This window comes from Homo sapiens, chromosome Y, assembly GCF_000001405.40.
Source record: "Homo sapiens chromosome Y, GRCh38.p14 Primary Assembly".
NCBI lineage: Eukaryota > Metazoa > Chordata > Mammalia > Primates > Hominidae > Homo > Homo sapiens.
Genome location: NC_000024.10, coordinates 7,901,770 through 7,973,858, shown reverse-complemented (window position 1 = coordinate 7,973,858; position 72,089 = coordinate 7,901,770). Strand labels below are relative to the sequence as shown.

Below are 72,089 nucleotides of genomic sequence, written 5' to 3'. Positions count from 1 at the left end.
AGTATCATACAATGGCAAGGACACTCAGGAGTTTGTGACTGTCATATATATAACTAGATAACAGCTAAAATGCTGCCACATTTAAAGATGAGATTATGTCATATCCCTTGGCCAAGTATACTGGTATTGAGACTTTTTGGTTTAAATTCCTTTCCATGAGGGCAGTGTTACCTATCACTGGATCAGAACGATGATAATGTGACTCTTCTGTCTTGGCCCTGCAAACAACAGTTATTTTCACATATCTCTGGGCCTATTGGCTAGGTGACATTTCTCTCCTGCCAGTGCCCTGCTCACAGGGGACTCTGTGACATATTGCTAGATATGGTATCTAGGTAATATGACTCTCCTCTCCTGCGTGGATCCTGTTCATTGAAGAAATTGTGACATACCACTGAGCACAAATTCTAGGTGATATGGCTCTAATCTTTGTCATGGACTCTGTATAAAGAGGGAATTATTACATATTATTGAGCCCAGAATTCTTGTGGTGTGATTTTCTTTTTTTGAACATGTCTACATTGGGCATGGTGACATATTACTTGAGGCTGTACCCAGGTGATGTGGCTCTTCTCCCTGGTTTCTGCCTGCATGTCAGATTGTGACATTTAACTAGAGAAACACATAGGTGATATGACTCTTCTTTCTACCTGATCCCTGCATGGAGAGAACAGTGGGATATATCTCTGAGACCATGACCTAAGTGAAATGAATCTCTTCTCCTGCCTGGTCTTTACAATGAGAGGATTGTGACATATTGCTGAACACAACACTCATGTTAATAGAAAAACAAAAATTTTGACTATTGCAGGGGCCAGCACACAGATAATGTTACTCTTTTGCCTGGGTCCTACATATATGGGGAGTTGTGGCATATTGCTGGGCCCAGCACCCTAATAATGTGACTTTCATGCCTGTCCCAAAGCCACAGAACATATTTTGACATATCCTGGGCCCATTCTGTTGGCATTTTTGTTCTCACTTCTAGGTTGGTTTGTTTCCACATATGGGATTTTGTCATATTGCAGGATCCAACACCCAGTTAATGTGACTCTAATTCATATACCATTCTTACAGAGGACATTATGACATGATGCTTGTCACAGCATGTAAGTGATGTTACCTTCCTGCCTAGTTTTTTTTTGCCCACAAATGTAAATATATCATATACCTTACTTCAGTTCACAGGCATGATGGACAAACCTATCCTGTGATTCGGCCAATAGGATATATTTTACATTTCATTACTAGGCTTAGGGCAATAGATGAGGTCCTGGGTTTTATATTTCTATCAAATTCAAAAACTTTACAGAAATTAACTCATGATGACTACATTTATTGTGTTGTACAGAGAGTTTTATAAAAGAGATGAGCAAAAATTTAGATTTGGACTCTCCATTAGATACCCAGGTGAAAGCAATGTTGTCACCATCCCACATGTACAAAGCCCACTATTAAGTTTCTGAGTCTAAAAGTGAATAGAGTACAAAGTTGGAATTGTGATCTTCATATGTTGATCTGGCCACAAATGGGATGGTGACTTATTTCTGGATCCAGCTCTCAAGAAAATCATGGATATTATTTCTGAACCCAGCCTACAGAGGATATGTTAACTATTATATCTTTCTTTTGGGTAATGTGTAAGATCATGAATCTGTACAACCATGTAGGCCTCACAGTGGTTTGCAATTCTCATGAAGGCTGTACAAAGCCTTTCAAAGCTGTAGAGTGTCATCAAATGATCCTGGAAACACATGAGATTGTGTTTCTCATATTCACACCCAGCTCACAGCAAATCATGTCACCCTGAAAGACAAGGAGTTCTGGCATATTATGAGGCCTAGTACTCAGATGTTGAGATTTTTGCCTTAAATTCCTTCCCATGGATTCATTGTGACATATCCCTGGGTTAGAATTATAATAATGTGACTCTTCTACCTTGACCCTGAAAACAGGGAATATTATCACATATCTCTGGGCCCATAAGCTAGGTGATTTTTCTCTCCTATTTGTGCCCTGCCCCCAGAAGACATTGTGAAATATCAGTTTACTTAATAATTAGAAAATCTGACTATCCTCTCCTGCCTGAGCCCTGCTCACCATAGAAGTTGTGACATACTGCTGATTGCAATACCTAGGTGATGTAGATCTCCTTCATATTCTAGACTCTTTCAAGAGAAGAGATTATTACATATTGCAGAGCTCAGTACCTAGGTTGTGGGACATTCCTCATTTTCTTCTTTCCTGTCCACAATGGGCTTGGTGACATACTATTTTAGGCTGTACCCAGGTGATGTGACTCTTCTGACTAGGCCAAGCCAAAAAATGAGTATACACTCTTTCACTGGCTCAGCACCCAGGTGAAGTGATGTGACTCTTCTGATTGGTCCCAGCCTACAAATAAGATTATACTATATAACTGGCTCAGCACCAAGGTAATGTGACTCTCCTGACTTTTTTTCTGCTCACAGGTCCAGTTGTGACATATATGTGGTTTAAGCACACATGCACAATAATAATTCTCATACCTGGCCCAATCCAGTAGAGACTCTCACAGCCAGTCTTATGGCAATGGGTAAAGTCCTGTATTTTTCACTAGTATAAATTTCATGAAGGATTATAACACTCAGGTATATCATATAAAACCTTAATGATGCAAAGAGTGTAATAACAGAAACCAGCAACGCGGTGACAATGTGACCCTTGCATGCACACTTAGCTGACACAATTGACATTCTTACACATGAACAGGGCCTAGGAATGAGGTACTAAATCTCACACATAAAAAGCAGTGAAAGATTGAAATAATTACTCTCATATGTGGATCTCATTCACAGGTGACTTAGTAACATATGAACCATGATTCAACATGCCTGTAGTGCTGTGACTCCCTTACTGGAAAACCATCTTCAAGTGTGATTGGGGCTCTTGTACATGCATCTTGCTCATTGTTGAGATTGCGACTCCTCTACTTCAACCCAAGTCACAGAAAAAATTGAATCACATACACAGAAGAAATACTTTTGTGGGATGTGAAACTTATTTCCAAATCTTTCTGAGAACATAAAAAGGAGAGGCAACTTTGCCTAGCATATGAATAATCTGACTCTTTTCTACTCCTAGGCCACAGATTAAATTGTACCATATATATTCCTTACGTGCCGTATATAACAGCTTCCAGAGCTCCCATTGCAAAGGGCACTTTTATATGTCACTGGGACAATCACCCAAGTGATGTAAGTTATCTGCCTGAAAACTGCCTACAAGGAGAATTGTGTCTTAAATCTAGGCATATCACATAAGTTATGTGAGTCCCTTCTACTGCCTTGGCCCTGCACTTACACTGCTATATGACACATAACTGGGTACTGCACCCAGGTGATGAGATTCTTGTTTTTGAGCTCTGCAAACAGGAAGAATTGGAACATATCATTTGGCTCAGCACCTAGGTGATGCTTCTTCAATTTTTCCTGGGTCCTGACCACAGGGAAATAGTGATGTACTGCTGCACACAGCATGTAGTTAAGGTCACTCTCCAGACTTGGTACTGCATATAAGGGCCATTGTGACGTATACTTGGGTCAGTTGCCTAGGCTAAGTGAGTCTCCTTTCTTTCCAAAGTCCTGCCCTCATAGTGGATTTTGATATATCACTGAAAGCAGCATCCAGATGATATGGCTCTTCTGCCAGGGTCCTACCACAAAGTGTATTGTGACATTTTACTGGACCCACACATACATAGTTGATGTGACTTTCTTGCCTTCTCTCTGGCTACAGGTGATATTGTGCCATATACCTGAGAACATAACCAAACCTAATATTCAGTGTGGTGACTCTTATTCTTACACCTTCCCACAAGTCTAATTGTGACTTACAACTTTGCCCAGCTCCTGAGTGATTTAATAATTCTGCCTAGGTATAGCCCACAGATGAGATTTTAACAAATACTTGAGCCAAGTACCTTGATGATTTCACTGTGCTATCTTAAAAATGTCCTTGGGGGTATTGTAACATATTTCTGGATCTAGAATTTAGGTTACATGACTCTCCTCTTCTGTCTGTACCCTGCTTTCTTTGGTAATTGTAGCTTTTCTAAACACTGCATCCAAATAATATTAATACCTTGCCTGTTGGCTTTGACAACAGGAGGCATTGTGACATATTATGGAGCCCATCATTTATGTGATATGACTCTCCTCTTCTCCCTGGACACTGCCTACAAGGGACATTGTGCCACAGAGCTAGACCTAACACACAAGGTATGTGACATTTCTGACAGGATACTTAGTACAAAGACAATATTGGAATATTTCTGGCCCAGCATTTATGTGATGTGGTCATTCTTCCTGCTTCATAACCACAGAGGGAATTGTAACATATACTTAGGCACAGGTCACAGCAATGATAATGACTCTTATATGTGGACTCAGCTAATAGGGGATACTCCCATAAGTATCCCCTATTATCTAAACATACTCTCAAAAGTATCTAAACATACTCTCATAAGTATGTTTAGAGACAGGCATGACATCCTGCATCAGCTTCTTGTGCAAACATCAGAAATGTTTATAACACTCACACATATTTTACTAAGTCTTTGGCTTATACAGACTGAGTCAAAGCAGGGCTCAGCACATAGGTGAAATTGTGAGTCTTCTTTGCACACCCAGCTGATAGTAAGGATTGTCATCATCTCACATGGATGATGCCATTGTCACACGTGAAAACAGGTCATGTGTAGTATTCTAAATCTCATCTTTGGAATTTTCTGACAGTGCGAATGTTTTATAGATTTTTTTCAACAACCTGTGTAATTCGACTCTCCAGAATGCTTCCAGTCCATATATGGGGTTGTGATATCTACCTAGTCCTACCTCAAAGTGATATTACTCTCCTGTCTGGACCCTCTTAACAGTAAGAATGGTGATATATCACTGGATCTAGCACCCATGTTATATTACATTCTTGCCTGCAGCACACCCAACAAAATTATTGTGAAATATTTCTGTGTCCACCTCATAAGCAATGTAACTCTTCTCTCTGGAATGGGCCTTGAACAAAGAAAAGGTAGTGACATGATTCAAGGCCAAGAAAACAGGTGAGGCTACCCTTTTGCCAAAGCCATGCCCAAAAGAGAGGATTTTGAAATATCTCTGGTTATGTGGCTCTCCTGCTTGGGCACTGCCAACTTGGAGCATGACATATTTCAAGGCCAGGCACAGAGGTGATGGTACTCTTTTGCCAGGGCTATGCTTCATAGAGGACATTGTGACATATCTTTGGCCCTATCACCTTGGTAAAGTGACTTCCTCCTTTGATACCACCCACATGGAGCAATGTGGCATAAGCCGAGAAACTGCATGTAGGTGATGTAACTCCACTGTCTGGTTGATGTCCTAAGAGAGACTTGTGAAATATCTCAGGATGCAGTACCCAAGTGATGTGGCTCTCCTGTCTATTTTCTGCCCACTTGTTACACTGTGACATATTCCGTGGGAAACATGCATGTGATATGAATCTCCTTGACCACCTGAGCCCTGCCTACTAGGGACATTGGGATACATCTCTGAGCCCATGACCTAAGTAATATGACTCTCTTCTGCCAGGGCCTTTAAAATGGCAGGATTGTGACATATTGCTGAGCCCAACATTAACATCGTGTGACTCTATTCTTTTTTCTGAACCATGACCAGAAAGAAATTATGACCTATTGGACTCAGATGATGTTACTTTTTTGCCAAAGTGAATAAAGAGAAAATTATTGCAGATGGTGGGCCAATCACCCTGATGATGCTACTGTCATGCCTGTGACAGAGCCACAGGAAGTATTTTGATATATCTTTGGTTTATTCTGTAGGTGTTTTGGCTCTTACCCCTTTGCTAAGATTTTTCATATGTGGAATTCTGTAATATTACATGACAGAGCCACAGGAAGTATTCTGACATATCTTTTGTTTATTCCGTAGGTGTTTTGGCTCTTACCCCTTTGCTAAGTTTTTTCATATGCAGAATTCTGTAATATTACCTGTTCCAGCACCCAGTTAATGTAAGCCTTCTTCCTAGGTTCTGCCTAGAGAGGACATTGTGACATGTTAATTGCCATATCAGCTATGTGATGTTACTCTTTTCCCTATTTTTTTGGCCCACAAATGGGATTATGACATATACCTTGCTTCAGCTTAAAGGTATGATGGTCACTTATATTAGGATTCAGGCAAGAGAAGATATTTTGCCTCTTGTTGCTAGTCTTGGGGCAATAGGTAAAATTCTGGGTTGGAAATTTGTACAAAGCTCATTGAAGTTTACAGCACTAGTTTATCTTGTATAAACTATTTGGGTGATACAGAGTTTCAAAACAAGTCCCAGCAGAGTTAAGATTGTGACTCTCAATTAAACAACCAGGTGAAAGTAAAAGATATCACTATTTCACATTTACCAAGCCCACTGTTGGTGTACTGAGTTTAACAACTGAAGATAATGTAAAGATAAAATTGTGGCTCTCATATATGGATCTGGCCACAGGTATGATTGTGACTCACTTTTGACCAAGCCCACAGGTATAAAATAAGTCTGATTCCTGATATCAGCCTAAATGAGAGATGTTTGCTATCGTACCTGTGTGTAATGCAATATATGAGATTGTGATTTAATATACGCATGTGGGCCTCAGAGTAGTTTGCAACTCTCATGCAAGCCATATAAAGCCCTCAGACATTCTAGAGAGTGTCATAGGATGAGCCAGCACACATGTGACATTGTGACTCATATACACACCAAGCTAACAGTTAAAGGTGTCACTCTCAAAGATGAGGAGATTGTGTCTTATCTCTGGTCCTATTACCCAGGTGTTAAAACTTGCATAAATTTTTTCCCATGTTTGCATTGTGATATATCATTGGTTTAGAATCATAACAATATGACTCCTCTGCCTGGGCTTTGCCCCAAAATGTATATTATCACAGATCTCTGAGCCTATCAACTAGGTGATTTCTTTATTTTGCCTGTGCTCTACCCCCAAGGAAAATTATGACATCTCTTGAAGTAGTATCTGGAAATGTGATGCTTGTCTCCTGCCTAGACCCTGACCACTGAATGAATTGCGACATACAGCTGAGTACAAAACCTAGGTAATGCAACTCTCCTCCTTATACTGGAGTCAGCCAAATGAGGTAATTACTATATATTGCTGAGCCCATCACCTAGGTGGTGTGACTCTCCTCTTTTTCTTCAAACCTGTCTACAGTGGACATGATGCCATATTACTTGCTGCAGTACCCAGGTGATGTGACACTTCTGACTTGGCCCTGCCTGCAAAGGAGATTACAATGTATCCTGAGTTCAGAATCCAGGTGATGAGACTCTCCCCCCTTGCTTCTGCTCACAGGTTAAGTTATGACATATAACTGGGTTCAGCCCACATGCACAAATATAAGGGTCATACGTAGAATCAGAGAGATATTTTGATTCTTATAGCCAGTCTTATAGCCACAAGTAAAGTACTATGTCTCCCAATGGCCTAAATTTCACAGAGGATTATGACACTCTGACATAGTATATAAAGTCTGAATGGTAAAAACAGTGTTATAACAGGGAACAGGAAAGAGGTACGATTGTGACTCTTGAATGTGCAGCCAGCTGATCCAGTATTCATTCTCTCACAAGAACAGGGCCTAGAAATAAGGTGTTAAACCTCATAAACAGAGCAGTCAAAGGTTAAAATTGCTCCTCTCCTATATGGTTAGTTTGGTGATGCATGATTCAGCACACCTGTGGGGTTGTGACTCCTCTATTGGAACACAATCTTCAAGTAAAATTGGGCATCTTATGCATGAATCTTGACCATTGATAAGACTGTGACTCCTCTGCTTTGACCCAACTCACAGGAAGTGTTGATTCACATACACAAATCCAGGACTTGTGTGGTACTGGGAAACTTATTTCTAAATATTTCCTAGCATGTAATTAGGACATAAAAGTTAGCTGAGTGCTTGAATAATTTGACCATCGTACACCTAAGCGTAGGTGCCTGGGTGTGCATATAAAGGGAAATTTTACATATTACTGGGACCAGCACTCATGTAATGTGAATTATTTGCCTTATACCTGCCTATAAAAGGCATTATGGCTTATATCTACATTCATCATGTAAGTGATGTGACTCCCTTCTACTGCCATGCCCCTGGACTTACACTGCATTGTGACACATAACTGGACACTGCACCCAGGTGATGTGACTCTCCATTTTGGGTTCTGCCAACAGAAAGCTTTGTAACGTATCACTTAACTCAGCACCTAGGTGATGTTTCTCCTGTCTTACATCACCCTGACCAAAGGGGAGATTGTGATATTGCTAAACCCAACACCAAGGTGAGGTCACTTTTGTACCTTGGTTTTGCAGATAGCAACCAGTGTGACATATGTCTAAGATAGTTGGCTAGGTGAAGATGGTCTCCTCACCTACCTAAGTCCTACCCACATAGGGGATTTTGATATATCACTAAAACCAGCTTGCAGGTAATGTGACTCCCTTTCCAAGGTCCTGCTTACAAGAAAGATTGCTGCATATCACGGGACCAGTACCCACCAAGGTGATGTGATCTTCCTGCTTGCTCTCTGCTTACAGGTGATATTGCGCCATATACCTGATACCAGACAAAAGGACTAATCATGACTCTTAAACATGGACCCAGGTCATCGGCAAGATGGTGACTCCCATTCCTGGAAATTTCAACCAGTATTATTGTTATATATACCTTTGCCTAGCTTTAATAATCCTGCCTAGGTGTAGCCCACAAATGAGTTTTGGAAACATACCTCTGGTGAGCACCTTTGTGATTTACTCTCCTGTCTTAATAACATCCTAAGGAAAGACTATAACATGTCTCTGGACCCACCATCTAGTTACCTGACTCTCCTCTCCTGCCTGGACCCTGCTTCCACTGGGGATTATAGCTTTTCTAAGCACTGCATCTAAACAATATGACTCTCTTGCCTGGTCCTTTCAATGGGACACATCGTGACACATCTCTGGCCTATTATTTAAGTGATATGAGACTCCTCTTCTTTCTAGACACTGCCCACAAGGGGCATTATGCCATACATCTGGGAGTAACCCTCAAGTTACACAAGTTTTCTGCCAGGAACATGTCTACAAGAAAAGTACTGGAAAATTTCTGGTTCAGCATTTAGGTGACTTAGATGTCATGTCTGTTTCATTACCACAGAGTAAGTTGTGACATATACCTAGGCACAACTTACTGGTATAATGACTCCTGTATATGGACCCCAGAAATAAAGGTAACTTTGACACTTCTAACTTACTTTAGAAACATAAGTGAATTGGCTGGTCATGGTGGCTCAGGCCTGTAATCCCACCACTTTGGGAAGGTGAGTCAGGTGGAGCACGAGGTCAAAAGACTGAGACCATACTGACCAACATAGTGAAACTCCACTCTGCTAAAAATACAAAAAGGTGTCTGGGCACGGTGGTGCGCTACTGGAGTCCAAATTAGTCAGGAGGCTGAGGCAGGCAAATTACTTGAACCCGGGAGTCAGAGGTTGCAGGGAGTGGAGATTGCACCACTGTACTCCAGCCTGGGTGACAGACTCCATCTTAAAAATAAATAAATAAATAATAAAAAAAGAAAAGAGAAAGAAGGAAGAAAGAAAGAAAGAAAGAAAAAGAAAGAAAGAAAGAAAGAAAGAAAGAAAGAAAGAAAGAAAGAAAGAGAAAGAAAAAAGACAGAAAGAAAGAGAAAGAAAGAAAGAAAGAAAGAAAGAAAGAAAGAAAGAAAGAAAGAAAGAAAGAAAGAAAGAAAGAAAGAAAGACAAGCGTGAATAAATCTATTTCTGGTAAAAAAAAGTTTAAAGATTATAACAGCCTCAGATAACTTATAAAGCCCTTGGCTTGCACAGAGAGTGTAATAACATAATCCATCAGAATGATGAAATTGTGAGTCTCGAATGCACACCCAGCTGACAGGAAAGACTGTCACTGTCTGAAATATATGAAGCCAACTGTCATTCATGAAAACAGGACATGTGTGGCAGTGTAACTCTCCTTTCAGGAATTTTCTCCCAGTGTCATTTTGATAAAAATATTTGCTGAGCATCTGTGTGATTTGACTCTTCTTACTGGTTCCAGCCTGTGGATGATACTGTTATTTCTACCTGGGCCAACCTCTTGGTGATATGACTCTCCTGCCTGGGCCCTGCTCTAAGTAACAGTCATGACATATCACTAGGTCCAGCACACGAGTCATGTTACACTTTTGCCTGAGCCATTCCCACAGAAATCATTGTGACATATTGCTGTGTCAACTACTTAGGTGATGCAGCTCTACTCATGGTAATGGACCCTTCGTACAGTGGGGAATAGTATCATACGGCTCAGTCAGCCACATAGATGACAGTAATCTTTTACTAGGGCCATGTCCTAAAGATGGCATTGTGACAAATTTCTGACACTAACAGTTAGATGATGTTGCTTCACTGCTTGAGCCCTGCTTACCTGGATAGTGACTTATTACTACGCTTGACAAACAGGGGATGGTACTCTTTTGTCAGGGCCATGCCTTAGAAAGATATTTTGATGTATTTCTGGCCTGTTATCTAGATGATGTGACTACTTTCTGAGCCCTGCCCACATGGAGCATTGTGACATAATGGTACAAACTGCAACTGTTGTAATGTTTTGTGTGGGTACTGTCTTAAGGGAACTTTGTGTGATATATCTCAAGAGCCAGCATCAAGGTGATGAGGCTCCTTTGCCAGCTTTCACCTCACATGTTAGACTGTGTTATATACCTAGGGCATCATCTACATGATATGACTCTTCCCTTCTGCCTGAACACTGCCTCCTTGAAACATTGGGTCATATATCTGAGTCTGTTCTTAAGTGATGTGAATCTTTTCTTCTGCCTGAGTCTTTACAATAGGGTGATTTGACATATTGCTAAGCTGAATACTTAGGTACTATGACGCTTCTTTTTTTCCCCAACCATGCCCAAGGAAAAGATTTTTGATGTATTGCAGGGCCCAGCACCCAGATAATCTTCTGCTTCTGCCTGGGTCCTGCATAAAGAGACAATTATGTCATATTGCTGGGCCCCTAAGCCTGATGATGTAGCACTCCTTCCTGTGCCAGAGCAATATAAAGTATTTTTACATATTATAGACCCATTCAGTAGGTGTTTTTGGTTTCATCATTTGTCTGGGGTTATTTTTTGTTCCACATTTTGGATTGTGTCACATAGCTGGGTACAGCATCAATGTAATGTAACCCTCACTTCTAGAGTGTGCCTAGAGAGGACATTGTGACATATTGCTTGGCACAGCACCTAAATTGTGCTACCCTCCTGCCAAGTTTTTTTCTACAGATGGGATTTTGAAATTTACCTTGCTTCATTTCAAAGGCACAATAAACAAACTTATATTGGAATTCCACCAATAGTAGATATTTTGCCTGTCATCGCTACACTTAGGGCAATAGGTAAGGTTATGAGTGGCATATTTGCATGAAGCTTACAGAAATTTGCAGCAGTAATTCATATTGTTAACTTTTTGGCCGGTACATGGAGTTTTATAACAGGGTGCAGCAAAAGAAGATTGTGACTCTTGATTACACATGCGGGTGAGAGATAAAGTTTTCAGCATCCCATATTTACAAAGACCACTATTAAAGCCTTCAGTCTAACAAGTAAATAAAGTACAAAGATGGAATTATGACTTTCATATGTGTGTCTTGCTACAATTCAGATGGTGACTCATTTCTGGACCAAGATCACAGGCATTATAATGGGTCTCCTGTCTGAGCCCAGCCTACAAGAGAGATGTTGACTATCGTAACTGGGTTTAAAGCAACATGTAAGATTGTGAGTCAACAGGGGCATGTAGGCCTCAGAATGGATTGCAAATTTCATGCATGTTGCATAAAGCCTTTGGATGTTGTAGAGTGTGTCATGCAATGACCGAGAAAACATGTTATCTAGGGAGCCTCCCTGAAACTATTGCTATGGCATAAAAGATGAAATGCTCCTGATAATTGTAAATCCAAAATTACATGCAGGATTGTGTAAAGACAATGCCAGGTTGGGCTACCAGAATGAGCCAACAGGTCGTAATGTGCTTCCCCCTGCAGAGAGCCTATAAACAGATGTGCAGTCAGGGAGGTTTCACATCACCAAGATTCCTACCCCAGAAAAGCAGATGTTCATAGCTCTGGGAATGGAATGAGACCTTTGTTGAGAGTCTATAAGTGGATGATGAGGGGCGCCTGCTCATATGGATAAGATAGAGTTATAAATGCCCTTATCTTGCCATGGCTCTTCTAATCCTCTTTAGGGTTAAGGCATACTCCCTTCTGAGAATTTGTGGTCTAACTAGTTGTCTAGCTTCACGTCCTGATTCCATTGATTCTTTGCAACCAGCTTTTGCTGCCACTGTTATTGCTGATTAATATCTTGCTGATCACAGGTTATGGAAAGACTGTGTTTCTGTTTTAAGTCTCTGTTAGAAATTGCTGATGCATACACTATATTGTAAATTTTTTATCTTCGTATACTGTACTTCTGCATACATACCAATGCTATGTTAAAGAATTACTTCATCCCCATGTGACCATCTCACCTCATAATCAAATGATGCTAAATCCCTCACTAACCTACCCCCACCCTCACTAAACTTAATAATAAATGCTGGTATATCCAGTGCATTGGCAGCATCACAGGACCAGAAGACGGTGACCCCCCTGAACCCAGCTTTCACTATCTTGTGTGTGTCTTTTATTTCTCGACCTGCCGATCCACCTGGAAACAAAGAAAGAGCCCCTGTTGCATTTCGGGCTGCTGGCCAGATCCCACAATATCTCGCACCTAACATGGCCTTCTTTGTTCCTTGGCTCAGTGCACTCTGAGTGGGGTTTCCTGATGACTAGTCTTCAGTCTCGACTGTAAGGTCTCCAGGTATGCCTTTTCCGACCCTCCCCTCCTTTTGGGTTTGTTGACTGGTATTGTTCCAGGGTTATCACGGGGCAATCACAGTCTAAACACCAGGCTTATCTGTCTTTTATTAACTTCTTAAACAGGGTGGAATCAAGGCTGATTCCAATAACCATATGCTCTTATTTCAGACTATTGAAAAACATTGTTCTTGGTTCCCTGACAAAGGTTTTATGGACCTGTTAAACTGTGATAGAGTTGATGCCACACTCCAACAACTCATGAGAGATGGTGTACTTCATATTTCTGTCTGGACTGACAGGTCTCTTATTCATGTTTCTTTACTTCCTTTTCTGTCTGGTGATCCTCTTCAACTGCCAAAAGTTAACTCCGATGATCAGCCACTCCTTTTACTTGGGTACCTGATTCCCCTACTAGTCTTCCTTCTGATCATGAGGAGGAATTAAATGTCTCCTTGTTTTCTCCCTAAGAGTAAGTACCTGGTGATGATCCCCTCCCTCTGCCTATCTTGGAACCTGTATATGTTAACTTTTCTTCTAGTAATCTGTTGCCCCCTCTGCCAGAGGAGGATGTTTGGTATTCATCTGAACGGCCTGTTTCTTGTTCCTCTCATCCATTTGGACCTCTCCCCTCTTCTAAGCCTACTGTTTCTTTCAACGCTCTGGGATCCTTTCTTTCAGAGGCTTGGAATCCTGCTTCCCCCCGTCTACCTCCCGGCGCCTTTGCTCTCCTTCTCTCCTTTCCTCTGCCCTGATAGACCTGTCTACACTTGTATTCAGAAGGTGATGGGTAGAGCTAGGGCTTCTTGTGGTTTGGATGCCTGGCAGTTCCCCATAGCCATAGTCCTTAAATCTGAGGGTACAGGAGAGTGGGGCAATGGCACTGTTAAAGGCCAGCGATATTATGAACCTTTCTCTTTGCAACTCCTTAAAGATTTTAAATCTGCTTGTGATCAATATAGACCAAATTCTCCTTATGTCAAAACTGTTCTACATTCCCTTACTACTGAAAAACAGCTTGTTCCTATTGATTGGAATTTGTTAGTTCATGCTTCTCTTACCCCTTCTCTATTCCTACCGTTTAAGACATGATGGTCAGAAGAGGCCATGATTCAAACTTCTATAAATTCTGAAAATGGGACTGAAGGGTTTTATGCTATGCTTATGGGTACTAGTGATTTGTGAAATACTCTTGCTTGACAACTGGAATATTATCAACATATTGTAACTCAGGTTACTCAAGTGTGTTTACGAGCATCGGAACGTATTCAAGATGCAGGCAAGACCCCTTTATCTTTTAATGCTGTTAATCCAGGTCCTTCTGAACCCTATCATGATTTCCCGTCTCAACTCAAAGATCCTGCTGAAAAGGCTATTTCTGATACTAGAGCAAGAGATGTGGTTATCCGACGTATTGTGTTTGAAAATGCTAATATTGAGTGTCTGGCTGCCATATCACCATTACATCATAAGACTCAAAACATACCTGATTATGCCATAATTCCTTCCTACATTAGAGCCTGTGATGGCACTGGTTCTGAAATTCATAAAGCTGTGCTCAGGGCTCAAGCCATGACTTCGTCCTTAAAAGTGGCTGCTGTTATTCCTAGTGTTCCTGCAACATGTGTGCCCAATACTTTCCCTAGTACTTGTTATAAATGTATGGGAGTAGAACACTTAAAAAAATCTTGCCCTTTTCTTAATGCTAACCCCCAACAACCTGCTCCACAAACTCCAGATTTACAGAGAGTACCTGCTACTGTTTGCCCACAATGTAAAAAACGTAAACATTCGATGAATTCTTGTCGATCTAAATTCGATATAAGCGGTAATCCCTTTCCTCCTTTAATGTGGCCAACACTGTTTCTACTCCTGTTCCACTACAGGGAAACCGGGGGAGGAGCCAGCCTGGGATCTGGGCTCCGGGGTTTCATTTACTCCTCCCTGAGGCTACCCCTATAACTGCACCAGTGAAGCCACAGATTCAAGTACAAACAGTGCCACAGACATTACCTCAAATTCAATACCCACAACCCAGTGCCAATTACCCCCTCCTCCTGTCCCAGTACAATGCCTGTCCACCTCCACCACAGGATAGGGCTCAATAGATTTGTGTAGTACTCTCCCTTTGCCCTTACTCCCTGGAGAACAACCCGTCCTTGCTTGACTGGAGCTAAAGGGCCTTTACCTAAAGGTTATATTGGCTTAATTCTTGGCGGGGCTTCATTAGCCTCAAAAGGTGTAATTGTTCATAGTGGCCTGGCCTTATACTTGCCAACACTACAGATGAAATTTGGTTATTTCTACCAAATCTCCCATTTTCATTGAACCAGGAGAAAGCATTGCTCAATTACTACTTCTCCCTGCACTGTGCCCCTCCGCAGAATCTGCCACTGCAACTGTAGTATTAAAATTTCCGGAAAAATGTTTGAAAGTTTAGTCAACACGGGGGCTGATCTTTCTATAAACATTGCTAATCAGTGGCCTTTCTCTTGGCCCAAACAGCCCTCTTCAACTAATTTAGTAGGAGTTGGAAAGTCATTTGACATATATGGAAGTTCTCTTATGCTTCCTTCTACAGGACCTGATGACCAAATTTGCACTATTCAACCTTTTATCACTCCAATTACCGTAAACTTACAGGGACATGACTTACTACAACAATGGGGGACTGAAGTATCTATCCACTTATCAAATTATAGTGAAGCTAGCAAAAACGTGATATATAAAATGAATTTTGTTCCTGGAAAAAGATTGGGAATTAAAGGAGAGGGAATTGAAGAGCCCTTGGAACCCTCCCAAAACTTAATAAATCAGGAATTTGATACACTTTTTAGGTGCTGTCACTGCTATGCCTCCCCCACCAATCCCTTTACAATGAATGTGTGAGTCACCTGTTTGGGTAGAGCAGTGGCCTCTTTCCAAACACAAGTTGGAGGCCTTAATTGAAGTTGTTAATGATTTACTACAAGCGAACGCTATTGAGACCTTCCTGTTTCCATTGAACTCCCATGTATTTGTTGTACCAAAAAAAGTCAGGAAATTGGAGGACGGTAACAGACTTCAGAGCTGTTAATGCAGTTATTAAACCTCTGGGGGTGTTACAACCCGATATGTCCCCCCACTTCATGATTCCTAAGGAATGGCCGTTAATTATCATTGACCTTAAGGACTGCTTTTTCCATATTCCTTTAGACAAGTCAGACTGAAAAATTTGCTCTCACTATACCTTCCATTAACAATTCACATCCTGCAGCTAGATATCAATGGAAAGTTTTACCTCAAGGAATGATTAACAGTCCTACTATTTGTTAGTTGTTTGTTGGTACTGTGTTACGACCTATCCTACAGACTTTAAAATAATTACATTCTTCACTATATGGAAGATATACTGATTGCTGTTCCCACTAAAGGTGAAGTAATTCAATGTTTTACCTCTTGAATTACCTCTTGAAATTAGCTGTTGCCAAAGCAGGACTCTACATCACTCCTGATAAAATTCAACAAGTCACTCCTTTTCTGTCCTTAGGAATGCATCTAGAAGCTTTCTTCATTAAGCCCCAAAAAGTCAAACTTCGTACTGACAATTTAAACACCTTAAATGATTTTCAAAAATTACTAGGTGACATCAATTATCTCAGACCAACCCTAGCCATCCCTACTTATGCATTATCTCATCTATTTGCCACTTTATCAGGAGATGCAAATTTAAACAGTCCTCACTCTATCTGAACCAGCAAAACAAGAGTTGCCTTTTGTAGGACAATTAGTGAGAGAGGCACAAGTCTCTAATATTGACCCAAAGTTGTATTTATAATTTTTAGTTTTTTCCTTCCATCCACTCTCCTGTGGGACTTATAGTATTATAAGTATTATATGATTCTCTAGTTGAATGGGTATTTCTTCCTCATTCAGCCCCTGAAACTCTTTCAATATATCTTGATCAAATGGTCACTTTAATTGGGGTAGGACCTCAACATATCACTACAATTTCTGGCTTTTATCCAAATATTACTGTAGTCCTTTTGTCAAAAGATGAAGTCAAAAATGCCTTTTCTACATCTTTGTGCTCGCAGACTAATCTGGTTGACTTCATTGGCACTATTGATAATCATTTGCCTAAGTCCAAATTCTTTCAATTTCTATGAAATACTTCCTGGATTCTACCAAAACTTACTCGTTCATCACCACTAGAGGAAGCCGTTACCATTTTTACTGATGGATCCAGTAATGGAAAGGCAGGGTGTGTAGGACCAAAAATAAAGTCATTTCTACTCCATATACTTCTGCTCAAAAAGCCAAGTTGTTTGCTGTCATCTCTGAATTACAGGATTTTGATCAGCCTCTTAATGTCTCTGACTCAGCTTCTGTAGTCCATGCCACTAAGGCAATAGAAATAGCTACCATCAAAAATATTGCTGACACTAATCTGTTTTCCTTGTTCTCTTTCTTACAAAAAAACTGTCAGAAACTGAAACCACCCTTTTTTCATCATTCACAATTGTTCTCATACTAATTTGCCCGGACCTTTATCCAGTGGTTATCATAAAGTTGATACTCTAGTTTCTCTAGCCATTACAGATGCAGAACAATTTCATCAACTCACTCATACTAATCTCTCAGGTCTTAAACATAAATATTCTTTCAGTTGGAAACAAGCTAAACAAATTGTACAACACAGTTCTCAATGTCAAGTTCTTGTCTTACCCACACAACCTCCCTGACTTAATCCTCGAGGCCTTTCTCCTAATGCTATTTGGCAAATGGATGTTACTTATGTTCCTTCTTTTGGAAAATTAGCTTATATGCATGTCACAGTTGACACCATTTCCAATTTCATCTGGGCTATCCGTCAAATAGGAGAAGCCTCTTCTTACACTAAAAAACATGTTTTCATGTTTTCCAGTTATGGGAATTCCTAGAGCTCAAAACAGACAATGGTCCAGCCTATTGCAGTAAAGCCTTTAAAATTTTTTTTTGATCAGTGGCATATTAAACATATTACTGGTATTCCTTATAACCCACAAGGTCAAGCTATTGTAGAAAGAAGTAACAGAACTTTAAAATTACAATTACTGAAACAAAAAGAAGGGGATAAGGAGTTGTCTACCACTCACGTACAACTAAACTTGGCATTGTTCACATTAAATTTTCTTAATATTCCTAAATCCAGTTTGGTTACCACTGCTGAAAAACATTTCTCTGGTAACCATCCCACAGTAAACCAAGGATGGAAAGTATGGTGGAAAGATGTTTAATCTAATATATGTTCAAAAGTCTCTATTTTAACGTGGGGAAGACACTATGCTTGTGTTTCCCCAGGTGAACATCAATCTCCTGTTTGGATTCCTACTAGACACCTGAAGTTTTGTACTGAAGATGCATGCAACAACAAGGTAGAGGCATTTGCTGAGAAAACACCAAAGCAGGAAACAACTAACACATCCAATGTCAAAAAGAAAAAAATAATCATGCTAACTCCTTTATAACAGACATTCCAGTCAGACATCCTGAACAACTCTTCTTCAGTGATCCAGGTTCATCTCAACCTCTGCCTCCTCCTGATGACACTGATGCTTCTACACTCTGTCACTCCACAGACTGTCGAAAGTATACATATTGGGCCTATATTCCTTTTCCTTCTCGTATTTGAGCTGTGACATGGATGGATGCTCCTCTCACGGTCTGCATTAATGATAGTATTTGGATGCCTGGTCCTATAGATGATCATTGTCCTGCCCAAACTTCAGAAGAAGGAATCCCTTTTAATATCACTTTAGGTTTTAGGTATCCACCTTTGTGCCTAGGACCCACTAATGGATATCTCTCATTAGATATTCAAACTTGGGTGGTCACACTACCATCTGGTCACTCTGTCCATCCTTTAGGACGGTTGGTATGAGGTCTCTCAATAAAACTTCTAAGGCAGATCAAAATAGTATTTGCTGATTATATTCCCAATATAAGAATTAGGACCTGTGTGTCCTCTCAACTTGTCTCCAAATGCTGACAAATTAATATGGAAGGATTGTGTTAGTCCAGAAGGAAGTGTGCTATTCAATTTTTCTCACTACACCATTGCTGATTGGGCCTCAAAAGATCATATTACTAGTGACTGTTCTCAAGGTCACAGAGATTGTCAACATTTTCTCTATGATATTACTCAACAAAAATTAGTGACAAGCCTCCCCTATTATATCATAAATTTAACTACTTTATTCCTTTTAAATGGAAAGGGGCAGGGGTTGCCCCTCTAAAGCCAAGGCTTATTGATCCCCACTTAGGAGCTGAACATTCAGAATTATGAAGATTAACCATAGCTATGACTAGTATCAGAGTTTGGGCTGGGGAAAGTGTTATAAGTAAATCTACCTTGTCACCTAAAAAACTAATACAACAAATTGATTCACACTATTATCCCCACACAGCCAAAAATATCACTATGGCAATCATCAGAAGGTCAATTCAAAGATGGGACAGTGAAGATTATGAGGACTTATACCCCCCATTGCTAATGTCCCCCCACCACCTCCCATACAACGTATTCCCCACATCCCACATTCACAAAAAAAAGTACTATCCCAAAATACATATATTATCTATACGGAGTCTAACAAAACTATACCTCTTAAAAGTTGTGTTAAACCACCATATATGTTATTAGTAGGAAAGATGCATATTAGTTAAAAAAACAACATGATTACCTGTGTTAATTGTTACTTGTATACTTGTATCAACTCATCCTTTAACCAATATCATAGTATTTTAATATCAGAGCCAGAGATGGTATTTGGCTCCCTGTAGTCTTACATAGGCCTTGGGAATCTTCCCCTTCTATACATGTTATTAAAAATATTCTACAGAAATTCTTAAAAGGAGTAAACAATTTATTTTTACATTAATGGCAGTAATAATGGGTTTGATTGCTGTTACTGTGACTGCTGCTACTGCTGGGGTTGCATTACATCAATCTATTCAAACTGTTCATTTTGTGGATAAATGGCAAAAAAATCTACTCAGATGTAGAATTCTCACTCAGGTGTTGATAAAAAATTGGTCAATCAAATTAATGATCTAAGACAAACTATTATATGGATGGGAGATATAATGTGTTCACAATTGGGAATCAGTAAAATACCATTTTCAAGGAAGTGAAGATACTTTAAGTGTGGACAGGAGCAAGCTAAAAGAACAGATTTTTGAGACCTCTCAGACACAGTTAACTGCTTTATCTGGTGCTAAAGTTTTAGACCGTATCTCTGAGAGGTTATCTAATCTCTACCTAATTCAATGGATAAAATCTTTTGGAGTACCCACCATCATTAATTTTCTTCTGTGTATAATTTATGCTATTGGTTTATTGTTCATGAATAAAATTGGAAAAAAAATTCTTCAATCCAATCATGATCAGTGCCAAGCTATGATTGCTGTGCTTCATTTAAATCAGAGAAAAGGGGGAGATGTAGGGAGACCCCCTGAAACTATTTCCATGACATAAAAGATGAAATGTTCCTGATTATTGTAAATACAAAATTACATGCATGATTGTGTAAATAAAATGCCAAGTTGGGCTGCCAGAATGAGCCAACAGCATGTGATGTGCTTCCGCCTGCAAAGAGCCTGTAAACAGACGTGCAGTCAGGGAGGTTTCACATCACCAAGATTCCTACCCAGAAAAGCAGATGTTCATAGCTCTGGGAATGGAATGAGACCCTTGTGTGGAAAGCCCATAAATGAATGCATGATGGGCACCTGTTCATATGGATAAGACAGGGCTATAAATGCCCTTATTTTGCCATGGCTCTCTTATTGCTCTTTAGGGTTAAGGCATACTCCCGTCTGAGAATTTATGATCTAACTGGTTGTCTAGCTTCACGTCCTGCTTCCATTGATTGTTTGCAAACAGCTTTTGCTGCAACTATTATGGCTGATTAATATCTTACTAATCACAGGTTATGGAAAGACTGTGTTTCTGTTTTAAGGCTCTGTTAGAAATTGCTGATGCACACATTACATTGTAAATTCCTATCTCTGTATACTGTACTTCTGCATACATACCGATGCTATGTTAAAGAATTACTTCATCCCCATGTGACAATCTCACCTCATAATCAAATGATCCTAAATCCCTCAGGAACCTACCTCCACCCTCACTAAACTTAATAAAAAATGCTGTTATATCCACTGCATTGGTGACATCACAGAACCAGAATGTGGTTACCCCCCTGAACAAAGCTTTCACTATCTTGTGTGTGTCTTTTATTTCTCGACCTGCTGATCTGCCTGGGAACAAAGAAAGAGCCCCATTGCATTGTGGGCTGCTGGCCAGATCCCACAGTAGTGTTAGGTTGTGACACTTAAATACACACCAGTAAAAAGTGTCACCCTAAAACATAAGGAGATTTTGTCACACCACTATGCCTAGTAACCCTAGGTGTTGAGATTAATGACTCAAATTCGTTACTACAGGTGGATTGTGAAATATCGCTGGATTAGAATCATAATAATACGACTCTTCATCTTAGGCCCAGCAAACAGGAAATATTGTCACATATCTCTAGGCCTATTTTCTAGGTGATGTATCTCTCCTTCTGGTGTCCTGCCCACAGGCAACACTATGATATATCACTATATATAGTATCATGGTAATGTGGCTCACCTCTCCTCCTTGGGTCCTGCTCACTGATGAAATTGTGACATACCCCAAGTGCGAAACATAGGTGATGTGAACCTCCCCCCTTTGTTCTGTACTCTGTCAAGAGAGGGAATTATATCATATGGCTAAGCCCAACACTTAGATGATGTGACTATCCACTATTTTTTCAATCCCGTATACAGCTGTCAAGATGACCTATTATTTGAGATTGCACCCAGGTGATTTGACCCATGGGAGTTGCTCCTTCCTACAGAGGAGATTATAGGGTATCCATGGCTCAGTATGCAAATGATGTGACTCTTCTGTCTTGTCTCTGTCCAAAGGCAAAATTATGATATACACCTGAAATCAGTGCACATACACAATAATAATTCTCATGAAGGCACCCAGCCATGGGAAATACTTTAACTCTCATAGTGTATCTTATAGCCATGGATAAAGTCCAAATCTCCCACCTATAAGAATTCACAGAAAATTAGCCTACTCAGTCATATCATATAAAGTCTGAGTTGTACAAAGCATGTTGTAAATGGCACCAGCGACCATGTGTTATTGTGACTCTTGGATGCACACCCAGCTGGCATGGTTTTCATTCTCACACATAAACAGAGCCTATGAATGATGTAGTAATTCTACCTCACATAAGCAGTCAAAGCTAGAAATTGTTACACTCACATATGAATCAGATCCACAGGTGGTTTGGTGATGTTTGAACCATGATTCAGCGAAATTTAGTGATTTGACTCTCCTCCTGGAATACAATCTTCAAGTGGGATTGAGGCTTTTACACATGCATCTTGCCCATTGTTGATATTGTGACTCCTCTACTTTGACTCAATCATAGGAGATGTTGACTCTCATACCTAAAGCTCGGACTTGTGTGGGACTGTGAATCTGATTCTGAACATTTTTCAGTATGTGAATGAGAAGTGTGACTTTGCCCAGTATCTGAGTATTTTGACTCTCCTTTCTGGCCCAGAGCACAGTTGAAATTGTGACACACCTGCAACAAGCAATATATAACACCTTCAGCAATGTGACAAAGGGCACTTTTACATGTCACTAACACCAGCATGCAGCTGATGTAAAATCTTGTCCTGAACCCTTACTACGGAGAGCACTGTGGCTTTTTTCTAGATCCATCATGTAAGTGATGTGACTTCTTTCTACTGCCTTGGCACTGTACTTATTGTGCATTGTGACACATAACAGGGTACTGCACTCAGGTGATGCAACTCATTTTTTGTGGGGCTCTGCCAATAGAAAGCTTTTTAACATAACTCTTGGTTCAGCACCTAGGTGATTTTTCTTTTTTCTTTCCTGAGTTCCAACCACCAGAGAGATTGTGAAATGTTGCTGAACCCAGAAGCAAAGCGAGGACACTTTCCGGCCTTGGTTCTGCACTTAGGGGCTTTTGTGACATATCTCCAGGCCAATTGCTTAAGTTTGTCTCATCTCCTGCCTAAGCCCTGCACATAGGGTGGATTTTGATATATCACTTAAAACAGCATCCAGGTGATGTGACTGTTTTCCAGGAGTCCTGCCCACCAGGAGGATTGTGATATTTCACTGGACCAGAGCCCACTAAGGTGATGTGACTTACCTTTCTTCACCTTGCCCACAGGTGATATTGTGGCATATACCTGAGAACACATCAAAGGGATAATAGCAACTCTTATACCTGGAGCTAGTATGGGCAGAATGATGACTCTCATTCCTGAACCTTTCCACTGGTGTTATTGTGACATATACGTTTGTCCAGCTCCTTAGTGATTTAATAATCCTGCCTAATTATAGCCTGCATATGACAGTTTGACATATACCTGGACCAACAACCTTATTAGTTTGACTCTCCTGTCATAACAGTGTCCTCAGAAAAAATTATAACATATCTATGGGCCCATCATCTAGGTAATGTGATGTTCCTCATTTGCCTGAACCTCCTTCCAGTGAAGAGTATAGCATTTTTAAACACTGCCTCCAAATAGCGTGACTCTCTTTCCTGGGCCATTTCAACAGGAGGTTTTGTGACATATCTCTGGGCCCATCATTTAGGTGATGTGACTCTCCTCAACTGCCTGGACACTCTCCAGAAGAGGCATTATGCCATACAACTTGGACTAGCACCAAAGTTTTGTAAATTTTCTGTTAGTGCCCTGCTAACAAAGAGAAGGTTGGAATACTTCTTGCTTAGAATTTAGGTGATATGTTTGTTCTGTCTGTTTTATAACCAAAGAAGGCATGGTGACATACACCTAGGCACAGCTAATAGGCATCATAATGACTCTTATATGTGGGACCAGGCAATAGAAGAAATTTTGCCTCTTATAACTAGGTTTAGGGACATGAGTGATGTGGAATCTCCTGCTATAAAGGTCACAGAAGTTTACTAACTCACACATATTTTATAACACCCTTCTGTTGTATAGAGAGTGTCATAAAGGGCCTAGCACACTGAATAAATTGTGAGTCTCGTATGCAAACCCAACTGACAGTATGGACTTTCACCATCACAGATGGATGAATGCAACTGTCCTACATGAAAACAGGACATGTGTGGTATTTTAAATCTAATCCCTAGAATTTTATTCCATCAAGACTGTGATATAATCTTTGCCAATTACCGGTGTGATTTGTCTCTTCAGACTGGTTCAAGCATACATATGGGATTTTGATATTTACCTGGGTCAGCCTTGAAGTGAGGTTACTCTTCTGCCTGGGCCCTGCTCTCAGTAAGTATTGTGACATTACTGGATGCAGTAACAAGGTGATGTTACATTCTTGCCTGCCCCATGAGACAGACATCATTGTTACATATCACTGTGTCCATCACTTAAAAGACATTACTCTGCTCTCTGGAATGGGCCCTGCAAGCAGGGCAGGATAATGACATATTCTTAAGCCTGGCACAGAGGTTATGATACTATTTTGGCATATTTCAAAATGTCCAAAAGAGGACATTTTGAAATACCACAGAACCTATCATAGAGATGATATGTCTCTTCTGCTTGGGAACTGCCCACTTGAAAAGTGACATATCGCTAGGCCAGACACAAAGGTGATGGTACTCTTTTGTCAGGGACATGCTTTAAGGAAAGCTTTGTGACATATTTCTATGCCTTTCACCTAGGTGATGTGACTTCCTGCTTGGCCCTGCCCACATGGAGCATTGTAAAATAAGTGTGGGACCTGCACCTAGGTGATGTAAATCTCTTGACTGGGTCCTTTTCTAAGGAGGGCTTGTGAATATCTCAGGTCCCAGGACCAGGTGATTTGGCTCTTCAGCCTGGATTCTGCCCACCTATTAAATTGTCTAGGTGTATTAAATACATATAAACAATTGACGTATTGTGAGATATTGAGCCCAGCACTTAGATAATGTTACTTTTGACTTGCTGCCAAACAATGCCCATGAACAGGCCTTTTGCCATATTTTAGGGCTCAGCACCCAGATGATGTTACTCTTCTGCCTAGGTCATGCATAAAGAGGGAATTATGGCATACTGTTTGGCCCAGCACTCTAATGATGTGACTCTCCTGTCTGTGACAGAGCCACAGAAATTATATTGACATATCTTTGGCCCAGTCTGTAGGTATTTTGGCTCTCATTACTTTGCTTGCTTTCTTCCACGTGTGATTGTATCACATTACTAAGCTCCATCCCCCAGTTAATGTGACCTTCTTTAGTAGACCCTGACTGAAAAGGGTATTGTGACTTATTGTTTTGCATAGCACCTAAGTGATGTTAACCTTCTGGCTAGGTTTTGTCCTAAAAATTGAATTATGACATATACCTTCCTTCAGTTCAAAGGCATGATGATCAAGCTTATATTCGGCCAGTAGGAGAGATTTTTTTTTCTCTTATCACTAGGTTTAGATCAATAGATAAATTCTTTAATTTGATATTTTACAAAGCTCACACAATTTTACAGCACTAACTCATATCATAAATACTTCTTGTGTGGTACAGAATGTTTCCTAATGGAGCCCATCAAAATGTTAAGATTGTGACTCTCAACTACACATTGTGGTGAAAGTAAAAGTTGTGACCATCTTATATTTACAAGGCCCATTGTTGAGGTCCTGAGTCTAACAAGTGAATACAGTAAAAAATTGGAATTGTAACTTTCATAAGGGAATCTGGCCACAAGTGGGTTGGTGACTCATTTCTGGACCCAGCTCACAGGCATAATAATGGACTCATCCCTGAAGCCAGCATACAAGACAGATGTTGACTGTCATACTTCAGTTTAGGAAAGTATGTAATACCATGAGTCCATAGCAGCATGTAGGTTTGCAACTCTCATTCATGCTCTATAAAGCCTTCTAATGATGTAAAGGGTTATACAGTGCCCCAGGAAACATGTGAGATTGTGACTCTCATATTCACAGCCAGCTCATGGTTAATGGTGTCACCCTAAAAGACAAGGAGATTTGGCATCTTACTAGGCGTAGTACCCAGGTGTTGATACATTTTGGTTTAAATTTCCCATGGGTACATTTTGACATATTGCTGGGTTAGAATCATAAAAATGTGACTCTTCTGCTAGGACCCTTCCAATAGATAATAGTATCACATATCTCTGGGCCTATAAACTTGGTGATTTTTCTCTCCAGTGCCTGCCCCCAGAAGACATTGTAAAATATCATTTGGCTTAACATCTAGGTCATGTTACTCACCTCTCCTGTCTGTCTTCTGCTCACCAAGTAAACTGTAACATACAGCTGATTGCAAAACCTAGGTATTGTGACTCTCATCCATGTTCTAGACTTTGTCAAGAGAGGGGATTATTACATTTTGCAGAGCCCAGCTCCTAGGTTGAGTGACTTGTCTCTTTTTCTGTCAATAGCAGGCTTGATACTATTTCAGTCTGTATCCAGGTGATGTGACTCTTCATACTATGCTCAGCCTACATATGTGATTATACTGTATCACTGGCTAAGCATCCAGATGATGTGAGTATCCTGGCTTCTTCCTGCTCATAGGTGGAACTGTGAAAAATGTTTGGGTTAACCACTTCTGCACAATAATAACTCTCATACCTAGACACAGCCGGTATGTTGAGATTCACTCTGGTTTCTGGTAGAAATATTAAAAGGAAATATTAGGGGACGTTATAAGGAACAGTCACAAACCTTTTTTGAAGGCTGAAAAGTTACATAGCTTGTAATAATTGAGCAGGCTTAAATTTTACCCCAGGGTAAAATTAGGGACAATATAGGCTTCCCCAGTTAAGTCTGTTTATTCTACCTCTATTTGAACTAATTGGCCCTCTCAGTGGGGAGCTTGACCAAGAAAATTTCCCCTTAATAGTATTTACTTTAGACCATAGTACCTGACCTTAATCATTTTTAGAACTACGCTCTTAACCATGTTAATTATCCACAATTGTGTTTACTCAAAACTTCCGTTATTAATTCTATACTAAAAGTTATTTACAACAGATGCCAGCAAAATGTTAAGATTCTGAATCTCCACTACACATTCAAGTGAAAGTAAAAGATGTTACCTTCTCACATTACAAATCCCATTGTTAAGATCCTGAGTCTAACAAGTGCATACAGAACAAGTGCATACACAAGTTGGAATTGTGACTTTCAAAAGTTAATATTGTCACAGGTAAGATGGTGACTCACTTCTGGCCCCAGGTCACAGGTTTATAAATGATCTCATCTCTGAAGCAAGCCTGTTGGAGAGATGTTGAGTGTCATATGTTGGCTTAAGGCAATATGAAAGATCATGAGTTCATATAAGCATGTAGGCCTCAGAGATGTTTCAACTCTCACGCATGTTGTATATTGTTAACAGATGTTGCAGAGAATGTTTTACAATGGCTACAACATACGTGACATTGTGACTCCATATAAACAACTAGCTAACCATTAATTGTGTCACCCTTAAAGATGAGGAGATTGTGTCATATTACTTGGCTTCGTACCCCAGTGTTGGGACATTTTGGTTTAAATTCCTTTCCATAAGGACATTGTTATATATCACTGGGTCAGAATCATGATAATGGGACTCTTCTGCCTGGGCCTTGAAAATGGGGTATTTTTGTACACCTCTGGGCCTATTGGCCAGGTGATATGTCTCTCCTGCCAGTGCATTGTGATATATCACTAGATATAGCATCTAGGTAATGTGAGTCTCCTCTTCTGCCTGGAACCTGTCTACCAAAGAAATTGTGACATACAATTGAGTGCAAAGCCTAAGTGACATGACTCTCTTCTTTTCCCTGGACTCTGCCAAGACATGGAATTACTACATGTTCCTGAGTTCAGCACCTATGTGTTGTGATTTTTTTTTCATCAAACCTGTCTACATTGGGCATTGTGACATATTACTTGAGGCTCTACCCAGGTGATGTGACTCTTCTGCCTGATTTCTGCCCACTTGTTAGATTGTGACATATAACTAGGAAAGCACCTAGGTAACATGACTTTCCTTTTCTGACTCTGCCTTGACTACTAGGGCAGTGGTACCTGTCTCCAAGCCCAAGACTTAAGTGAATTGACTCTGTTCTTCAGCCTGGTGTTTACAATGAGGGAATTGTGACATATTGCTCAGCCTGGCACTCAAATTGACTCCTTTTTCTGTTGAACCATGCAAACAAACAGAAATTTTGACCTATTGCAGGGCCCAGCATGCATATAATATTACTTTTTAGCCTGGATTGTGCATACAGTGAGGATTATGGCATGTTGCTGTTCCCAGCACACTAACATGTGACTATCACGCTTTCCTGCAGCTACAGAAGGTATTTTGACATATCCTGAGCTTATTCTGTAGGTGTTTTGGCTCTGATTTCTTTTCTGTTCTTTTTCCACATATGGTGTAGTGTCATATTGCTGGGTCTATTACCCAGTTAATATGATTTTAATTCCTATACTTTGCCTAGAGACAGCATTGTGACATGATGCTTGGCACAGCACCTAAGTGATGGTGCAACCCTGCTTAGTTTTTGACACACAAATGAGATAATGACATATACCTTACTTCAGTTCACAGGCAAGATGGTCCAAATTATACTGGGATTCAGCCAATAGGAGATATTTTGCTTTGTAACACTAGGACAAGATTAATAGATGAGGTTGTGGGTTGCATATTTGCACCAAACTAAAAGATCTTTATAAAACTAACTGGGAATGTATAAACTCCTTGTGGGGTACAGAGAGTTTCATGACAGGGAATAGCAAAAATTCATATTGGGACTCTGGATTACACACTCAAGTAAAAGCAAATGTTGAGACTATTCCAATTATCCAAAGCTCACTGTTAAGGTCTTGAGTCTAACAAGTGAATACACTACAAAATTGGAATTGTGACCTTCATATGTGGATCTGGCCATAGGTGGGCTGGTGACTCTTTTCTTGATCCAGCTCACAGGCATAATAAAGTGTGTCATCCCTGAAACCAGACTACAGAAGAGATGTTGACTGCTATACCTTGGGTTTAGGGCATTATGTAAGATCATGAATCCATATAAGCATGTAGGCCTCAGAATGATTTGCAACTCTAATGCAATAAAGTGTTAATCAATGGCCCAGGAAACAAATGAAATTGTTACTCTTATATACGCACCCAGCTCACAGTTAATGGTTTCACCCTCAAAGTCAAGGAAATTTGGTATATTACTAAGCCTAGTACCCAGCTGTTGAGATAATTTGGCATAAATTTCTTCCCATGGGTGCATTGTGATATATCACTGGGTTCATATTATTATAATGTGACTCTTCTGTCTGGACTCTGCTAACAGGAGATATTATCACATTAATCTGGGCCTATAAACTGGGGAATTGGTCTCTCCTGCATGTTCTCTGCCCCCAGAGGACATTGGGAAATATTGTTTAACTTAACATCTAGGTCTTGTAACTCTCCTCTCCTGTCTGGATCTGGCTCACCAAAGAAGTTTTGACATACCACTGATTGCAAAACCTATGTGATGTGGCTTTGCTTCATATTCTAGACTCTGCCAAGAGAGTGGATTATTACAGTTTGCAGAGCCCAGCACTTAGGTAGAGTGATGCTCCTCTTTTTCTTTCCTCCTGTCAATAGTGCACTTGGTGACATACTCTTTGATGCTGTCCCAAGGCGATGTGACCATTCTGACTAGTTGCCATATGCAAAGGAGATTATACTGTATCACTGGCTCAGCACCAAGGTGATCGGATGTGACATTTCTGACTAGGCCCAGTCTACAAATAAGACTGTACTGTATAATTGACACAACACTTCGGTGATGTGACTTTCCTTTCTTATAACTGCTGACTGGTCAAGTTGTGATATATATATGTGTTAAGCACACATGCAGAATAATAACTCTCATACCTGGACCCAGCCAGTAGAGATAATTGACTCTCATAGCCAGTCTTATGACCATGGGTAAAGTCCTGGTTTTTTTAATTGTATAAAATTTACAAAGGATTATAACACTCGGCTATATCATATAAAGCCTTAATTGTACAAATAATGTTATAACAGAGGCCAGCAATGAAATGAGAATGGGAAGTTTGAATGCACACCTAGCTGACATGATTGTCATTCTCACACATGAACAGGGCATAGGAATAAGGTACTAATATCGCACAAATAAGCAGTCAAATGTTTAAATAATTATTCTCATACATAGATCTGATTCACAGATGATTTGGTAACATTTGAACCATGATTCAGCACACCTGTGGTGTTGTGTCTTCCTTACTGGAACACAGTCTTCAAGGGGGATTGGGGCTCCTATACATGAATCTTGACCGTTGTTGAGATTATGACTCCTCTATTAAGATCTACCTCATAGAAAGAGTTGACTTACCTACAGGAAACCAGGTGTTGTGTGGCATGTGAAACTTATTTCCAAACATATCTGAGAGTGTGATTGGGACAGGTAACCATGTCTAGCACATGAATAATCTGACTCTCTTTTCTAGGCCCAGACAACAGGTGAAATAGTGCCATATGTTGAACAAAAACCCAAGGAATATATAATACCTTCTTTGGCCTTGCCTTCAAAGGGCACTTTCATATATCACTGGGACCATCACCCAGGTAATGTGAATTATCTGCCTGAAATCTGCCTACAAGAAGAATTGTGTTTTATATCTACATCCCCCATGAATTGACGTGACTCCCTTCTACTGCCTTGGCCCTGTACTTACAGTGGATTTTGACACATAACTGAATACTGCCCCTAGGCGATGTCATTCTCCTTTTTGACTTCTACTAACAGGAACATTGTAACATATCACTTAGCTCAGCATGTAGCTCATGTTTCTTTGCTTTTTCCTGGGCCTTGGCCACAGAGAGGTTGTGACGTATTTCTGGGTCCAGCCCCCCTCTGAGGTCACTCTCCAGCCTTGATAATGCACATAAGAAACATTGTGACACATAGTTAGGCCAATTGCCCATGTGAAATGAGTCTCCTCTTTTGTGAGAATCCTGCCTAGAGAAGGAGTTTTGATATATCACTGAAACCAGCATCCGGGTAATTTGACACTTCTGCCAGGGTCTTGTCCACAAGGTGGATTGTGACATCTCACTGGATCTACACCCACGTAGCTGATGAGACTTTATTTTCTTCTCTCTGGTTGCAGGTGATATTGTGCCATACACCAGAGAACATAATAAAAGCCTAATAACAATTCATATATCTGGAGCCAGGATATGTGCAGGATGGTGACTGTTATTCTTAAACCTATCTACAAGTGTAACTTATATATACCTTTGCCCAGCTCCTTAGTGATGTAATAATTCTGTGTAGGTATAGTCCTCAAATGACATTTTGACAAATCCTTGGGCTAAGCACCTTTGTCATTTGACTGTGTTATCTTAACAATATCCACAGGAGTGACTGTAACATATTTCTGGTCCATGATCTACATTACATGACTGTTCTCTCCTGCCTGTATATGGCTTTTCTTGGTAATTGTAGCATTTCTAAACACTGCATGCAAATGATATGACTCTCTTGCCTGGGCCCTGTCAAGAGAAGGCAGAGTGACATACTTTGCGGCCCATGATTTAGCTGATATGGCTTTTCTCTTTTCTCTGCCCCCCGGACATTACCAACAAAGGACATTGTGTCATAAAGCTGGATCTAACACACAAGTTACATAGCATTTCTGACAGGATCCTGCCTACAAAGAGTATATTGGAATATTTCTGGCAAAGAACTTAAGTGATGTGGCTGTTCTGAATGCTTCATAACCACAGAAGAAATTGTAACATAAACCTTGGCACAGTTCACAGTAATAATAGTGACTCTCATATGTGGACTCAGCCAATAGAAGATATTTTGACTCTTATAAATAAGTTTAGGAACGTTTGTGATATCTTGTATCAGCTTCTGCAAAGGTCACAAAAGATTACAAAACTCACACATATACAAAGTCTTTGGGTTATACAGACAGAAACAAAGCAGGGCTCAGCACACAGAAGAAATTATGTCTTTGAAGTACACATATCTGACAGTAAAGACTGTCAAAATCTCACACGGATGAAACCAATTGTCACACATTAAAATAGGACATGTGTCATATTGTAAATCTCATCTGTGGGATTTTCTGACGGTGTGATTGTGATATAGATCTTTGCCAAGCACCTGTGCAATTTGATACTCCATACTTGTTCCAGCTCATGTATGGAACAGTGATACCTATCTTGGCCAACCTCGAGGTGATGTGACTCTCCTGCCTGGGCCCTTCTCTCAGTAAGGATTGTGAAATGTCACTTAATCTAATATGCATGTGATGTTACTTTTTGTCTGTGCCATGCCCATCATAATTATTGTGACATATTTCTGTGTCTACCCATAGATGAAGTAAATCTCCACTATGGAATGGGCCCTGCACAAAGGAAGGAGAGTTACTTATTGCAAGGCCAGGCACACAGGTGAGGGTACTGCTTTTCCAGAGGTATTCCCAAAAAAGGGCATTGTGACATATCTCTGGACCTATCATCTATGTTATGTGGCTTTTCTACTTGGGCATTGCCAACCTAGAGAGTGACATATTTCTAGGACAGACCCACAGGTGATGTTACTCTTTGACAGAGCTATGCTTTGTAGAGGTCATTATGACATATCTTTGTGCCTATTACCTCAGTAAAGTGACTCCTGAATTGGGCCATACAGACATGGGGAATTGAGGCATAAGCAGAGACCTAGGTGATGTAACAATCTTACCTGGGTGCTGTCCTAAGATAGTCTTGTGGCATATGTCAGGACCCAGCCCCCAGTGATGTGGCTCTTCTGCCTAGTTTCTGTGCACATGTTACACTGTGACATATTCCTACAAAAGCATCTATTTGATATAATTCTGCTTGTCTGCCTGAGTTCTCCCTGCTGGGGACCCTGGGACATATCTCTTACCCCGTGGCCTAAGTGATGCGACTCTCTTTTTTCTGCCTGGACCTCACAATAGGATGATTTTGACACATTGCTTAACCCAGCACTCAGGATAGGTGACTCTCCTTTTTTTCCTAAACCATGCCACCCAAAAAAGGAATTTTGACCTGTTTCAGGGCCCAACACCCAGTTGATGTTACTGTTCTGCCTGATTTCTATAAAAACAGGAAATTATGGCATATTGCCTATTGCTATGCCCAGCACTATTATGATGTGACTCTCCTGTCTGTACTGGAGCCACTGAAGGTATTTTGACATACCTTGGGTCCAATATGTAGGTGTTTTGGCTCTCATAACATTTTTGGGTTTTTTTCACATGTGAAATGGTGTCATATTTCTTGGTCTAGCACCCAGTTTATGTGACCCAGTTTTCTATACCCTGCCTAGAGAAGGCACTGAAACATATTGCTTGGCACAACACCTAAATGGTGCTGCCTTCCTGTTTTTTATTTTTCACAAATGGGGCTATGACATGTACCTTGATTCAGCTCATAGGTATGATGTTCACATTTACACTGCAGTTCAGCCAATAGAAGATATTTTGAATCTCATTGTTAGGTTTAGGGCAATAAGTAAGTCCTGGGCTGCATATTTGTACCAAGCTCAAAGGATACAACACTAACTTATATTGTATAAACTCATTAGTGGTACAAAATTTTACAACAGGACCCAGCAAAATGTTCAGATTTGGACTATTTATTACACATCCAGGTGAAATTAAAAGTTGTCACCATCCTATATGTACAATGCCCACTGTTGAGGTCCTGAGTCTAACAAGGGAATACAAAACAAAATTGGAATGGTGCATTTATATGTGGATCTGTCCAGAGGTGGGATAATAATAGTCTTCTACTTTAACCCTACATATAAAAGACAGGTTGACCAACAAACCTGGGCTTAGTGCAATATGTAAAATTGTGAGTCCAAATGAGCATGAAGGTCGCTGAGAAGTTGTAACTCTCACCAGGTTTTATAATGCCCACAGATTTAGAGAGTGTCATACATTGACCCAGCATACAAGTGAGATTGTGACTCTAATATTCAAGCTTAGCTGAAAGTTCAAGGTGTCACAGTAAAAGATGAGGAGATTGTGTCATATCACTAGGCCTAGTAATCAGGGGTTGAGACTTTTGGCTTAAACTCTTGCCCATAGGTACATTGTGAATTATCACTGGGTCAGAATCCTAATAATGTTGAAACACAGCCAACAGGGGATATTATCACCTATCTCTGGGCCTATGAGCTAGGTGATGTGTCTCTCATGCCAGTGCCCTGCCACAGAGAACACTGTGACAGAGCACTAGATATAGTATCTAGGTAATATGACTAATCACTCATGCCTGTATTCTGGCCACTGAAGAAATTGTGACGTATCACTGAGTGCAAAATCTAGGTGATGTGACTCTCCTCTTTGTCTTGGACTCTGCCAATGAGGAAAAAATAACATATTGCTGAGCTCAGCACCGAGGAGTGTGACAATCCTCTATTTTTCAACCAAGTGTTTAGTGGTCATGATGATACTATTGGAGAGAGTACCCAGGTGATATGACTGTTCTGACTGGGTGCTGGCTAAAAAGGAAATTATAATGTATCCCTTGCTCAGTACCCAGATAATGTAACTCTTCTGTCTTGTCTCAGTCCAAAGGTGAAATTGTGACACATACCTGGATTCAGTTCATATGCACAGTAGTAACTCTGATAACTAGACCTAGCCAGGGGGAGATATTTGACTCTCATAGGCAGTCTTAAGGCCATGGGTAAAGTCCTAGATCTCCAACCTATAAGAAATCACAGAAAATTATGCTACTCAGGCATATCATATAAAGCCTGAGTGTTACAAAGAGTTTCATAGCAGGTACCTGCAACCAGGTATTATTGTGTGACTCTTGGATGCACACCCAGGTGACACAATTTTCATTTTCACACCTGAAGAAAGCCTACAAATAAAGTAGTAAATCTCACACACATAAGCCTCAAAGCTTGAAATTGTTACTGTCATACATGAATCTGATCCACAGGTGGTTTGGTGATGTTTGAGCTATGATTTAGCAAACCTGTGGTACTTTGACTTTCCTACTGGAACATAATTTATGAGTGGGATTTAGACTATTATATATAGGTCATTCCTATTTTTGAGATTGTGATACCTGAGGACACTTATTCCCAGAGCCAGGACATCTGCAGGATGATGATTCTCATCCCTGCCCCTTTTCACAGATGTTATTGTGACTTACACATTTACCCAGCTCCCATATGATTTAATAATCCTGCCTTGTTTTAGTGCACAGATGACATTTAGACTTACACTTTTGCCAGGAACCTTTGTGGTTTCACTCTCCTGTACTTCAACCCAACTTACAGGAGGTGTTGACTCTCATACCTGAAGCCAGGACTTTTGTGGGACATTGAAACTTATTTCTGAACATTTTTGACAGTGTAATTGAGAAGTATGACTTTGCACAGCATCTGAGTGTCTTGATTCTCCTTTCTATGCCCAGAGCACAGTTGAAATTGTGACTTACCTGCACCTAGCACTGAAGCAATAAGCAACATCTTTTTTTGGCAATGCAGCATAGGGCATTTTTGCATATCACTAAGACCAGCACTTGGCTGATGTGAAATCTTGGCCTGAAGCCTGCCTACAAAGAGCACTGTGGCTTTTATTTAAGTCAATTACTTAAATGATATGACTTCCTTCTACACTGTCTTAGCCCTGCACTTCTGGTTGATTGTGACACATAACTGGGTAATGCACCCAGGTGATGTGACTCTTTTTTGGGGGATGAAGTTTCTGTCAATAGTAAGCTTTGTAAAATATTACTTTGCTCAGCACCTAGGTGATGCTTCTTTTCTCTTGCCTGTGCCCTGACCACCAGTGAAATTGTGACGTATTGCTGAACCCAGCAGCAAAGTGAGGTTACTCCCTTATGTTGGTCCTACACATAGCAGCCATTGTGACATATATTCAGGCCAATTGCATAGAGAAGTTTGTCTTCACTCCTGCCTAAGTTCTGCTCACAACGGGATTTTATATATCACTGAAACCAGAATCCAGGTGATGTAACTCTTCTACAAGGGTCCTAGCCACAAGGACATTTGAGATATTTCACTGGACTATCATCCACTAAGGTGATGGAACTTTCCTTTTTTCTCCCTGTTCACAGGTGATATTGTTCCATTTACCTGAGACCAGATCAAAAGCCTAATGATTACACTTGTCCCCAGAGCCAGGACATGTGCAGCATCATAATTCTCATCCCTGCCCCTTTTCACAGGTGTTATTGTGACATATTCCTTGTCATAGCACACAGATGACATTTGGACCTATACCTGTGCCAAGAACATTTGTGGTTTTAGTCTCATGTCTTAACAGGTTCTCAGAAGTGATCATAACATATCTCTGGACCCAATGTCTATGTTATGTGACTCTCCTCTCCTGCATTAACCTTGTTTCCAGTGAGGAGTGTAGCATTTCTAAGCACTGCATTTAAATGACATGAGTCTGGGATTTTTAAAGAGGAGGCATTGTGATATCTCTCTGGGACCACGATTTAGTTGATATGACTCTCCTCTACTGCCTGGACACACTCCAAAATGGTCCACAAGGACAGGGTGATGTGGCTTTTCAACCTGGTTTCCACCCACATATTAAATTGTGAAATATAGCTAATGAAGCACCTAAGTAATATGACTTTTTCTGTCTGAGACCTGCCTACTGGTGACATTGGGCCATATTTGTGAGCCCATGACCTAAGTGACGTGACTCTATTTTTGTCTGGCCCTTTACAATGGTAAGATTGTGACATATTGATGAGCTCAGCACTTAGGTAATGTGACTGTCATCTTGTAACTGAACAATGCCCACGAACAGAACTTTTGCCTTATTTCAGGGCCCAGTACCCAGATGATGTTGCTCGTCTGCCTAGGTTGTGCATAAAGAGGGAATTGTGGCATATTGCTTGGCCTAGAACCCTAATTATGTGACTTTCTTGCTTGTACCAGGACCACAGACGGTATTTTAACATATCTTTGGCCCATTTTGTAGGTATTTGGGCTCTTATCACTTGGCTGAATTTCTTCCATGTGTGGTTGTATTATATTGGTGGCTCCAGCCCCCAGTTAATGTCATCCTCTTTCCTAGGCACTGCTTACAGAGAGCATCATGACATATTGCTTGACAAAGAACCTAAGTGATGTTAACAAGTCCAAAGGTAAGATGATCAAGCTTGTGTCAGGATTTGGCCAATAGGAGATATTTTTCCTCTCACTACTATGTTTAGGTCAAAAGGTCAGGTTATTCTTTGCAAGTTTCTAGAAAACTCACAGTAGTTTACAACACTAACTCATGTAATAAAAACTTCCTTGTTGGTGCAGAGTTTCTTAACAGTGCCCAGCAAACAGTTAAGGTTATGATTCTTGACTACACACTCAGGTGAAAATAAGTTTTTACCATCCTACATTTGCAAAGCCCATTATTGAGATCCTGAGTCCATCAAGTGAATACAACACAAAGTTGGAATTGTGACTTTCATGAAGGAATGTGGCCACAGCTGGGATGGTGACTCATTTTTGGAGCTGGCTCACAGTCATAATAATGATCTCATCCCTATCTCCAGCCTATAGGAGAGATGCTGACTGTCATAGCTGGGTTTAGGGCAATATGTATAATCATAAGTCTGTAAATGCCTATAGTCCTCAGAGAGGATTGCAACTCTCATGCATATTGTATAACATTCTCAGATATCGTAGAGACTGTCATACAATGGCCAGCATACACATGAGATTATGAGTCTGTTATACACAAATAGCTAATATTTAATGGTATCACCCTTAAAGATGAGAATATTTTGTCACATTCCTTGCCCAAGTACCTGGTGTTGAGAACTTTTAGTTTAAATTTCTAGGTCAGAATCAAGATAATGTGACTCTTCTGCCAGGGCCCTGTAAACAGAGGATATTTTCACATATCTCTGGGCCTATTGACTATGTAATATGTCTCTCCTGACATTACACTGCTGAGAAGAGAAACTGCAACATATTACTAGATTTAGAATCTAGGTAACGTGACTCATTTCTCTTGCCTGGATCCTCCTCACTGAAAAAACTGTGATATACCCTTGAGTGCAAAACCTATGTGACATAAATCACCTTTTTGTACTTGAGTCTGTCAAGAGAGGGAATTATTACATATTGGTGAGCACAGCACCCACGTGATGGTGTCATTATTTTTTTTAAAAAAATCCTATCTATAGTGGAGATCATGAGATATTACTTCTGGTTGTACCCAGATGATGTGGGTCTTCTGACTGGTTTCTGCCCACAGTTAAGATTTTCACATATAACTAGTGAAGCATTTAAGTGATATGACACTCCCTTTCTGCCTGGGCCCTCTCCACTTGGGATACTGGGACATATATCTGAGTCCATGAACTAAGGAAAGTGACTCTTTTTTTCTGCCTGGTCTTTACAGTGGAGGGATTGTGAAAGACTGCTCAGCCTAATAATCAGGTTATCTGATTTACCTTTTTTTTTTCTCAAATCATGCCCACAAACAGAAATTTTGACCTCTTGCAGGGCCCAGCACCCAGATAATGTTACTCTTTTTACATGCGTTATGTATGTAGAGAATATTATGACATACTGCTGGGCCCAGCACCCTGATAATGTAAAACTCATGACTGTGCTGGAGCCACAGAAGGTATTTTCACAGAGCAGGGGCCAATTATATAGGTGTTTTGGCTCTCAACTTTTTGCTGTTTTTTTTTTTTTTCCAACATAATGGATTGTGTCATATTGCTGAGTCCAGAACCCAGTTACTGTGATTCTAAGTCCTATACCTTACCTAGAGGGGATATTGTGACATGTTGCTTGGCATAGCACCTAAGTGTTGTTACCCTCTGGCCCAGTTTTTGTTTTTTTTTTTTCCACACAAATGCGACTATGGCTTCAGTTCACAGTCATGATGGTCAAACTTATATTGGGATTATATTGTGATTCAGCCAATATGAGATATTTTACCTTTCATCACTAGGCCTAGGGCAATAGACAAAGTACTAGTTTGCATAATTGTGCCAAGCTCACAGAGCTTTACAATTCTAACTCATAATGTATGAACTCCTTTGATGGTATAGAGATTTTGGTGACAGGGACCAAAAAAAATTTCAGTTTGAGACTCTTGATTACATACCCAGGTAAAAGCAAGTGTTGTCATCATTCTTTATGTCCAAAGGTCACTGTTAAGAACCTGAGTTTTACAAATGAATGTAGTACAAAGTTGGAAGTATGACCTTCGTATATGGATCTATCCACAGGTGGAATTGTGACTTATTTCTAGATCCAGCTCACAGGCATAAAAATGGGTCTCACTTCTAACCCAGCCTAGAGAAGAGATGATGACTGTTATACCTGGGTTTAGGGCAATATGCAAGATCATGAGTACATATGAACATGTAGGCCTTAGAGTGGTTTGAAACTCTCATGCATGATGTATAATGCTTTTGAATATTGTAGAGTTTCATACAATGGCCCAGGAAACATGCAAGATTGTTACTCCCATATGTACACTAGCTCAGAGTTTATAGGGTCACCCTCAAAGACAAGGGGAATTGGTGTATGAATAGGTCTAGTACTTAGGTGTTGAGACTATTTGGCCTAAATTCATTTCTTTGGGTGCATTGTGACATATCACTATGTTAGAATCATACTGTGACTGTTCTGTCTTGATCCTGCCAAGAGGGGATATTATCACACATCTTGGGGTCTATAAGCAAGATGATTTTTCTTTTCTGATTTTTCTTTTCTGTCAGTGTCCATCCCCCAGAAGACATTTTGAGATATCATTTCACTTAACATCTAGGTAATGCAACTCTCCTCTCCTGCCTGGGTCTTGCTCAGAAAATAAATTGTGATATACCACTGATTGAAAAACTGACATTATATGGCTCTCCTCCACATTCTAAACTCTTCTGAGAGAGGTTTGTTATATATTGCAAAGTCCAGCACCTAGGTGGAGTGACTGTCCTCATTTATTTCTTCCCTGTGTATAGTAGGCTTGCTGACAAACTATTTGAGGCTATACCTAGGTGAAGTGACTCCTCTGACTAGACCCAGTATGCAAATGAGGTTATGCTGTATCACTGGTTCAGCATCGAGGTGAGTTGACTCTTTTGCCTTGTCTGTTCTTACAGGTGAAATTGTGACATATAACTAGGTTAAGAGCACATGCACAAAAATAACTCTCATAACTGGAGCCAGCCAGTAGAGATATTTTGACTCTCATAGCGATGGGTTTAGCCCTGTGTTTTTCACTTGTATAAAAGTCATGAAGGATTATAATACTCAGGTAGATCATATAAAGCCTTAATGGTGCAAACAGTGTCATAACAGAGGCCACCAACCAGGTGAGAATGTGACTCTTGAATGCCCACCTAGCTGACATGATTTTCATTGTCACACATTAACAGGGCCTAGGAATGAAATACTAAATCTCACACATAAAAAGCTGTTGATGTTTGAAATAATTACTCACACATATGGACCTGATCCGCAGGTGGTTCATTAACATTTGAACCAGGATTCAGCATGTCTGTGGTGCTGTAACTCCCCTCCTGGACCACAATGTTCAAGTGGGATTACAGCTCTTATACATGGATCTTGCCCACTGTTGAGATTTTGAATCCTCTATTTTGACCCAACTTATAGAAAGAATTAACTCACATACACAAAACCAGGACTTATGTGGGATATGAAACTTATTTCCGAACATATATGAGAGTGTGATTGGGACAGGTGACTTTGCCCAGTAAATGAATAATTTGACTCCTTTTCTAGGCCCAGATCACAGAAGTAATTGTGCCATATGTGGAACAAGCAGCTAAGCAATAGATAACATCCATCGTGGCTCTGCCTTCAAAGGGAAATTTTACATATGTCACTGGGACCATCACCCAGGTGATGTGAGTTATCTGCCTGAAACCTTCCTACAAAAAGAATTTTGTGACATACGTAGATCCATCATGTAAGTGATGTTACTCACTTCTTCCTTTGCCCTGCAGTTGCAGGGAATTGTGACAAATAACCGGGTACTGCATTCAGGGGATGTGATTCTTCTTTTTGGGTTCTGCCAACAGGAAGCATTGTGACATATCACTTGGCTCAGAACCTAAGTGATGTTTCTTTGCTTTTGCCTTGGCCCAGGCCACAAGGAGATTGTGACATATTTCCTGAGCACAACACCTGTGTGATGCCTCTCTACAGCTTTGTTACTGCACAGAATAGACATTGTGACATATATCTAGGCCAATTGCCTTGGTGAAGTGAGTCTCCCTTCTTGCCAAAGTCCTGCCCAGATAGGGAATTTTGATATGTCACTGAAATCCATGCAATGTAACTATTACAACAGGTTCCTGCCCCCTTGTTGAATTTGTGACATCTCACTGGACCTGGACCCACGTAGGCGATGGGACTTTCTTGTGTTTTTTCTGGCCACATACCAGAGACCTAAACAAAAGCCTAATAACAACTCACAAGACTGGAGCCTAGGACTTGTGCAGGATGGTGACTCTTAGTCTTAAGTCTTTCCACAAGTCTAATTGTGACATATACATTTGCCTAACTCCTGAGTGATTTAATAATTCTGCCTAGGTATAGCAAATGAGATTTTGACAGATAGATTGGCTGAGCACCTTTGTGATTTGACTGATGTATCTTAAAATGTCCTCAGGGGATATTGTAACATATTTCTGGATGCTTCATCTAGGTTACATGACTCTCCTCTCCTGACTGTACCCTGCTTCTGTTGGTGATTGTAGTATTTATAAATACTGCATCCAAATGATATGACCCTCTTGCCTGGGCCTTGTCAATAGGAAGCATTTTGACATAATTTTGGGCCCATCCTTTAGGTGATATTACTCTCTTCTCCTGCCTGGACACTGCCCACAAGGGGTATGGTGTCACAGAGCTTGACATAGCATGCACGTTATGTGATATTTCTGAGACAGCCCTGACTACAAAAAGCATATTTGAGTATTCTGACCCAGCATTTATGTGATGTGGCTGTTAGGCCTCCTTCTTAACCGCAGAGGGAATTGTAACATATACCTATGCATGGTTCACAGCCATGATAATGACTGTCATATGTGGACTCAGTCAATAGAGAATATTTTGAATCTTAGAACTCAGTTTAGGGACATGCATGGTGTCCTTTGTCTCTTTCTTGTACAAAGGTCAAAAATTATTACAACACTCATACATATTTTACAAACTCTTTGGTTTATACAGACAAAATCAAAGCAGGACTCAGCACATAGGTGAAATTGTGAGTCTTGTATGTACACCCAGCTGAAAGTAAGGACAACTTATCTCACATAGACAGAGGGATCTGTCACATATGAAAACAGGACATGTGTGGTATTGTAAATCTCATCTTTGGAATTTTCTGACAGTGTTATGATGACGTAAATTTTTGCTAAGCACCTGTGTAATTTGGTTCTCTGGACCTGTCCCTTCTTATATATGGGGTTATGATATCTACCTAGGCCAACCTCTACGTGATATGACTTTCCTGTCTTACTTGTCCTATCTCTCAGTAATGATTGTGACATATCACTGGATATAGCACCCAGGTAATGTTACATCCTTACTTGGGCCATGACCACCAAAATTATTGTAACATATTTCTGTGTTTACCTCATAGGTGATGTGAGTCTCCTCTCTGCAATGGACACTGCACAACAGAAGAATAGTGACATATTGCAAGGACTGACACACAGGCAAATTTCCTCCTTATCCTGTGGATGACCAGTGGAGGGCAATGTGGCATATCTCCGGGGCTATCATCTATGTTATGTGGCTCTTCTGCTAGGGTCCTTCCAACCTTGAAAGTGACATATTTCTAGGCCAGGCACACAGGTGATGGTACTCTTTCCAGCATTATGCTTCATACAGTACACTGTGACATATCTCTGGGCCTATCACCTAAATGTAGTAACTCTCTCCTTGGGTCCTAACCAGATGAAGGATTGTGTTATAACCAAGTGACCGGCACCTAGTATGATGTATCTCTCTTGCCTAGGTGTTGTGTTAAGAGAGACTTATGACATATCACAGGACACAGCACACAAGTGATATAGTGCTTCTACCTGGTTTCTGTCTACATGTTAAACTGTGACATATTCTGTGGGAAAAACATAGGTGATATTACTGTCCTCATCTACCTGAGCTCTGCCTACTGGGGGCATTGAGATGTATCTCTGAACCTAAGTAATGCGACTCTCTTTTTCTTCCTGGGCCTTCACAATAGGAGGATTTTGTCACTTTGCTGAGCCCAGCACTCAGGATATGTGACTCTCCACTTTCTCCTGAACCATGCCCACAAAAAAGAAATCTGACATATAACGTTGCTCAGCACACAGATCATGTTACTCTTCTGCATGGGATCTGCATAAAGAGATAATTACGGCATATTGCATATAGCTGGGCCCAGCAACATTAAGATGTGATGTTTCTGCGTGTGCTGCTAATACTGAATGTATTTTGACATATATTGGGCCCATTATGTAGGCATTTTGACTCTCATAACTTGGCTGGGTTTTTTCCACATATGAAATTTCTGGGTCCGGCACCCAGTTAATGTGATTCAATTTTGTACACCCTGCATAGAGAAGGTATTGTGACATATTGCCTAACACAACATCTAAGTGCTATTGCCCTTCTGCATAGTGTTCTGCCCACATATTTGATTATAACATATACTCTGCTTCAGTTCACAGCCATGATGATGAAACTCATATTGGGATTCAGCCAATAGAAAATCTTTTGCTTTTCATTCTTAGGCTTGGGGAATAGGAAAGGTCCTAGGTTGCATATTTGTAGCAAGCTCACAGAAGCTTACACAACTAACTTATATTTTATAAACTCTTTTGTTGTAGAAATTTTCATAGCAGGGGCCAGCAAAAAGTTCAAATTGGGACTCTTGATTACATGCCCAGGTGAAATTAAAAGTTGCCGCCATCCTACATTTAGAAAGCCAACAGTTGAGTCTTATTCCTAAACCTTTCCACAAGTGTAATTGTGACATATATTTTAGTTCAGTTCCTGAGTGACTTAATAATTCTGCCTAGATATAGCCCATGAATGAGATTTTGACAAATATCTGCATCAAGCACCTTGGTGATTTGACTGTGCTGTCTAAAACTGTCCTCAGGCAGAATAGTCACATATTTCTGGACCCATTATCAAAGGCATATAACTCTCCTCTTTGACCTGTACCCTGCTTCCTTTAGTAATTGTAGCATTTCTAATCACCACATTCAAAGGACATGACTCTCTGTTTTGGACCTCCTCAACAGGAGCCATTTTGATGTATGTTTGAACCCAGATTTTAGGTTATATGACTCTCCTCTCCTTCCTAGACACATCCCAAAATGAACACTGTGCAACAGAGCTGGATTTAGCACACAAGTTATGTGATATTTCAGACAGCACCCTGCCTGAAAAAATAATAATGGGATATTTCTGGCCCAGCATTTAGGTGATGTGATTGTTTGGCCTGATTCATAACCACAGAGGAAATTGTAACAAATAACTAGGAATGGCTCACAGGAATAATAATGACTCTTATTAATATATGGACTCAGCCAATAGATGATATTTTGACTCTTGTAACTCAGATTACAGACATGTGGGATGTCCTGAATCACTTTCTTGTACAAATGTCACAGAAGATTACAACACTCACACATATTTTACAAAGTCTTTGGTTTATAATGAAAAAGTCAAACCAGGGTTCAACTCAAGTGAAATTGTGAGTCTTGTATGCACACCCAACTGACAGTAAGGACTGCCATCATCTCTCATGGATGAAGTCAATTGTCACACATGAAAACAGGACATGTGTTGTACTGTAAACTCATCTTTGGAATTTTCTGATAGTGTGGTTCTGATATAAATCTTTGCAAACACCAGTGTAATTTGACTCTCCAGACTTGTTCCAGTGCATATATGGGACTGTGATATCTACCTAGGCTAACCTTAAGGAGATGTGACTCTCCTGCCTGGGCCCTTCTCTCAGTAAGTATTGTACATATCACTGGATCTAGCATACTATTGATGTTGCATTCTTGCTTATGCCATGCCAATCACAATTATTGTGACATATATTTGTGTGCACCTCATAGGTGATGTAAGTCTCATCTCTGGAACGGATCCTGCACAAAGGAAGGATAGTGACATATTGTAAAGCCAGGCGTACAGCTGTGGGTATTGTTTGCCAGAGTCATGCCCAAACTAGGACATTGTGACACATCTCTATGCCTATCACTTAGGTTAGGTGGCTCTCCTGCTTGGGTGATGACAACCTGGAGAGTAACATATTTCTAGGCAAGACACACAGGTGATGATACTCTTTTGCCAGGACTATGCTTCACAGAGGACTTTGTAACCTATCTCTTGGGCCTATCAACTAGTCAATGGGATTGAATGCTTTGGCCTCATGCACATAGAGCATTGTGACATAAAAGAGAAACATACACCAAGGTGATGTAACTCTTTTGCCTTGGTTCTGTCCTAATGGGGACTTGTGACATATCTTAGGACCCAGCTCCCAGATGATGTGGCTCTTCTGCCTGGTTTCTGCTCACGTGTTGGATTGAGACTATACCTAAAGAAGCCTCTTCTGCCTGAGTTCTGCCTACTGGGACATTGGAACATATCTCTGAGCTGATGAACTAAGTGATATGACTTTCCTCCCCTGCCTCAGCCTTTAAAATGCTGAGAGTGTGACATATTTTTGAGACCAGGATTTAGGGTATGTGACTATTTTCTTTTTTCTAAACCATTTGCACAAGTGGAAATTTTGACCTATTGCAGTCAGATGATGTTACTCTTCTACAAGAGTCCTGAATAATGAGGGAGTTACTGCATAATGGTGGGTCCAGCACCCTAATGATGCTACTGTCCTCTCAGTGCCAGAGCCATAAAGAGTATTTTGACACATTTTCAGTCCATTCTGTAAGTGTTGTGGCTTTCTTCCCTTGGATACGTTGTTTTACAAGTAAAATTTCATCATATTGTTGGATCCAACACCTCGTTAATGTGACCCTCCTTTCTATATTCTGCCTAGAGAAGTCACTGTGACATGCTGCATGCCACATCACATGCCACATCACCTACATGATGTGACTCTTTTTTGCCGAGAAATGGGATTATGAAATATAGCTTGCTTCAGTTCACAGGTATGATGGTAAAACTTACATTTGATTCAGCCAATAGAAGATATTTTATCTCTCATCACAAGGCTTAAGGCAATAGGTAAAATCCTGGGTTGCATATTTGTACAAAGCTCACAGAAGTATACAACAATAATCAATATTGTATAAACTCCTTGGGTGGTACACAGACTCTCCTCACAAGGCCCAGCAAAATGTTTAAGATTGTGACTCTCAATTACACAGGCAGGTGCAAATAAAAGTTGTCACCATCCCTCATTTACAAAGCCCATTTTTGAGATGCTGACTCTAACAAGTGAAAACAGTACAAAGATGGAATTGTGATTCTCATTTGGGGATTTTGCCACAGGCTCAATAGTGACTCATTTTTAGACCCATCTCACAGGCATAAAAATAAGTCTCATTCCTGAACTAAGCATAAATGAGAGATGTTGACTATCATGTCTGGGTTTAAGGCAATATACAAGATTCAGAGTTGATATGACCATGTAGACCTCAGAGTAGTTAGCAAATCTCATGCATGTTGTAAAAAACTTTCAGATGTTCTAAAGGGTGTCATGTAATGGTTCAGCACACATGTGACAATGTGACTTATATACACGCAAAGCTGACAGTTAAAGGTGTCATCTAAAAGATGAGGAGATTCTGTCATATCACTGGGCCTAGTACCCAGGTGTAAAAACTGACTTAATTGTTTGCCATGTGTGCATTGTGACATATCGTTAGGTCACAGTCATAATAATGTGACTCTTTTGCCTTAGTCCTGCAAGGTAGGGACATTATATATATCTGAGCCTATCTGCTAGGTGATTTGTCTATTTTGCTTGTGCTTTTTCCCCAAAGAACATTGTGACATCACTGGGTGTAACATCTAGGAATTGTGACTCTTCTCTGCGGCCTAGGTCCTGCCGGCTAAAAGAATTGTGACATGATGCTGAATGCAAAACCTAGGTAATGCAATTCTCCTCTTTATTCTAGATTCTGCCAAAATGGGGATTATTCCATGTTGCTGAGCCCAGCATCTAGGTTGTGTGACTCTCCTCCATTTCTTTAACCCTGTTCACATTTGACATGGTGTCACATTACTTGAGGCTGTAATCAGGTGATGTGACTCTTCTGACTTGGCCCTGCCTGCAAAGGAGATTATAATGTATCCTGAGCTCACCTTCCAGGTGATGAGACTCTCCTGCCATGTTTCTGCCCACAGGTAAAAGTTTGACATACACCTGTGTTCACCTACCATGCACAAATATAACTATCATACCTGGCTCCAAAAAGGAGAGATATTTTGATGCTCCTACCCAGTCTTATAGCCATAAGTAAAGTAATGAGTCTCCTAATGGTATAAAGTTCACACAGTATTATGACACTCCAGCATATCATATAAAGTGTGAGAGGTATACATAGTGTTATAACAGTGAACAGCAACCCAATGCTATTGGGATTATTGGATTCACACTCATCAGACACAATTGTCATTGCCTCACAAGAACATGGCCTCCAAATAAGGTACTAAATCTCACCAAAAGAGCAGTCAAAGTATGAAATTTTTCCTCTCATATGTTGATCTGACCTACAGGTGATTTGGGGATGCATAATTCAGTGCACATATGAGGCTGTGACTCTCCCACTTGACACTCATCTCCACTTGACACTCATCTCCACTTGACAGTCATCAACTGGTTTTGCCATCTTTTACATGGATTATGCCCATTGTTGGGATTGTGTCTCCTCTGTTTTGACCCACCTCACAGGAGGTGTTTACTTATGTACACAAAGCCAGGACTTGTGTGGGACTGTGAAACTTACTTTTGAATATTTCCTGGTGTGTGATTAGGGCATAAAAGTTAGCCCAGCTCCTGAGTAATTTGACTGTCCTTCTTAGGCCATAACCTGAGATGAAATTGTTATATACATGGACCAAACACCTAAGAAAAGGTACATGTTCCTGCCTACAAATGGCACTTTTACATATCACTGGGACAGGCACCCAGGTAATGTGAATTCTTTGCCTGATTCCTGCCTATATAAAGCACTGTGGCTTATATCTAGGTCTATCACATAAGTGATGTGGCTTACTTCTACTGCCTTTGCCTGCAATTATGTGAATTGTGACACATAACTGGATATTACACCCAGGTAATATGACACTAAATTTTGTGTTCTACAAACAGAAAGCTTTGTAACATATCACTTGGCTCAGCACCTAGGTGATGTTTCTACCTTCTTGCCTTGCTCTGACCACAGGGGAGATTGTGACATATTGATAAACCCAGCACCAAGGTGAGGTCACTTTCATACCTCGGTTCTGTACATAGCAGCCACTGTGACATATATCTAGGCCAATTGTCTAGGTAAAGTGATTCTCCTCACCTTAAGCCCTGCCCACAGAAGAAATTTTGATATATCACTAAAATCAACATCCAGGTGATGTACCTTTTATTCCAGGGTCCTGGCCACAAGAAAAAAAGTGACATCTCACAGGACGAGCACCCTCACAGGTGATGTGACATTTCTGCTTTCTCTCTGCCTATAGATTACATAGTGCCATATAGTTGACACCAAATGAGAGGACCAATCAAGATGCTTAAAACTGAAGCCAGGTCATATCCAAGATGGAGACTTCCATTCCTGGAGCTTTCCACCAGTGTTATTGTGACATATTTCATTTCCCATCTCTTGAGTGGCTTAATAATCCTGCCTAAATGTTGCCCACAAATGATATTTGGATATATTCCTCAGCTGAGCACCTTGACGATTTGACTCTCCTGTCTCAACAGTATCCTCAGGAAGGCACTGGACTCATCATCCATCTAGTTATCTCACTCTCCTCTCCTGTCTGGACCCTCCTTCCACTGGGGATTATAGTGTTTCTAAGCATGCCATCCAAATGATATGACTCTCTTGCCTGATCCCTTTAACATGAGACATTTTGACATATCACTGGGCCTAGCATATAGGTGATATGAGTCTCTTCTTCTGTCTGGAGACTGTGCCAAAAGGGGCATTGTGCCATATATATGGGTGTAACCCCCAGGTGATACAACTTTTCTGCCAGGACTTTGCCTACAAGGAGAATATTGTAACACATCACAGAGTAAATTGTTACATATACCTAGGCAGAACTTACAGGCATGATAATGACCGTTATATGTGGTACCCATAAATAGGAGTAATTTTGAGCCTTATAACTTGCTTCAGAAACACAATGGATTGAATCACTTTCTGGTAAAAAAGAAGACAAGGAAGGTTACAACAGCCTCATATTTTGTAAAGAACTTGGCTCATACAAAGAGTTTCAGAACAGAACCCAAGAGAAAGGTGAAACTGTGAGTCTTATATGTACACCCACCTGACAGTAACCACTGTCACTGTCTCACATATACGATGCAAACTGTCAATCATAAAAACAGGACATGTGTGGTATTGTACATCTCATCCTGAGAATTTTCTGCCAGTGTGACTGTGACATAAATCTTTGCCAAACACTTGTGTGATTTTACTCCCAGACTTGTTCCAGCCCACATATGCTATTGTGATATCTACGTGAGCAAAACTTTAGGTGATATGATGCTCCTGCCTGGGCCCTGCTCTCAGTAAGAGTCACTACATATCACTAGATCCAGTATCCAAGTCATGTTACATTTTTGCCTGAGCCATGCATACAGAAATCATTGGGACATACCACTGTGCCAACCACTTAGGCAACAAAACTCTCCCCATTAGAATGGGTACTGCACACAGTGAGTGATAGTGATATATGACTGGGCCAGGCACAGAGGTGACAGTACTTATATGCTAGGACTATGTCCTAAAGAGGGCATTGTGACAAATCTCTTGGCCTATCACCTAGGTGATGTTGCTAATCTGCTTGGGTTCTGCTTACTAAGATAGTGACATATTGCTAGGCTATGCACACAGGTGATGGTACTCTTTCACCAGGGCCATGACTCAATGTGGACATTGTGACATATATATATGGGTCAGTCACCTAGGTGATGTGGCTCCCTGCTTGTGTCCTGTCCTTATGGAGCATTGTGACATTTTTCATACTTATTTTTTGTAACTCTCTTGCCTGTGTGCTGTCTTAAGGAAGCCATGTGACATAACTTAGAACCCAGCATCAAGATGAAGTGACTCTTCTGCCTGGTTTCCCCTCGCATGTTAGATTGTGTCATATACCTAGGAAGCACCTAGGTGATATGACTCTTCTCTTCTGCATGAGCACTACCTACTTGGGACATCATGCCTTGTATCTGAGCCTGTGTCTTAAGTTATGTGAACCTTTTCTTCTGCAAGAGGCTTTAGAATGGGGTGATGTGACATATTGCTAAGCCTAATACTTAGGTAATATGACTTCTTTTTTCCTGAACCATGACTATGAAAAGGAACTTTGGTTTATTGCTGGGCCCAGCATACAGATGATGTTTCTCCTCTAACTAGGTCCAACATAAAGAGAGAGTTATGGCATATTGCTGGGACTCCCACCCTGATGATGTAAATCTTCTGCCTGTTCCAGAGTAGCAGAAAGTATTTTTACATACCATGCGCCTATTCTGTAAATAATTTTGTTCTCATCATTTGTATGTGTTTGTTTTTCCTACATTTTCTATGTTTAGAGTTGTGTCATTCCACTGAGTCCAGCACCCAGTTATCATAACCCAATTACTAGACCCTGCATGGAGGGGACATTGTGACATGTTTCTTGACACAGCACGTCAGTTTTCTACCTTTCTGAAAAGTTTTTTGTTTTCTACAAATGGTGTTATGAAATTTACATTGCTTCAATTCAGAAGCATCATGATCGAACTGAAATTGGAATTTCACCAATACTATATGTTTTGCCTTTCATTGCTACACTTAAAACAACAGGTAAGTTTATGAGGTGCAAGTTTGTAGAAAGTTCACAGAATGTTACAACACTAAACTCCTTGCTTGGTACACAGAGTTTTATAACAGGGCCCAGCAAAAGTTAAGATTGTGACTCTTGATTACACATGAAGGTGAGAGCAAAAGTTGTCAACATCCCACATTCACAAAGCCCACTGTTGAAGCACTGAGTTTAACAAGCAAATAAAGTACAAAGATAGATTTGTGAATTTCACATATGGCTCTTGCTACAGGTGAGATGGTGACTTACTTCTGGACCCAAATCACAGGCATAATAATGGGTCTCCTGTCTGAACATAACCTGTAAAAGGGATGTTGATTATCATAACCAAGTTTAAAGCAATACATATCTTTGTGAGTCAATAGGAGCATGTAGTCCTCAGAATGGATTGCAACTCTCATGCATGTTGCTTAAAGCCTTTGTATGTTGTAGAGTGTGTCATGGGATCAGCCAGAACACATATGAGATTGTGACTCTTATATACTCACCAAGTAAAGATTCAAAGTTGTCACCCTAATACATAAAGAGATTGTTCCATGTCACTAGGACTAGTACCTCCAGGTGTTGAGAATTTTTGGCTTAAATTCTTTTCAATGGTTGTATTGTAAAATATCCCTGGGTTTGAATTACAATAATGAAACCCTTTTGCTTGAACCCTGACAGCAGGGGATATTATCACATATCTTTAGGCCTATCAGCTAGGTTGTGTATCTCTCCTGCCAGTGCCCTGCCCAAAGAGGACACTGTGACATATCGCTAGATGAAGAATCTAGGTAATGTGAATCTCCTCTCCTGCAGGATCCTGCCCACTGAATAAATTGTGACATATGACTGAGTGTAAAATCTAGGTGATGTGACCCTCCTCTTTGTCCTGGACTCTGCCAATAGAGGAAATTATAACATATTACTGAGGCCAATCCCAAGAGAATGTGATTATCCACTACTTTTTCAACCCTGTATTTACAGTGGGCATAATGACATATTACTTAAGACTGTACCCAGGTGACATGACTCTTTGGACTGGATCCTGCCTATGAAGTAGATTAAAATGTATCCCTGGATCAGAGCCCAGATGGTAGGACTCTTCTGTCTTGTCTCTGTCCAAAGGTGAGCTTGTGACATATACCTGGATTCAGCTTATGTGCATAATAATAACTCTCAAAACTACTGCCAGCCTGGGAAGGTATTTCAACTCTCATATCTAGTCTTACAGCCATGAGAAAAGTCCTATATCACCAACCTGTAAGAATACACAGAAAAGTATCCCACTGAGGCATATCATATAAAGCCTGAGTGGTCCAAAGTGTCTCATAACAGGCACCAGAAGCCAGGGTGTCTTGGATGCACACCCAGCTGACACAATTGTTTTTTTTCACACATAAACAGATCCTACCAATGTGATACTAAATCTCACTCACATAGGCCATCAAAGCTTGAAATTGTTACTCTCATATATAAATCTGATCCGCAGGTGTTTGATGATGTTTGAACCATGATTAAGCAGAACTGTGGTGTTGTGTCTCTCTTATTGGAACACAATCTTCAAGTGGGATTGGAGTTCTTACACACTGACCTTCCCATTGTTGATTGTGAGTCCTGTACTTTGACCCAACTCACAGAAGGTGTTGATTCTCATACCTGAAGCTAGGATTTGTGTGGACTGAAAATTATTTCTGAACCTTTCTGAAAGTGTGAGTGGGTCAGGTAACTCTGCCCAGGACATGGGTAGTTTGATGAACTTTTCTAGGCCCAAACCACAGATGAAATTGTGCCATATGTGGAAAAAGCCCCAAATCAATACATAACATCATACTTTGTTCTGCCTACAAAGTGCAGTTTTATATATCACTGGGACCATCACCCAGGTGATGTGATTTACCCACCTGAAAACTGCCTACAAAGAGAATTGTGTGTTATATTTAGGTCCATCACATAAATTATGTGACTCCCTTCTACTGTCTTGGCCCTGCAGTTACAGAGCATTGTGACACATAACAGGGTAGTGCACCCAGGAGATGTGATTTTTTTTTTGGTTGGGGGGTTGCCAATAGGAAGCATTGTAACCTATAACTTCTCTCAGTACCAAGGTGATGTTTCTTTACTTTTCATTGTGCCCTGACCTCAGGGAGCATGTGACATACTGCTGGGCACAGCACCAAGGTGAGGTCATTCTTTAGCCTTATTCCTGCAGTTAATGGTCATTGTGACATATATCTAGGCCAATTGCCTAGATGAAGTGGGTCTCCTCTCATGCCAAAGTCCTTACCTCAGAGAATGGTTTTTACGTATCGCTGAAACCAGCATCCAAGTGATGTGACTCTTCTGCAAGGGCTTTGCCCACCAGGTGGATTGTAACATCTCACTGGACCCTCACCCATGTAGATTATATGAGTTTCTTGCCTTATCTCTGGCCACAGGTGATATTATGCCATACAACTGAGACCAAAACAAAAGCCTAAGAACAACTCATATGCCTAGAGCCAGGACATGTGCAGGATGGTGACTCTAATTCTTAAATCTTTCCACAAGTGAAATTGTGACACATATCTTTGCCCAGCTCTGGATAGATTTAATAATTCTCCCTAGGTATAGCCCACAAATGAGATTTTGACAAATACCTGACCAAGTAACTTGGTGATTTTATTGTGTTATCTTAACAATGTCTTCAGGGGACATTGTAACATATTTCTGAACACACCATCTAGGTTACATGATTCCTCTCCTGCCTGTACCCTGCTTCCTTTGATAATTGTAACATTTCTAAACACTGCATCCAAATTATATGACTCTCTTTCCTGGGCTCTGTCAACAGGCAGCATTTTGACATATATGTCAGCCCATCATTTAGGTGATATTACTCTCCTTTTCTGCCCAGACACTGCCCACAAGGGTCATTGTGCCACAGACCTGGCCCTAGCACAAAACTTATGTGACATTTCTGACAAGACCCTGCCTACAAAGAGAATATTGAAATATTTTAGGCCCAGAATTTAGGTGATGAGGCTGTTCTGCCTGCTTTATAACCAAGATGGAATTGCAACATATACCTAGGCAGGGCTCACAGGAATGATAATGACTTTTATATGTGGACTCAGCAAATAGAGAATATTTAGGCTCTTATAACTAGGTGTAGTGACATGTGTGATGTCATGGATCACTTTCTTGTACAAAGGTCACAAAAGATTACAACACTCACACATACTTTAAAAAGTATTTGGGTTATATAAGCAGAGCTAACGTAGCACTCAGCACACAGGCAAAATTGTGAGTCTTGTATGAAAACCCAGCTGACAGAACAGTCATCATTTCACATGGATGAAGCCAACTGTCACATATAAAACAGAACATGAGCGGTATTGTAAATCTCCCCTTTGACATTTTCTGACAGTGTTATTTTGATACACATATTTGCCAAGCACCTGTGTAGTTTTACTTTGCAGAAAGGTCCGAGTTTATATATGAAATTGTGATATCTACCTAGTTCAACCTCGAGGGGATGTGACTCTCCTACCTGGGTGCTCTCTCAGTGAGGGTTGCGACATATCACTGGATCTAGCAGCTTGGTGATGTTACATTCTTGCCAGTGCCATGTCCATCAAAATTACTGTGTCATGTTTCTGTGTCCACCTCATAGGTGATGTAACTCTCATCTCTGGAGTGGGCCCTGCACAAAGGAAGGATAGCGGCATATAGCAAGGCCAATCAAGCATGTGAGGATACTCTTTTGCCAGAGCCAACCTGAAAGCAGGACATTATGACATATATCTGGGCCCATCACCTAGGTTATGTGGTTCTCCTGCTTGGGCCCTGCCAACCTTAAGAGTGACATATTTCTAGGCCAGGCATACAGGTGAGGGTACTCTTTAGCCAGGTCTATGCTTCACAGAGGACATTGTAACATGTCTCTTGGGCTGTCACCTGACTGAAATGACTCCCTCTCTGGGACCTACACTCATGGAACATTGTGGAATAAACAGAGAATCTGCACATAGTTTATGTTACCCTCTGTGCTTGATGATATTCTAAGAAGGCCTTGTGACATATCTCAGGACCCAGCACCCAAGTGATGTGGTTCTTCTTCATGATTTCTGCAAACATGTTACTTTGTTCATATATGAAGGGAAGCACCTAGGATATGACTTTCCTCATCTCAATGAGACCTACCTAATGGAAACATTTGGACATATTTCTGAGCCCATAGTATGAAGATATGACTCTATTTTTTGACTGGGCCTTCACAATAAGAAGATTTTGGCACATAGCTGATCCCAGCACTCAGAATATGTAACTCTCCTCTTGTTTCTGAACATGCCCACAAAAAAGGAATTTTGACCAATTGCACGGACCAACATCCTGATGATGTTACTCTCCTGCCTGTGTTTTCCATAAAGAAGAAATTATGGCATATTGCATATTGCTAAGACCAGCATCCTTATGATATGACTTTTCGGCCTGTGTTGGAGCCACTGAAGGTATTTTGACATAGCTTCAGCCCATTATGTCGATGTTTTGGCTCTCATAACTTGGCTGGGTATTTTCCACATGTGGAATAGGGTCATATTACTGGGTCCAGCACCCAGTTAATGTGACCTTATATCCTATACCCTGCCTAGAAAAGGTATTTTGACATATTGGCTGGCACAGCATATAAGAGATATTTCCCTCCTGCCTAGTTATTTGCCCACATATGGGATTAATACATACACCTTGCTTTAGTTGACAGGCATAGATGATCAAATTTATGTTGGGATTCAGCCAATAGGAGATATCTTATCTCACATCATTAGGTTTAGAGCAATAGGTAAGGTCCTCTGTTACATATTTCTACCAATGTTACAGAAGCTTACAACACTGACTTATATTTTTCAAACTCCTTGGTGGTAGAGTGTTTCCTAACAGGGCCCAGCAAAAAGTTCAGATTGAGACTCATGTTTACATACCTAGGTGAAATTAAAATTGTCACCATCCAATATTTATAATGCCCAATGTTGAGGTCCTGAGTCTAACAAAGGAATACAGCACAAAGTTGGAGGTTTGACTTTTATATGTTAATCCGACAAGAATTGGGATGGTAACTCATTTGTGGATCCAGCTCATTGGCATAATAATGGATTTTTTTCTTAACCCTGCCTATAGGAAAGATGTTGACTATTAGACCTGAGTTTGGAGCAATATGTAAGATTGTGAGTCCATAGGAGCATGTAGACCTCAGAGAACTTTGCAACTCTCATACAGGTTTATAAAACCCTCATCTCCTGTAGACAGTGTTATATATTGTCCTGCAACACATATAAGACTGTGACTGTAATATACTTTCTCAGGTAAAAGTTAAAGCTGTCACACTCAAAGATGTGGAGATCGGATCATATGACTCATCCTAGTACCCAGGTGTTGAGACTTTTTGGCTCATATTCCTTCCCATGGGTTCATTGTTACATATTGATGGGTCAGAATCATAATAACATGACTCTTTTGCCTGGGCCCTGTCAATAGGGGGTACTATTACATATTTCTGGGCCTTTCAGGTAGGTGATATGTCTCTGCAGCCTGTGTCCTTCACCCAGAGGACATTTTGAAATATCACTGAAACTAGCATCTACGTAATGTAACTCTGATCTCCTGCCTGGGTCTTGCTTATTGAAGGAATTGTGACATATGGCTGAATGAAAAACCTAGGTGGTATGATGTCTCTCCTGTCTATTCAAGAGTTTATATCTGTGCTGCATTTTATTTCATTACTTTGGTGTTCTACCTTTATACTGGTAGCAAAGTCCTTTGTTACTGTAGGTTTGCTTAGTGTTTGGAAATTGTTATATGTAATGCTTCCAATATTTTTCTTTTTCTTTTTTTTTAAGATTGTTGGACTTTTCATGGTTTCTTGGAATCTTATGTAATTTTGTGGGTTTTTTCTATTTTGGAAAAGTAAAATTAAAAATTGAAAAAGGGTGTGTTGTGGGTTTGTGTCACTTTGAGTAGCATGGACATCTTCACAATATTTTATCTTCCAACCCTAGAAAAACAGCATGCTTAAAAGTGTGCTGTTGGCTGTGTGCAGTGGCTCATGCCTGTAAACCCAGCACTTTTGGAGGCTGAGTAGCATGCATAGAAAGATCAGGAGATACAGGTGGTCCTGGACAACATAATGAAACCCCATCTCTACTAAAATAAAAAAAAAGTTCTGGGCTTGTTGTTGCATTCCTGTAGTCACAGCTACTCTGGAGGCTGAATCAGGAGAATCACTTGAACACAAAAGGTGAAGATTGCAGTGGAGCTGAGATTGTGCCACTGGACTCTAGCCTAGCTTCAGAGTGATACTCCATCAAAAGATAAATAAATAATAAATAAATAAATAAATAAAAAATAAACAAACTGTTGCTTATTTTTTATATTTTTGGGGTTTTTCTGCTCTTCTTTTGTTATTGAATTCTAGTTTCATTCAACCTGGGCTATAAATAATTTTCTGTAAAATTTCTACTAAAAATTATTAAGGCTTCATCTCTGGTGTCACAGATCATCCATCTAGGAAAATGTTTTATGAGCTATTGAAAAGAATGTCTATTCTGTTGTCTGCATACATTTGTTAGGTGTAATTATTGTATAGTGCATTCCAGTTTTTTGTTCCCTTATTGATATTCTGTCTTGCTTTATTTATTACTGAAAGTAAGATATTGATGTATACATCCATTATTATATTGCTGCCTATTTTTCATTCAATTCTGTCAATGTTGGTTTATGTGTTTGGAAGAACTGTCTTTATAGGTATTCAGTGAATTAAACCTCTTACTATATTTGAATGTCTTACTTTGTCTATTGTGAATTTTGACTTAAAATAATTATAGAAAATATAATAGCTTTCAACTTAATAAATAGTTACCTGTTCTAAATAGTTAGTTCTTGATACAGATTATGGTATAGTCAGATTTGTTTTTTCATTGGATGGCTACTTTTGGAGGCTATAGTATTCCTGCTTAGGCTTTTTTTTTTTTCAGTGTTTTAACTACATCGTCTTATACCCTTCATGCCCAAAAGATTGACGTTCATAAATTTGTAGTAATCTTGCAGAAGCATACATACACATCTATTTTTTCTTCCTGAATTCCAGATTATCTTCTTGTCTGTGACTTTCACAACTTTGCTTATATTTTGTCCATTAGAAATATCTTTCTGTTAACCTTAGTTAAAATTAGCTGAGCTTCTTGATTTTCTTAAATTTTTTTACTAATGTTGAAGTTCATATTAGCCTGTTTTTGTACTTCTACTCCACAATTTTTATTTATTTTGGGATTTTAATCTTTTTGTTGGTTTCTTTTCTTTTTTTATTTTTTTCTTTATTTCCATTTTACTGATTAACATCATTGAGATGGCGATTTTAAATTTTAGCATAATTTATTTATTTCTTTTTAAAAATAAACCTAGAATTTAATCCAAATTGCCTCTGGTAATTTTTACATCTCTATTTTCTTATAGTTGATTTCTGGATATTCATGTTTATCTTTGAGCCATATTATCTTGATGTTTTGTATATGTTGTTATCTTAGGTTGCAATTCGTATAATAAAAAACAACATTTCAAAATCTCCATTAAGTGGCTTTGTCTGGGGGAATATGATACCAATTTATTAGGCTAGAGGTTCTTGGAGTCTCTCAAGCCTGTTCTTTGGATGCTTTCTCTGTTTTTTGTTGTTTGTTTGTTAAAAAGATTTCCTCATGTTTTTTTCTTGTTTTCTTCTTTCCTTTATTTTTATTTTTTATTTTTGAGTTGGAGTTTCACTGTTGTTGCCCAGGCTGGAGTGCAATGGCATAAACTTGGCTGACTGCAACCTCCACATCCCAGATTCAAGCAATTCTCCTGCCTCTGCCTACTTAAGAGCTTGGATTACTGGTTTCTGCTGTGGCTAACTTTTGTATTTTCAGTAGAGACAGGGTTTCACCATGTTGACCTAGCTGGTCTTGAACTTTTGACCTCAGTTGATCCACCCTCCTCAGCCTCCAAAGTGCTGGAATTACAGGTGTGAATCAACGCTCCCAGTAATTCCCCATATTTCTCATTGAGATCCTGCAGTCAGCTGGATGCCCATTGTCTGTCTATGACACTGAAGATTTTTTCTTTTGATGGTCTTTTGTCTTTAGTCACAACTGCCCAAAACTGTCAAAGTTTACCACCTTTCCTTTAAACACTGTTGTGAATATACAAATTAGTCTTTGATAAGGTCTCAGAAAGCCAGAAGCATGGACATAAGTGCCACCAGTTTATTTATTTTTGGAGGGTAAGATAGGAGTTATCAGTCTCTACATTTTTCATAGGATAAAAAATGTCCGTGGTGTGTAAATATGAAATAGTTTTGTTACACTTCTATATGTTTCTTGGCATTTTACTCACTTGGGGTGCTGCAAATGCTTAACTGATTCTTAGACTTCTCACAAAGGCATTTTGGTAAGTATATTACTGTTAAATTTATATGTCTGTAAAGGAATTAGGGACTATGGTATTCTATTGTCACTTTGTTAATGTGGTTTGTATAATTACATGTTTGTAAAATGTACTCACCTGAGTCTAATGAGGGAGAAATTTTTTTCTTTTGTCTTCAGTTGGCTCTTTTCATTTAACTGCAGAGATATTGACAGACCACAAAAGAAAAGATTCATTCCAAAAAGTGATTCTGATAAAATATGAAAGCTGTGACTTTACTGATTTTCATTTAAAGAAAGACTACCAAAGTGTGGGTAATTGCAAAGGGCAGAAGAGCAGTTTAATGGATTTCATCAATGTTTATCAACTACCCAGAGCAAAACTTGTCAGTGTAATAAATGTGGCAAAGCTTTAGAGTTGTGCTCAAACTTCAGTGAGCATAAAAAAAATTTAGTGGAGAGAAATGCTACAAATGTGAAGAATGTGGCAAAGACTGTAGGTTGTTCTCAGATTTTACTATAAAAAAGATAATTCATATTGCAAATAATCCTACAAATGTAAAGAATGTGACAAAGCTTTTAAAAAGTTTTCAAGCCTTACTGAACATAAAAGAGTCCATACTGGAACAAAACCCTACAAATATAAAGAACGTGGCAAACATTTACATGCTCCTCAACCCTTATTTAAACACAAGAGAAATCATACTGGAGGTAAACCCTACAAATGTGAAGAATGTGGTAAAGCCTTTAAGTACTTCTCAGACCTTACTAATCATAAGAAAATTCAAACTGTAGGGAAACCCTACAAATGTGAAAAATGTGACAAAACATTGAGCTTGTTTTCACAGCTCATTGGACATAAGATAATTCATAGTAGAGAGAAGGTCCATAAGTGTTAAAAAAAAAAAGTGGACCTTTAACAAGTCCGCACATTGTGTTCAGCAACAGAGATTTAACACTGAACAAATGCAATATAAAGGTAATGACTGTTTAAGACCATTTAATTTGACATCTTGGAGGGTATCTGAGAACTTGCTTTATAATCTGGATGCTTTTGCATTGGATGTATATATAGCACTTTACTCTTATGGAATATTCTTTTTTGTCTTTTTTTAATCCATGTTAACTAAAAGCCTGTTGTACAAGAAACTATAATTGTAACCCCTGCTTTTTTTCTGCTTTCTATTTGCTTGGTAGAATGTTCTTTTTCCCTGTATTTTGAACTTATTTTAGATGGGTGTCTAGATTACAACATACCATTAAATATTAAACCTGCATTCAACTGTTTTTCAATTGGGGCATTTAGCCCATTTACATTTAGCATTACTATTTATGAGTGTGGATTTGATTCTGTCACTATGATCTTAACTGGTTATTTTGCACATTTATGTAGTTGCTTTAAAGTGCTAGCTATTTATGTACTTTAGTGTATTTTTTTTTGTAGTGACTGCTAATAGTCTCTTATTTAATGCTTTTTTCGGAAGCTCTTGTAGGACAGGTCTTGTGGTAATAGATTTCCTCAGCTGTTGTTTATCCAAATACGATTATATTTATTATTTATTTTGAAGCTTACTTTGGTAAGATATAAAATTCTGGTTTGGAATTCTTTTTTTTTTTAAGAATGTTGAATATTGGCCCCAAGTCTCTTTTGATTTGTAGGATTTCAGCTGAAAGATTTGTTGTTGGATAATATCTGGAAATATGTATTTCCAGTTGTTTTCATTCTCCCCCTCACTTTCAGGCACTCTTTTTAATCATAGATTTGGTTTCATTACATAATCTTGCATTTCTTAGAGACTTTGTTCATTCATCTTTATTTTCTCTCACTATTTTTCTCTGTTTTATCTCAGAAAGCCAGTCTTGAAGCTTTGAGATTCTTTTCACTACATGGCCCATTTTTCTGTTAATACTTGTGATTACATTATAAAGTTTTTGTATTTTGTGTTTTAGCTCTATCCAGTTGACCACATCTTCCTCCTGATTGGCTGCTTTTTCTAGCAGTTCCTGCAATTTTTTCCCTTCATTGCATTGTGTTACAACTTACATTTGTAGCTCAATAAAGTTTATTTCTATCCAAATTCTGAATTCTCCTTCTGTCATCTTTGGCCTTCTGTCATCTTGACCAAATTATGTAATTTTGGTCATTTGCATAAAAGAAGTCACTGTGGCTTTTTTTGTTTTCAACATTTTTGCAGTGATTTTTGCCTAATCTTTGTGGGCATAACTTTGAGGTTGCTGATCTTTGAATGGAGTATTCTTTTTTTGATCCTATTCAATTGTCTGTAATATTTGACTGTGGTATAAGGTGGATTAAGCCAACAGCCTTTGTTCCTGGAATATTTTTGTTTGTTTGTTTTTTGGTGGTGTGTTTGGCAATGCTCAGCTCACAACTCAGAGGCTGCATGCTCTTGGGCAGTTGTATTTTTTTCCAACTGTCTTCTGTGGCTCCTTGATATTTGGAGTCCATTACTCTGTATGACTAACCTGCCACAGCTGCAGCAAAGTGCTAGTGGATATGGGTTTTCTGCCTGTCTTTGGGCATTTACCTTACTGGCAGGAGCAAAGAAGCTGGAAGGGGAACTGGAAGTTACCTTCTGGAGACTGTGTGTGCTGTTGCACTAATGGTGATGTTAGCTTGGGGCAGCATGCTGGCCAACAAATGTTGTGATGCCTTCTTTGTGCCCCACCAATAACACAGTGATGGTTCAGAGTGTGGGAGAATACACATTTCTCTTCACAGTGTTAGCACAAAGGCAGAGTTGTGGCTTTCTGCCCACCAAACTTCATCTATAATGGCAGCTGCTGTGGATGGCAGGGGCATACTGCATTCTCATTTGCTGGTGGGGCAAGGAAAGCGAAACCCACCTTTGCAGACATGTGCCACCAAAGTAATATCAGGAGTTGCTATGGTCTCTGGAGAAGCTGCATATGGGGAGTATAAATGTGGGCTGGTGCAGTCATAGGGGCTGCCTTGCTGGAGCACATAGGGCTGAGGCATGGCCCACCAATGCAGATGCTATGGTATGGTAAACTACTCTTCTAGGGGAGCTGAGACTACACTGTAAGCAGCTGCAGCCAGACTGGGATCCTGGGAGAGCTGAGCAGACTTAAAAGTTCTCACTTGGAGCAGTTTCTTCTCATTTGTAAAAACATCCTGCAGAAGTTAGGTCCAACAGGTTCTCTAGGGCTAAAGCCTTTTATGAGAGAAAGTTTAGCCTAGAGAAATGGCCACCACTGGCCACACTTTAATACAGATGCTCTTGTGCCAAACCCACTGGACACCACATAAGCTGGCTTGCTGCCCCACTTCTTTGCTTCTCTTCTGGGGGCTGAATCTCCGAGGGATGTAGGTCAGCAATCCCTCAGTGCAGTCAGCCCAGGATGGAGGATCTGTGCTTTTGGCCAAGTTAGAGGTTCACTTCTGGTGAGCAGCTGTGAGTAGTGTGTGGAACCCATGGAGGATGGACTGGCCTCCTCTCCTTGGGTAAACTGCAGCTTGTTTAAATTGTGAATAAAGCACTTAGATTTTTGGATTTTTCATTAACCTGAGGGAAGCAAGGACAGATCTACTGCAGAAGCAGTGGCAGAAATATATTCAGTTGGTGCTGGAGCCCCTGTCCAGGGAATTGCTAATTTTCTACTGGTTCAATAGCTCTGGCAATGATTCATTAGTGGCCCAGTCCTGGAGAATCTTCCCAGTGAGAATACATGAGAACAGCTGCTTATGTAACAGTCTGACTACTTTCTGAAGGGCTGCTGCAGGATGCTGAGTGTCCACTACAGTTTCTAGTCACCTCAGATTTTCCAGTACCTGAAGTTATCAACAGTAAATGCTGCAAAGCAGCAACAATGGCAGCATGCCCTTTTCTCTGGGCACTCTATCCCAGGGAGGTATAGACCTGTTTCCAGGACAAAAGCACATATAGGAGGTAGCTAAAAACCTCTGTTGAAAGGTTTAGGCAGTGAGGATAATGTGATTGGGGACCCACTTAAAAAGCAGTTTAGCCACATTTTTGTAGGACAGCTTTGCTGGACAGAGGTACCACTTTTACACTCAGTTTATTTGGATTCTCAAAAGCCAGATGGCTGGAACAGCTAAGTCACACAAACAGCAAATGTGGCAGCTCACTCTTCCCTCCAGGAACTACATCCCAAATATGTTTCAAAATTCCATCTACAAAATAGCACAAGTGGCGGTAGCTGGACACGCTGGTTGGAAAGCACTTTCCAGTGAGGAGGAATGAGATTGCAGACCTGCTTTAACAGGCAGTCTGACCATGTCTTTTTAGAGCACCTGTACCATGGTAGGAGATTCTTTCTGTTCCCAGTTGGCTTGGGCTCTTCTCAGCCTGAAGGCTGAAATGGCTAACTTGCACAAGCAACAAAGATGGCGGCCCAATTTTCTTTCTGGTGTAGCTCTATCACAAGAAGGTGAAATTCTGTTTCAATGGTTGGCTGGAATTCTAAGCCAGTAGGTCTTACCCTGTGAGGAATTGTGGAAGTGAGTTCTACAGACCATCACTGCTCAGCACCATGGATTCTGCCTCTTTCCTGTGGGTATGGAAAAGCATTTAACCTCCTGCTTTGCTGGAGTTGCAGCTAATTTTTCTGGGAAGGCTTGAAAGACAGATTATCTAAGACTCTTGAATCTCTGCACTAGCCTGAGTGGCTGATCTTCTGAGACTTTATGTAACTCTGTGTGTTAAATGGAAGGCTATGATGAAGTGGGTTCATGAGGGTATCTCGTTACCTGAGGGCTGCAAAGATCTGTGAGAGAATCACAGGTTGTTAGGGCCACATAAGCAATTACTGATTTACTGGGTGGGGAATTTCCCTTGGCTTCATGTTTTTCCTGGGTGGCCCATTTTCTTGCCTTGTTTTGTTCCATTTTCCATTAGATAAATTGTTTCTTTGATTGATCCCAACGTAAGTACCTGGATGTTTCAGTTGAATGTGCTGTATTTCTGAACATTTCGCATTTCTCTCTGTGAGAACAACAGGGTCTAGAAGTTTCTAGTTGGCAATCTTGATTACTTTTCTCTAAAAGAAACCTAATTAACTATTTTAAAAGAAATTAGGTCTGGCCGTGGCTCACTCCTGTAATCCCAGCAGTTTGGAATGCCCAGGACAGATCAGGAGGTCAAGAAATCCAGACCATCTTGTCCAATGTGGTGAAACTCCATCTGTACTAAAAATGCAATAAAATTAGCTGGCCATAGTGGTGGGTGCCTGTAGTCTCAGCTACATATGAGGCTGACGCAGAAAGATCCCTTGAACCCAGGAGGTGAAGGTTGCAGTTAGCTGAGATCGCACCTCTGCACTCCAGCCTGGTGACAGAGTGAGATTATGTCTCAAACAAAAATAAAAAATATAATGTAATTTTTAAAGCAATTATTGATGTAATTTAACTCATACATTTGATGATCTCTTCATTTATAGAATTTACATGAAAGAACATGTTCAATGATTGCTGTACCAGAGTTATGAGAGGTTTTCTATATTATATAGATAAATTTACATTCTTTTCTATGGAAGATTAAGGAAAGTGAAATCTAAGATACATGAAGAAAATCTAAGTAGAAATGTCACTTAGTGGTTGGTTTGCAGCAGTATTATAAGTGTCAGGATGACAGGAGTCTGTTAAGTGATCACGTTAATATTATACACAGTAAGAGAAACAATACGAATTTTAGAAGGAAATTGCTTTACCATTTGCAAATTAAGGTAATTAAAATACAGTTAATTTAAAAAGTCCTTTTTAATGACAAGTGTGAACTTAATTTGTTGTAATAAATCAAAATTGTTATTATTGTATTAAGGCTATTTAACATTGAATGTGTATCTTGCCACTGATGTTAACTTATCCCATTTTACACAAGGTTGTAGGTAACAGATGGTAACAATGTACTATTGGGTGACAGTGGAATAACATCTCTAGTGATTACTTTGTTGTGGTCTTTAACTGAAAATAATGTGGAGAATATGGTTTCTACCACTTACATTTTTGTTTTTCTTGTAACTACAGATTATTATGATGGTTGCAATGAAGATTATGAATATAATGGAAATATATGTTTTGGGATTCTGAACAACTATTTACAAAATTTTATCCCACTTTTTTTTGGAAATACAACTTCTCTGGTCTGCTAAACATATACACATCTTCAGTTTTGGTTTACATGGATTTAAATATACAAATCTATCACTGTAAAATGAACTTTAGGTGTAACAGATTTATAAAGAATAATCATATTTTTTATGATCGTGTACCTAATTTTACAAGAAAAATATTATAATGAAACAATTTTACGAGCACTAAATTATCAGCAAACCAAAATCTTCAAAGATTTTGAAAGCAAATTTATTTTCTCTGCTTTGTATTAAATTTATTTATCTAAAATGTCATTGCTGCTGGCTTAGAAACATCTTGTGCAAATTCTTTTTTTATATCAGTTTGCATGTTGTTACCCATAAATATAATACACAATTTGGTGTTTGTTTAATTTTATAAAACATTATTTGTATAATTTCCTCGCAGATTATGAAAATAGCTTTGATAAAATTTAATGGTGTTCACAAAATAATTTTCATATATGAGTAATTTCACAGTGTATTACTGTATGTTATTTATTTAGTACATTTTATAAGTTGTTTCAATTAAAAATCCTATTAATCCATTTTTTGGTTAGTTATAATTCATTTTATTTTATAAAATTTATATAAATGAGTTTATTAAATGTAAAGGACCAATTCATTCAAGTGAATAGTTGAATGTTTTATAAGTCATACAGTCTTTTTGGCATATACATGAAGTAAAAAAAAACAAAATTAGCTATGTAATAGAAGCTACATAATTAGAAATAAATATTCTTTCTGAAATTAGCCTGTTGTCTCAGGTGAAAAATTAACAATAGCTGTAGTAAAGAAATGACATTAATTGTTCACAGGAAGAGTGCATAATTGAATAAAAAACTTGTATTTTTTTTGGTTTATGTTTCTACATTTGAACATTTATGTTTCTACATTTGAACATTTACTAAGGAGGGCAGATGGTAAGCCTATGGAATGGCTGACACATGTTAAGGGTATTCAGAACAGATATTGAAACCTAAAATGTCCTGTAGTCTTTTCATTTAGATTAACAAAACATGGTATTAGTCTTCCCCCTCTATATTCTGGCTTAGACAGAATTATCACTCCATTTTTTTACATTTAACTCTAGGTTGTTGTTTTTTTTTTCCTTTGAGATGGAGTCTCCATCTGTCACCCAGGCTGTAGTGCAATGGTACAATCTGCAACCTCTGTCTCCGAGGTTTGATTCTCCTGCCTCAGCATACTAAGTAGTTGAGAATACGGGCACCCTCCACCAAGCCCAGCTAATTCTTTGTATTTTTTTTTATTGTTATTATTATACTTTAGGGTACATGTGCACAATGTGCAGGTTAGTTACATATGTATACATGTGCCATGCTGGTGTGATGCACCCATTAACTCATCATTTAGCATTAGGTATACCTCCTAATGCTATCCCTCCCCCCTCCCCCCACCCCACAACAGTCCCCAGAGTGTGATGTTCCCCTTCCTGTATCCACGTGTTCTCATTGTTCAATTCCCACCTATGAGTGAGAACATGTGTTGTTTGGTTTTCTGTCCTTGTGATAGTTTACTGAGAATTATGATTTCCAGTTTCATCCATGTCCCTACAAAGGACATGAACTCATCATTTTTTATGGCTGCATAGTATTCCATGGTGTATATGTGCCACATTTTCTTAATCCAGCCTATCATTGTTGGATATTTGGGTTGGTCCCAAGTCCTTGCTATTGTGAATAGTGCCACAATAAACATACGTGTGCATGTGTCCTTATAGCAGCATGATTTATAGTCCTTTGTGTATACACCCAGTAATGGGATGGCTGGGTCAAATGGGATTTCTAGTTCTAGATCCCTGAGGAATCGCCACACTGACTTCCACAATGGGTGAACTAGTTTACAGTCCCACTAACAGTGTAAAAGTGTTCTTATTTCTCCACATCCTCTCCAGCACCTGTTGTTTCCTGACTTTTTAATGATTGCCATTCTAACTGGTGTGAGATGGTATCTCATTGTGGTTTTGATTTGCATTTCTCTGATGGCCAGTTAGTAGAGATGAGGTTTCACCGTTTTAGGCAAGATGGTCTTGATCTCCTAACCTTGTGATCTGCCCACCTTGGCACCCTAAAGTGCTAAGATTACAGACATGAGCCACTACACCTTGCCTTGATTGTAGATCTTGACACAGCACATCCTCAACTTATTGTCTCTGAGGATAGAAATACTGTGTGATATGGAAGAACAAAACCAAATATTTGTTATAACCCAAGGAGTCTTTATTTCTGCCCTACTCTCCTGGGCTCTTAGAAGTGTAGTTCTGGCAGACATTACTGGAAGGTCAATGTAGGCAACAAGCCTAAATGAAAATGGTTTTGTGTCTGAAAACTGTCTTTTTAGGAACTGGCAGAATTAGCCTTCAGTTCTGGGTAGATTTTGGGCAATTAAATAATATACAAAGAGTGGTTATGTTGTGTCAGGTCATTAAGAAAACACACCTTCTGCCAGTAGTAAAACACAGTAAGAATGGTATTTTTTGAACTATGAATTGGGCAATTTTTTAAATATTATAAATAATCAATTTTTTCTGTAAATTTTTAATAATTCTTTCAGAAGAGTTGTTTGGCTTTATTTCTATACTGAAGCAGATTCTGAGCCTCTTAAAATCTGTTCATTATCAGATACTGAAAGATACAGAGTAAGTAAATTAATCTGTTTCAGTTTTTTGTGGGTAATTTAGCCGGTCAACATAATCTCATTGCTGTAATCTTAAAGTTTTACTGATGAAGACAAGAATAGATTTTTTTCTTCTAAAATTTTGGAAACTATAAAAGCATGTTTATAATGCCACTTATGTAGATACTATCAATATCAATTGTCAAGTATATTGGTTTCTAAGAAAAAATATTTGAGAATTAAACTACTCAACATGTCTAATAAAATATTTTTAAGTTGCCTATTTAAATCATCCCTCAATTTTGAATTGTGTACCTAGCTAAATTTTTTTAAGATTAAGGATAAGATGAAAAATAATTTATATAAGTAACATAAACTAAGTTTATTGAAATTATTTACTAATTTAAGAAATTTAATTACATCTCAAATAAATTGTTGTCACTTTTTAGTATTTGTGTATCACATTCTTTAAATATTTGGCTCTAAATCAGGTAACAATTTGAACAAAGAAGAAAACAAAAATTAAATAAGTGTCTTGAAAATAAATTTGAAGAAAATAAAAGGTTTGTTTGATGACCTAATTAAAATAATGTAAAGGATAAACAACTTTTTTTTACACATTATTTGGCAAAAGTAATCTTGACAAAATAATGTGCAGAAAACATATTAATTATAGCCTTGAGACACTCTTACTGACTTTGGCAGTATGACAACCTCCAGCACAGTCTCAAGATTCCCTAGGAATTTCTTCTAGGGAAACAACCCCTGGAAATGAAGCAGAAGGCCATGTCCACACACACTCACACACACACATACACACACATACACACACATACACACATACACACAGTCTCACCCCTCAGAAACCAGAGATTGCAATTTGCAGAAAGAGTAGGCCCTCCTTGGTGTTTCAGGAAGGGTCCATAGTTATCATCCTAGAAAAGGGAGCTGGACCTCCACTAAGGCCTCCTATCTGCAGGGACCTCAGAAGGCCCTGCGCGACTCCAGCCTAGGAGTTTGGTACTGTTCCTGGACCTTGAGTCCCGCCTCACTTGCTAGCTTTTTTGAAAAAGAAATCAGGATGACAACCCCAATTCAGTCCCACTAGAGGAAGGAGATTAAGAATATCAAGGCCCACACCCATCTTTTCCCATTGACTTATTGATTTATTAGTCAAGAAGTTAGAGAAGACTTATTAGTGAATAATTTAGTGCCTTCTAACCCCCTAAGATTACAATTTAAAAGAAAACCTGGGTGGCACCTGCATGAGGTTGTGCATTGGAGAAAGTATAGATAGTTCACCTGGGCTTCTGTGAGCACGTTCCCCTAGCCAATCAGTGAAGCCCTGGGCTTGGCAAAAGCAGACAATAAGGTTGGCATATAGCAGACATGCTCAGCTGTCACGTGGATATAAAGGGGCGGGCAGGAGTGCTCCCAGAGTGGGAGAACCCTCTCAGGGCTATTAACTCAGCCCAGAGTTTCCCCAGCTTTTTGAAGCAGAGGATGTACCTAGAGCTGCAGGGTGGGCACTCTGCAGTGGCCTGGTAAATGTGGGGTGAGCAGCCAGTCACCGAGGGGCTTTCATTGCCCATTTTTGGATGAGCAAATAGAGCCTCCAAAGACACAACACAGGAGGGGCAAAAGCAATGGCCTGAGGCATTACCTTTTTCCTTCACTGGCACCTGTACGCTTCAGATCTCTCTGGGCTTGCCTTGAGGAAGATGATGCCTCTTCTTCATGAGTGTAGGCACAAAAGCAACCAGTCATTTGTGGTAGAGCCATCCACAACCCCTTTTGTGGGCTGATTTGGGCCTCCTTAATCCACTGGCCTGTGAAACGCAACTGGAATTCCAGAGTCCAGAATTCACATTTGATTCTAGAACAAAAAAGTTTAGCACTCAGGCCAGAGCAGAAGTGGGCCTGTTAATTCCAAGACACAAGGCTCAAATCAGAGAACTGACTTGACTGTTCAGCAGCACCTAGGCAGTATGTGTACTGGTGTAAGCAGATTCCATTCTCTTCCTGTCTCCAATTATTTCACCTGCAACTTGTTATTTGTACCAACCATTTCTCTACCCCCATATACTATTTTTTTTAATTTCTGTGAAGAATACATGAACTAAGTATTAAGGGTCACAGTGCTCTAGCCTACTCAGGCTGTGCCAGGAAGACAGTTCTCTCAACTTTTCTTGACGCTTTGGAGTCATGAATAAATAGTACCACTCTATGAGGAGGGCTGTCACATACTCTCTCTTTTCTGGTCTCCATACCAAAGTAGTCTTTTCTGGTCTCTTTACCAAAAGATACACTGGAATGACAAGGAAAATAAGACACCAACTTTGCAGTTCTTTCTTTTAAAGGTCAGTCTCAGCCTGGTCACACTGAACCACAATTTCAGGGTCTGGTTCAGCATGTCCCACCTTGGAAAATAGTGGAACTGGGGCTCCAGAATGTCACGGTCTAATGAAAATCTGGAGAAGGTCACCTCAGCAACCTGTAAACACACAGTCACACCTGTAACAGACAGAAACTCTACCAACTAAAAAGTCATCGCATTAACTTATACAACTGTACCTGCAAAGTTCACATACATCAGGCCTTTTAGATAAACTCCTGTCAACTCAAAAATTCAAGTAAAAGCAAAAACTATTTTGAATCTAGAATCTCAGGAAGAAGAAACTCCACAGCCTGACCCAGCCTGTATGATGGACAAAACTGACAGTGTTGACTTGGGAATACCTGGATACTGACCCTGCATAAATAAATGCTTTTGATTGTTCATAGTTCCAGTGCTAAAAAGTCTAGTTGTAGTCAACCTGGAGATTACTATTTATCTATAAGGAATGTCTGAGCATCTGTTCTGTCTCATCTTGTGACATGGAACACAGGCCACACATGGAATTGAGGCTATTCCATTTTTGTTAAATGAAGGCTGACAGGTGAAAGTTTCTTCAGGAAAAAAGTGCCAGATAAAAAGGCTATACAAACTGCAGACTTTTTGCAAGTGGGCACAGTTATTCAGTTAAGCCCATTGACACTGTACTTTCTGCCCTCTATAGAAGTTTCCACTAAAAGTCCATATCTCATGTACTGGTTCTGAGTCTCTTCTTTGGCATCTTGATCCTTGTGCCATTTCAATTGGTGTTGAGTTTGACACAACTTACCCCATAGTGAGGAAGGATTTCAGACTCTGCTCAATGTGCTTCACAGCTCAACAAGGTATCAGCTATAGAAGGATGCAGTTGTTCTTTTTACTACTTTCATCCAGGCCTCTTTTTATAGATGCACAATCAGTGGAATACCAAGAAAGATCAGTAAGAAACACATCATGGTCAGAAGCAAGATTAATGCCAAAATAAGCAGTGACCACTTGGGAAGTAAAAGGGAGCATTTTTTTCTTTATCCTCTGGGCAGCCCTCAACTTCTTTTATTACTTTTTTGTTTCAGTAATGGTTTTTAAGCTCCATTTTGCCTCTGGAGGAACCATAAGCCATGATTGTTAAACACCTTTACTTAATCCTGATGCAAGAAATCTTTCTATTGACAAATATGGCCTCTGTGATTATGAGCTTATAAGAAATCTAAATAATGCACCACTTTAAAATTTACTAAAGGGAAATGAGTAAGTCTGAGGGAAACAATTTTCCTCAATTTCCGTTGGCAAGTTCGAAAAGTTGTGACAGCAGACAAATGTATAGAAGAGGACAGCATAGTATAACTCCTCATCGTGTGAGTATACAACCAAGAGTTTTTAATCCTAGCTGTAAGAACTCCAAGTAAAA

General features: G+C 39.7%; 3 pseudogenes; all 3 read left to right on the top strand.

Annotated features, from left to right (window-relative positions):
* BPY2DP (basic charge Y-linked 2D, pseudogene) lies at nt 24,860-47,770 on the top strand (annotated as a pseudogene).
* ZNF736P8Y (zinc finger protein 736 pseudogene 8, Y-linked) lies at nt 59,719-60,625 on the top strand (annotated as a pseudogene).
* Nucleotides 66,542-68,323, top strand: TRIM60P2Y (tripartite motif containing 60 pseudogene 2, Y-linked; annotated as a pseudogene).